Here is a 72,089-nt window from a genome sequence, read left to right on the forward strand (position 1 = left end):
TCTGATCGAGGGCTAATATCCAAAATATATAAAGAACTCAAGGAGCTAACCACCACCAAAAAAAAAAAAAAAAATCAAAAATGGGGTATAGAACTAAAGGGAAAATTGGCAACAGAGGAATCTCGAATGACTGAGAAGCACCCAAAAAATGTTTAAAGTCCTTAGTGATCAGAAAAATTTAAATTATAACAATCCTGAAATTACACTTTACATCAATCAGAATGGTTAAGATCAAAATCTCAGTGACAACATATATTGGTGAGTATGTGGAGAAAGAGGAACACTCCACCACTGCTGGTAGGATTGCAAACATTCTGAATATCAATCTGGAGGTTCCTGAGAAAATTAGAAACAGATCTACCTAAAGACCCAGAAATACCAGTCTTGAGAATATACCCAAAAGATGCCCTGTCATGACACAGGGGCACTTGTTCTACTATGTTCATAGCATCCTTGTTTGTGATAGCCAGACACTGGAAACAACCCAGATGTCCCACGACAGAAGAATGGGTATAGAAGATGTAGTTCATTTACAGAATGTAATACTACTCAGCTAATAAGAACAAGGACATCCTGAGTTTTGCAGGCAAAGGGATGGAACTAGAAAATATCATCCTGAGTGAGGTAACTCAGACCCAAAGGATAACCCAAAGTGGTATGTACTCACTAATAAATGGATATTAACCAAAAAAAAAAAAAAGTACAGAATACCCAAGATACTGTCCAGAGAACTCAAACAGGTCAACAAGCTGAAGGGCCCAAGTGAGGACCCCTTAATCCCACTTGGGAGGGAGGAGAAAGCAATCAGAAATGGGGATGGAGGGAGGGACTTGGGAGGGAAAGTGGACAGAGGTAGGACAAGGAAAAGATAACCTGATCTGGTATTAGGTGAGGAAAATGGAGTGAACCCCTGAGGGCCAGTGGAATGAATGAATACAAGCAACCTCAGGAGGTAGAAGGTTGGGGGAGCCTCCAGAGTGCACCAGAGACTTGGGAGATGAGAGACTCTCAGGACTCAAAGGAGGCACTTTAGATGAAATACCAGATGGTAGGGAGAGGGAACTTAAAGAGCCCACCTCCAGCAGAAAGACAGGGCATCAAGTGAGGGAGAGGGGCCTTCCCACAGTCAAAACTCTGACTCATAATTGTTCCTGTCTGAAGAATTGCAGGGATGGAAATGGAGAGGAGCCTGAGGAAAAGAAGGTCCAGAGACATGCCCAAAGTGGGATCCAGAGGTCCTAAGGCCTGACACTTTTACTGAGGCTATGGAACACTCACAAAAAGGTACTTAGCATGACTGCACTTCGAAAGACTCAATAAGGCTCTAAAAGAGTTAGATGCAGATATTTTCATCCAACTAATGGACAGAAGCTGCTGACCTCTGGAGTTGAATTAGGGAAAGGGTGGAAGAAGCTCAGGAGGAGGGAGACCTCGTAGGAGAACCAGCAGTTTCGCCTAACCTGAATCCAAGGGGTCTCGCAAACACTGGACCACCAACCAGGAAGCATACACCACCTGATACGAGGTCCCCAACACATATACAGCAGAGGACTGCTGGATCTGGGTTCTGTCAGTGAAGATGCACCTAACTCTCAAGAGACTGGAGGCCACAGAAAGTTTAGAGACCTGTTTGGGTGGGTGGTGTATGGTGGTGTCATCCTCATGGAGATAGGGGATGGGGAGGAGGTATGGAATGTGTAATAGTTGGAGGGTGGACCTTGGTAAGGGGGAATAAAATCTGGAGTGTAAATAAATAAATGGATAAATAAGACAAAAAAACCCAAATACCTTCAAAATAATGTTAACCTATAGGAAATCTCAGTGGTCCACTGCTTGCTCATCAAGCATAAGGCCTTCAGTTTAATCCCAGAAGAATAATAAAGTGAAATAAAATAAAATAGTACCAAAATTCTCATATTACAATATTATTCCCAGTAGCACATAACAGGTATACCAGTAATATGGCATTTGGATGTTTCCCATACATTTATTCTCATACATTTATTTATTAACCTCTCTTGACTGCTTACACTTTTTTGGTGGGAGAAAGAGGCAAAGGGAAAACACTTTTGTTCTTCCTATTACCATTTGCCAAGACTCCAAGGCAACTTAATGCCAGAGGAGCTAAATCTGTCAAGGCCCCACTTCTAAGGAAAGGATAATTAAAAGCATTTTTACAACATAAATTTCAATTAACATGATTTCTTTTCTTTAATGTCTGTTTTGAGGCCCAAATTTCAGTTAGAAAGAAATTCACACAGTTAGAGTATTTTTCTTAGTGTTCAGCAACTCAATATTCTCACTGATGGCATTTAACATCTCAGTGGAAAGAAATAATTTCTGAGAAACAACTCATCATTGGATTTGGAGACCAACTCTCTAAAGTTGGAGAGCCCCCAATCTGTTAGGATTGTGATAGAATAATTTAACTAGCCAACTCCTTTGTCAAACTCTTCAATATAACTTTCCCCTCCAGTTTTCAATGGTCATATTTTAAGTATAAGACTTGGGTCCTTTACTTCAAAGAATGCAGGGACCCCATTTTTCCCCTGAAGGAGAGGTGAGCAGAGCAATTCTTCATTATCTCCCATCTCTGTCTACTATATTCTCAGCCTGACTTGTTCATTTTGCTTTCCTCTGTAGATTTCTTTTCCAATGCATGTCCTGAAGGAGTAACAGTATGATGTTTATACAAGATATAGGACAAAATGGAGAGTATTAAATTACTACTTCAGCCAAGAAGTAATTTAAAATTGAGTGCTCCTCATCTCAGTTTAAAGTCCCTCAAATATTCTTGGCATAAAAAACATCTTCTCATAATGCCTTCTTCTTTATCTCAAGAATCCTGTTTCTTCTATATTTTCCTCCATGTGCTCTTCAGAAGCTTAGAATCTTTTTGTTCTCTAGAAGGATAATTCTTGTTAAATCTATGTATCACTCTTAACCACCCCAACTAATGTCCAAAGCCTAATGGTCCAGAGAAGTCAAAGAAGAGAAACAAACACTTGCATCAGCAAAATCTTGCATCCATAAAAACCTTGAGTATGAGGGGTTCCCCTTCCCCTGAATCCTCATCAAAAGTATTTTTATCATTCCATAAAATCCAAAATTTATAATTTCAATATAATTCATCTTACTATGCAATACATATACAGAGTAGTTAAAAACAACACACCCAAAAGATATAGGTATCCCTCTGTATGCATCCTGATATAATTAACAGTAGCCAAGTTATAGACATTTCACTGATCATATCAACATATTTATACATCCTAAAAAGCATTATATAAATACAGTGGAATACCATTTAGATAAAATATAAAAGCCAAGTTCTCCTATTACCATTTGTCACACACACACACACACACACATCAATTAAAATAATACAAGAGTTTTAAATATCTAGACTAAACACAGAGTTGTCTCCTTCCTAAACTATAATCCAAATATGTAGGTGAGTTAAATAGAGGACATTCAGGTATAGCTTGGACCTCAATGAATTAGTATCCTCTGCTGTTCAAGAAAGACGCAAATTCTATATTCCTCTTTGCATGCCTCACCATTAAAAAAAGCTGAAAACTAATTTTGAAAGCATATTGAAGCACTGATATACAGCTCAAGTCTACGGGTTATGTCTAGTCTGTGGAGAACTGTCAGAAGTAAAAATGTTCATTGCTAATATGAGCTACACACATGTTAGATGAATCTTCCTAACGAGTAGAGACAAGCTGTTTTAATTATTACTTTAATTATACATGACAGTGTAGATGGCTAACAGGTTTCAAGACCTCTCTCATAAATATACAATTTTATCCTTCCTAGTTACACTATATATAGACCTTTCTTGCCAACCTTTCAAAAGGAAGATACATTAAGCTCTCGGCAATTACTTTAGGCAGAGGTACCAACTGGAAAATCAATTTAAAGTAGGATTTCTAGAAGAAAATACATTTAGTTTGTCTTTCCCTTAATCCACAAATCTTCTGAGTTCATTTTCATAAGTATCTAGATTGCATAAATCAGGTGAATACCCCACATACTAAGGGATATTCAGAATTCCTAAACCTTTTTTATTCATGATTTCCATGGGAAATGTCAGTTGTTCTCTTGTCAATCTCCTACTGTGAAAGACATCTATTGACAGCAGCTATCTCTAAAGTTTTAAATTTTAAGTATGCTACTTAAAATATATAATTCTTCTTCCCTTCCTTTTCCTCACTCCAAATCTTTCTGTGCTTTGCCGTGTTCCTCTTAATTGATGTCTGCCTTTTATTACTGTATGGGTGTATGTGTGTACATGTGTACGTGTGTGTGTGTGTGTGTGTGTGTGTGTGTGTGTGTGATAAAATAGGTAATTCCTTGAGAATTTATCAAACAACCTTGATGTTATTTGTCAATTATCCCTTGGCCTTCTGCCCCCTCCCCAGTTTTCCCATTCCTCTTTTTATATCACATGCATCTGGCTATTCCCCTCTTGTAATGGCTATACTTGGTTAACTTGACCTCAACTGTTAGCTAAAATCCAAATGACTGGACACACCTGTGAGGGAGATTTTTTTTTTAATCAAAGTATTTGAAGTAGAAAGACCCACTATTAATCCAGATCTACTGAGGTGACAAGATACATATTTAATCAGAACTTCACCTTTTGTAGACAACTCTATCGGCTTGTTCTAGCTCTCACTAACACATCCACTCCTTCACTTTCCATGAATTCCACTTTAAAATATTTGTTTATTTTTATGTGTATGGATTTGTGTGTGTGTGTGTTTGTGTGTGTATGTGTGTGTTCTACCTGCATGTATGTATGTTTACCTTGTGTATCCACTGCCTACAGATGCCAGAAGGACATATTAGATGCCCTGAAACCTGAGTTAAGAATTGTCATGAGACTTTTTGCATCAATGTTCATAAGGGAAGTTGGTCTGAAGTTCTCTTTCTTTGTTGGATCTTTGTGTGGTTTTGGTATCAGCGTAATTGTGACTTCATAGAAGGAATTGGGTAGTGTTCCTTCTGTTTCTATTTTGTGGAATAGTTTGAAGAGTATTGGTGTTAGGTCTTCTTTGAAGGTCTAGAATTCTCACCTGAAGAACTTCGGATGGCAGAGAAACATCTTAAAAAATGCTCAACTGCATTAGTCATTAGGGAAATGCAAATCAAAACAACCCTGAGATTTCATCTTACACCAGTCAGAATGGCTAAGATTAAAAACTCAAGAGACAGCAGGTGTTGGCTAGGATGTAGAGAAAGATGAACACTCCTCCACTGCTGGTGGGGTTGCAAATTGGTACAACCACTCTGGAAATCAGTCTGGCCGTTCCTCAGAAAACTGGGCACATCACTTCAGAAAGATCCTGCTACACCACTCCTGGGCATATACCCAGAGGATTCCCCAGCATGTAATAAGGATATATGCTCCACTATGTTCATAGCAGTCCTATTTATAATAGCCAGAAGCTGGAAAGAACCCAGGTATCCCTCAACAGAAGAATGAATGCAAAAAATGTGTTATATATACACAATGGAGTACTATTCAGCCATTAGAAACAATGAATTCATGAAATTCTTAGGCAAATGGATGGAGCTGGAGAACATCATACTAAGTGAGGTAACCCAGTCTCAAAAGATCAATCATGGTATGCCCTCACTAATAAGTGGATATTAGCCTGGAAAACTGGAATACCCAAAAACATAATCCACACATCAAATGAGGTACAAGAAGAACAGAGGAGTGGCCGCTGGTTCTGGAAAGACTCAGAGTAGCAGTATAAAGCAAAACCAGAACAGGGAAGTGGGAAGGGGTAGGTGGGAGAACAAGGGGAGGGAAGGGGGCTTATGTGACTTTCGGGGAGTGGAGGGCCAGAAAAGGGGAAATTATTTGAAATGTAAATAAAAAATATATCGAATAAAAAAAAGAAAAAAAAAGAATTTTCATGAGTCACAATGTGAGTTTAGAAACTGAACGTAGGTCCTCTGAGAGCAACATGTGCTCTCAACCTCTGGTGCATCTCTGCAGCTCACACATACTCCTCTTATCAGAGACAAACTCATAGTACATTAAGCCATAGAATTCAAAAGCATTTTAAAGAAGATGAATTTCCTGTATAATAATGTAATTTAGTACAGCAAACACAAATCACATTAAAATCACATATTTCTTTTCTCATTGGGGCTGATTGCTCCCCAGAAAAAACCAAAGGTCACTTAACAGAAATTCCAACAGAGGACATGAGAACTCTCTTTTGAGTTGTTGGCCAGGGCTGTCCAAGAGATTCCCAAGACAAACAGCCTATTTCTGTTGCCCTTGGTAACCAACTGCAGGGGTGATTGTAAATCCCTATTACTGAAGACACCATGCACTTCAGAAACAGGGTCGAGTAATGAGAATTGCTCTGAATACTTCCTCCAAGAGGACTAGCATCCATGCAAAGTTGCAAAGGAGGGAAGCATCAAACAGTCCTACCTAGCCGTGATGCCTATGAATCAACATGGCACAATAGCCCTAAAGGTGCAGTAAAGGCACAGAAACATTAGCAATAAGCAAAAATTCTCTAATTGGACTTAAGACCCACTCACCAGGAGGGAAAGCTTGCCTTGAATTGGAAACTTTGCTAACTATTCAGTGATAGTAAAGTCGTGGTTTTTGGAACAGAACTTGCAACCTCTAATTTACTAAATCAGCATAATATCTAACAACAGTCTATAAACATTTCTCCTTATCCCCACAGACAAGAGTAGTCTTCACCCCCTCACCACGTAACCTTCCCTTTGTAATAGAAACAGGCCCCTATAGAAAAACAAAAAACCAATCAAAATACAGAGTAGAGAAAACTGGTTTTAGTGGATACATCTAAAAAAATACTCCCACATCTAAGGCTTGAGGAAGTATTGTAGAAGTGGTACAGAAAGATTGTGAGAATCAGAGTATCAGGAAGTTTGCTGTGAGATTGTGTCCCTTAGTGGAATTATAAACTGTATCCATAAAGTCTCACCAACACAGCTGTCCAAATATGAACTAAACAAGGATGACACCAATGGACACGGCAACCTGAGCAGAAAAATAAATAAATAAATAAATAAATAAATAAATAAATAAATAAAAAAGAAAAGAGCCCAAAGCAAAGAAGTGAGAAAAACTGGAAGTAGGAGAAGTAATCTTCCCCAGGGAAAAGCATATTCACTCTCCAGTGGCCAACAGTCACCCTGAACACACACACACACAAACACACACACACACACACACACAGGTAACATTGTATGAACAGTTGATATTTAGGAGTATATATGTATATACAAATATTCATGTAATAATAATTAGTGAAAAAAAGATGTCATGAATTTGAAGACAAGTGTGGAGGGAGGTACAGGAGGGTTTAAAGGGAAAAAATGAAAGAATAATGTTGTAATTTTTTGTCACCAAAAGAAAAATAACCTCGCATCAAAATCCCAGGTCCTAGTAGGTTTAAAATTACTCATGCTGCATTCATGACTCAAATGAAGCCCATTTGTGCTTTCAGAAACTAGAGATGGCCTTGCCTCCACATTAGGCTTTGGCATCCGTCATCTCTTACTACTGATAATCCCTGGACCAGCATCCCACCTTTGTTCCAGGTTTGGCTTTCATCTCATACTTTGCTAATTGTGCTCAGATTGCTTCTGCATTTAGAAAAATAAAATGATGAAAGGAGTCAGGAAGTATAAGCCTTTTCTGGACCATACAAGATAGACAGTTGATATTTTTCTAGTTTGCAATGATTTCTTGTTGGCCTAGGTTATTTTCTAATAGTAGATTTTTCCATAGTTTTCAGGCAGGATCCAGAAAAATATATCACATCTGCCCATAAGATTTTCCTATCTGAGAGTTTCTGTTCCTCTCTACTGGGTGGTTGATTGGTTAGTGTTGATGGCGTAGGATGACAAAGAAAAAAACATACACACAAGTGAATAAATTCTGTTTTCTTCTGTCAAATCCATTGTCACTTTCTAACCTTACTCTAGAAATTTCCTCATTGACTTTCTATGTATAAGTAAAAGTAAGTATGTATATGTGATGTTTAATGCTTTATATATATTTTTCTTTGTATTATGAGGTACGCTTTCAAGTAACATATGCCTCAGTTACTTTTCTTGTCACTATGATAAAATATCTGGCCCAAGCGGCTCAAAGATGAAGAGTTCACTGTGCTTCTCATGGTAATGACCAAGTCCATAAGTTCAGGAGAGTACAGGAATGAAAGTGCGTCCATCTGTAGTGGCCAGAACTGGAAGTAACTGGCCATATGCATCCATGGTCAGAAAGCAAAGAGAGTGTTCAACTGAATTTCTTATTACTATTATGCCCAGGACCACAGCCTATGGGTAAATGCCAACCTTATTCAGTATGGTCCTTCTTTATAAAATTAAAATATCCTCTTAGAAAATATTTTAATATCCAGAGCTATGTGTTTAGGGCTAACCTAAATCCTATCAAATTCCCAATGAAGATCAACTATTGCAATTTATTTTGAGTACTATATAGCACAAACAATAATGATTTGTCTTTTTGATGCTGACAATAATTCTAGCAATATACAAAACTTTATAAATGAAAAGACTATGGCTCTATAAAGAATGAATTGAGTTTTTTTTTTTTTAGTTTCCCTCACACATTCTGGATTTATTTTTATTTTCATTATGCATATAAATATCTTGTGTTTAGGTGGTTGTGAGTCACTCAATGTGGGTAATGAAAACTGAACTCAGGTCATCTGCAAGAACAGAACTCAGTCTTAATGACTGAGCTATCTCTCCAACATTGCCTTCTGCTTTCCTTTGCATCAAATCCTTTCTGCATTTTAAATATATATGCATGTACCGAAATTTTTAAATAATAGTTTAAATAATTAGAAATGAGACTACACTACTCTGAAATGACAAACTACAATTTCTAATTTCAAATGATTAAACAAATATCTATGCATACTGCAAAGAGACATGAATACACTCCCATCGTTTTTTTTTCATTATGGGATATACATAGTGCATGGCTCTCTGCCATTTGATAATGGAAGGTGGTTCTGTGCTGTAACTGGCATGGAGTATAATAGCTCATTGTCCAAAACCAATTTCTATAGAAAACATGTTCAATACAGAAATGATTGAGCTCCTGCATTTCTCAGCTGCCATTTCATAGCAAGTTGTGAGTGACTCAGAAATGATAGAGTACGAATTAAAGGCAGCTATTACTTCAAGATATGTGGGAAAGATCATATATTGAAAGAGTGTGTCAGTTCAAATCACTCATTGCAGATTAAACTCATGTTTGGCCATGATAGACATCCCAGGAATACACCTATCTTTGAGGATTAATAGAGTTTTACCTAAGGATTATTCTTGTTCAAAAAGATTGTGAGTGTTCTTTTTCTCAGTAGCACATTTGACAACTGTGTCCACAGATGGCAGTGACTATCCGATCTACCTGATTGCAAAGTATATGAATATTGAACTGAGTCTTTTGTAACTTTAAATCCTATTTTAATGATACTGTAGAATTCGTCATCAAGGAAATGCAAATCAAAGCAACCTTGAGATTCCACCTCACACAAGTCAGAATGACTAGGATCAAATACTCAGGTGACAGTAAATACTGGAGAGAATGTAGAGAATGAAGAACACTCTTCTTTCTGCTGGTGGGATTGCAAGCTGGTTAAACCACTCTGGAAATTGTTTTGGCAGTTTCTCAGAAAATTGGACATAGTATTACCTGAGGACACAGCTATACCATTCCTGGGCATATACCCAGAAGATGCTCCAACATGTAATAAGGGTACAAGCTCCACTATGTTCACAGCAACTTTATTTATAATAGCCAGAAGCTGGAAATAACCCAAATGTCCCTCAACAGAGGAATGGATACAGAAAATGTGGTACATTTGCACGATGGAGTACTACTTGGCTATTAAAAACAATGAATTCATGAAATTCTTAGGCAAACGGATGGAACTAGAAAAATATCATCCTTAGTGAGGAATCCAAATCACAAAAAAATACATATGGTATGTAGTTCCGGTAAGTGGGTATTATCCCAGAAGCTTGGAATACCCAAAACAAAATTCACAGACCACATGAAACTTAAGAAGGAAGACCAAAGTGTAAATACCTTGGTCTTTGTTAGATAGGGTACAAAATACCCCTGAAAGGAAATACAGAGACAAAGTGTGGAGCAGAAACTGACCATCCAGAAACTACCCTACCTGGGGATCCATTCCATATACAGTTACCAAACCCATACACTATTGTGGATGCCAGCAAGTGCTTGCTGACAGGAGCCTGATATAGCTGTTTCCAGAGAGGCCCTGCCATTACCTGACAAATACAGAGGTGGATGCCCTCAGCCAACCATTGAACTGAACCAACCATTGAACTGTGCAACAGAGGAGATAGAGAAAGGACCCAAAGAGCTGATGGGGGTTTGCAGCCCCATAAGAGAAACAACAATATCAACCAATATCCCCAGAGCTCCCAGGGACTTAATCACCAACCAAAGAGTACACATAGAGGGACCCATGGTTCCAGCCACACAAGTAGCAGAGGATGGCCTTGTCAAGCATAAGTGAGAGGAGAGGCCCTTGGACGTGTGAAGGCTCTTTTCCCTGGCAAAGGGGAATGACAGTTAATGGAAGAGGGAGTCAATGGGTTAGTGAGCAGGGAGAGGAGGGCTTGGAGAGGGGGTTTTCAGAGGTGAAACAAGGAAAGGGGATAACATTTTAAATGTAAATAAAGAAAATAACTAGTAAAAAAGAATAATAATTGTCATGGGCATCAATATAGCTATGAATTTTGGAAAAGAAATATAGAAAACCACATGGCATCTCATCTACAGTTCAAAGCCAATTGTGAAAAGTAACAGCCCAGAAAAAAATGTAAAAATAAGTAAGTTCATCTCTATAAAATAAAAAAAAATTAATTTGTGGCCTCTGTTTAATACCATTTTTAAAATGTCAATTACTCTATCAATGAAAATCTAAAATCAGAAGACATGAATGTAGAAGTTGAGAAGGTTCAAGTGCTGCACTGATACATTCTGCAAACATGTCTCCATCCCTAGAGTGCAGCCATGAGGACTGGCTCATTGCCCTATACTCTGCCTAATACCAGGTTCTTCCAATAAATGAAGATGTTGAAACCCTTAAGTTTCTACATGCATCCAGGCAGTGGTGGTGCATGCCTTTAATCCCAGCACTTGGGAGGCAGAGGCAGGCAAATTTCTGAGTTTGAGGCCAGCCTGGTCTACAGAGTGAGTTCCAGGACAGTCAGGGCTACACAGAGAAACCCTGTCCTGAAAAAAATAAAAAATACGTGTAATTATTTTTAAACTTATCTTACCTGACATTAGACAGTGGGAGGTGGGGGGGGCTCAGTGTTTGTGTACAAATATGTGCAAAATGCAGATACTTAATTAAATGCAAAAAGCATTTAATTAAGTACTTAGTAATACAAAAATGTCCCAACAGAATCTAGGAGCACACAAAAAAAATTAAAACTAGAGGCATTTTAACCTCGAGATCACTATATATTTACAGTGTGCTTAGTTTCTGTCACCAAGGATACTGGAAATATTTGTATATTTGAAGGACTTTGAAGAAAAAGCACACTGAAGCAAATTCTATTGCCATTATTCCTAAAACATTAATATTTTTCTAATTTGTCTCTTTTCCTTATGGAATCCTATGATTTTATGGGAAACAAATGAAATAGCAATAAACATCGGCATCCCCCATCATCTTCATCATCCATGCCTGTGTATATCAATAAAAAGTTCTCACAGTGACTTATTATATCGGAACGGTTTTTGAACGATGTTTGAACGATTTTTGAAATACATAGCTGCAATTGTTTATATCTTTGTAGATTTATCATCATCCATCTTGACTTCAAGTGTACAGAAGCTCGTGCCATTTAGACATATTTTTGTTTGTTTATTTCATTTTTATTTTTGAGTTAGGGTCAATCTACATAATCCCATCTGTTAACATTTTGTCTAAGATCTGCCCCACAGTTACCTGGAAACCGTCAGATATGCCTGACTCACTATAAAAGGGGCTGCTTGCCCTCTACTCTCTCTCTCTCTCTCTCTCTCTCTCTCTCTCTCTCTCTCTCTCTCACACACACACACACACACACACACAGATATATTAAACTATTTAAACTTAGTGTATATGGATTTACACCAAATAAGGTTTGTAATTAGCAATTTTCCTTCATCAAAAATAAAGTCTAGATTTAAAGGGAAGAGAAATGATACCGCATTAATACTATTATTCCAGTTTGATTTAAGATATACCTAGAGGAGAAAAAGGGATACTGTTCCCTTGTTCAAGTTCTTGCCTGAAGGAAAGGCCATCCAGAGACTACCCCACCTGGGGATCCATCCCATATACAGTCACCAAATGCAGACATTATTGTGGATGCCAACAAGTGCTTGCTGACAGGATCCTGATATAGTGCTCTCTTGAGAGGCTGTGCCAGTGCCTGACAAATACAGAAGTGGATGCTCTCAGTCAACCACTGGACTGAGCACAGGGTTCCCAATGGAGGAGCTAGAGAAAGGACTGAAGGAGCTGAAGGGGTTTTCAGCCCCATAGGAGGAACAGCAATATGAACTAACCAACATCCCCAGAGTTCCCAGGGACTAAACCACCAACCAAAGAGTATACATTGAAGGACCCATGGCTCTAGCCACATATGTAGCAGAGGATGGCCTTGTCAGACATCAGTGAGAGGAGAGGTCTTTGGTCCTGTGAAGACTTGATGTCCCAATATAGGGGAATGGCAAGACAGGGAAGCGGGAGTGGGTGGGTTGGTGAGCAGGGGAAGGGGGGATGGGTTAAGGGGTTTTGGAGGGGAAATGAGGAAAGGGGATAACACTTGAAATGTAAATAAAAAATATCTAATTAAAAAATGAGAACAAAAAGCAGAGAAAAGAACAAAGCAGTGACTAATACAAAGCCAAGTACTAATACATTAGAGGATACTAGACAGTGAGTTTAAATCTTTATCCTATCTATGATTTAAAAATATGACCATCATCTCGTCATGTTGTGAGCAGACTTCTCTTCCTATGATGTGAGATGATATTGACTAATCATGTAATCACAGAAGGAAATCTGCCATCAAATCCTAGTATACCAGTAATAACAAGGGATCCCTACATACGTAATAAGGAAAGAAAAACCTTCAAGATATATGTGCTGTAAAGTTAAAATCAAGAACCTAGAAGTTTAATGAATGATGACTGTCCAAAATAAAAATAAAAATAAAATAATATACCATGACCATCTATCTTCCCTTTCTTATTTATGTACCCCAAATTGGAAATGTGGGTAATATTATTAAGGCCATTCTGTCTAGCCACCAAAAATGTGATGGCCAGCTAACACAGAAGTTCATATACCACAAAATAAGGAAAAGATATTTCTGGGCTTTGTAGCAGCAACATTTGTTTACAAAAGCAGAAAAGAAACAAAAGTAGACTCACCAGGAGAATGGAATTCTTTATACACACACATTGTTGTTACCAAAAGTCTAAATGTTTAGTGCACAGAATTAAGAATAATCATCTTTTTGGGTATAAAGTCAATATTCATATGCCTTCAAGTAATAAATTTTATCTGTAGTTTCAAAAATTGTTTACACTTCTGGCTATAAATAACTAATGTTCATATATAATAATCTGTATTGGATACTCCCCAAACTCATATAATATCTCTTTATAAAACAACACTAAAATATATCTGTGTGCCTCCCTTTCCTTCCACTGAGCACTACAGTGATAAGAATCAACCCTTACTACTATGGCCATAGCACTCTTCAGTATACAGTCTGAAAAATATTTAAATCCCGTATTCTGATTCAAAAATGAATTTAGCATAAGGTTGGGGGAGTTATTTGATTAATTTGGCATTAAAATGTAAAATTGGTCCTCTCATCCCAATACTGCTAGAATTAAACTAACAGATTTTTTACAAGCTTTCTTCCCCTTAGCAAACTCATTTGCATGTGTGAAATCTTGCTGTGAGGCTGCATACGGGAGAATTAAAATAGATATAGTGTATATTACATCTTCACAACAGAAGAAGAACTCAAATGAACTCCTCCAGGTCTGTCACACAAGTTAGCATTAAAGGAAGAGAACTAAATTTGCATGTAGAGCTATGAGCCCTCATTCTATAGGGCTCAAGAATGGGTTCTCTAACCTGTGTGGTATGCATAGAGCTTATCTGCTTTAAATGGCAGTGAGCCAATGTTAAAAGAGTACAACAGATGAAATAAATAAATAAATAAATAAATAAATAAATAAATCTCCAAAAGTCTTAAGGTATCAGCTTCAGACAGAGGTAATCAAAATAGAGCTAAAGGATGTTTGTGGTGATGACAGTTTCCAAATACAAGTGCACAACCCACACATAGTCACATAAAGCATATGCTCTTATTATTTCCTTTAGTAACCGTATCAAGAAACCATTTAGACAAAGTCCCTACGTGCATTTACATATAAAGAGTGGCAATGCTATTCTCATTTGATAGCTAAAAACATGCGTTTTTGATAAATACTTCTGGAAAATTCTCTGAAGAAATCATGCATATATTTATATTGGCATATAAAATAATAACTAAATATAGACTGAGCAGAAAACTGAGTAAATATTTAGCTCTTTTAGAAAATAACAAAATAGGGTATAGAGGGATGGCTCAGCAGTTAAGAGCTCTTCTGAAGGTCCTGAGTTCAAATCCCAGCAACCACATGGTAACTCACAACCATCCACGATTAGATCTGCCACCTTCTTCTGGTGTGTCTGAAGACAGCTACAGTGTATTAACATATAATAAATAAATCTTTAAAAGTAAAGAATAGTTAATATTCAAATTTTAAAAAAGAAAAGATAATAGGAAAATAAAATGTGGTTTTGAGTCAGAGAAGATACTAATTCATTAGTGATAAAATAAAATGTTGCTAAAAATCAAAAAGTCAGCTTTTCTCTTTCAAAAACTCTGTTAAGTAAATGAAAATATAATAATTTCTCCTGTCATATGTTTTGATATTTAGGAATTTGTGCTGAAATTTATTTCATTGAATATTAAAATATTTCATAAGTTTCTGTACTGGCTAGTTTTGTGTGTCAACTTGACACAGGCTGGAGTTATCACAGAGAAAGGAGTTTCAGTTGGGGAAGTGCCTCCATGAGATCCAACTGTGGGGCATTTTCTCAATTAGTGATCAAGTGGGGAGGGCCCCTTGTGGGTGATGCCATCTCTGGGCTGATGGTCTTGGGTTCTATAAGAGAGCAGGCTGAGCAAGCCAGGGGAAGCAAGCCAGTAAGAAACATCCCTCCATGGCCTCTGCATCAGCTCCTGCTTCCTGACCTGCTTGAGTTCTAGTCCTGACTTCCTTTCGTGATGAACTGCAGCGTGGAAGTGTAAGCTCAATAAACCCTTTCCTCCCCAACTTGCTTCTTGGTTATGATGTTTGTGCAGGAATAGAAACCATGACTAAGACAGCTTCAGAGATATCATTGAGAAGAGTAAAATGAAAGTAAAAAGGCAAGCCACAGAGTACAAAAAATTTCACCTAATATATATCTAATAATTTTTGTTTAGGAAATACAATGCATTCCAACAACTTAAGAAGATTGACATGGACCAAACATTTGAATGGAAAATTTACCACACAGTTGAGCATGATGTCACAGTTCTGTAAGTCCAGTACTTTGGGGTGGAGACAGGTGGGTGAGAAACCCAAGCGTTAGTTGCCTAATGATTTTGAAGCTAAGTTGGACTATGTAAGACCTGTCTTAAGAAAGAAAATAATACACCAAAGGAAAAGAAAGCTTGCCAAAGACTATAGATAATCTGTAAATAAGCACATAAAAAATGCTTCTGTGTTGTGGGTCACGTCAGATATACACAGCAGAATTACAAGCCATGTGAATAGTCACAAACCTAGAGAAACAGAAAAGTCCCAGCAAGGATGAGAACAGCTACAAACTTAACAAATTCTCAGAGTTTCCAAAGCCCAGTAACTTGAAAATCAATGTCTTTTCAAATTATACCACATCCCCACATATCCAACAACTGGCAAATGATTAAATTGCATCATTTAAAAGGAACAGACTGATTTCCCACAAGAGCGCAGATGAATTCAAAATCATGAAGCTAAAGGATGCCGGAGTAAAGATTTCCCACACACTGTATAATTCTCTTAAGTGTTGAAAAAGTCACACCCCAGTAATAAAAGACATGGTGGGTGCCAGAGGCCAGGGTTGAAGTAAAAAAATTACCACAGAAGAATGTCTCAACTTTTAGAAGTGATAAAAATATTCTGCCATCAAGTGAATATTCAATATTAGTGATTCAAAACTCAGTAAATTGTGAGTCTAAAGTGTACATGTTTTATGTTAGATTCTGCACAGCTCACTGAAATTGATTTTTAATAAATTAACCTGTGGGCACGTATTAGTATTGATATAAATTTGTTGTAGAGATAGAATAGCACTTATTTAATGTATAAGTCAAGCTACCAAAATCTAAACAAATATCTGTCTTTCACTGTAGTCAGGGGCCAGTAGAAGAGCTACTGCATAAAGAACCTTGAATGAGCTCTCTCTCTATGAACTTGGGATGAGGGAGTGTGTTAAAGTCTTAAGCTCTCATGTTTGGATTGTATAGAAGAGACCGAGCTGGCAAATGCAATGTTGCTGTAGGACACAGCAGCCAAGGCTGAGCAAATTTCCCCATTCGTAATTCCTTCTACGTCCATCTGCCAAGAAAAACTGAACAGCAGCAGCAGCAGCTGTCCTGGTCGCTCCACAGATTGCAAGCCATGTTTCCTGAATTAAAATCTCACCGGCGCTCCCGCCATCAAGTATACAGAAGACAGGAACTTAGTCAAGATGTGTTGGGGCGGCGGGGAGGAGGGGGGAAGAGTCATAAGGCAAGCTGATTACAAGTTGGAAAGCAGGCATGAGACCAACAGTATATGCAAAGCACAGCTGGATGGGTTCAGGGTCAGTGAACAGGGCTAAGAGAGGAAAGGGAACCGGCATTGAAAAAGTGGAGGTTGAGTAGTAAGACTGGAAGACAGTCCTTGGCCTTCATTTCTGGAAAGAAACGAAGAAAGCAAAAAACAGTGTGGCATGGCGTGATCAGTACTGCCCATATGCCAATCAATGAAGTAATGTACTGGATCCCCTTGGGCAGATGGTGCAGTCCTAAATGTAATGAGTTGCATCAACAGTGCACACTATACAAAATTGTTAGGATGATCCTTCTTCCCGCTTTGCCCCAGAGAGTTCCTTCTAATCAAGGAGTATAGTTCAGTCACTTCTGAGAACTCTGCCTCCATCCCTTCAGTACTGATTCCTATAGCAGAACTCTATGCCGGGGTTACTGTCTGATTCAAATGTGCCAGGAGTTGCCAGAGCCATTTACCTACGACAGGAAGTGAAAGCTCTTCACGTGTCAAAATTTATAAAGCCTTTTGCTTTCTTCCTTTTTTCTTTACCTTCTTTTTCTCCTCTCCTCTCCCTGTTTTCCTCTATTTTTATACCTGTTTTCCCAAAAACTAGTCTGAGTTTCTACTAAGCACATAGACATATGAGGAATACTATGTAGGGTGTCACAGAAAGAGACACCATAAAGAAACACCCTCTAGTAGACACATGGGACGTCAAGTTGAGGAAAGATACCCATGGTGTCGCAGAATGATAACAATTAAAGGGATCTCCTCAGGGGATGTTGGAGGAAGAGACTACTGCGAGAAAGAACTGGAATGGGGGCGGGGTCTCTGAGATGAGCTAGAAACCTAGAACAATGGAAACTACCAGGAAATTATGAGGATGACCCTAGCTAAGACTCCTAGCAATGGGGAACATGGAACCTGAAACAGCCATCTCCCTAATCAGAAGAGACTTCCGATGGAGGGACTGGAAAACTAACCCAGCCATAAAAGCTTAGACCTACAATTTGTCCTGCCAACAAGAAGTGCAGGCGTAAAGTTGGATCAGAAAGTGAAGAAAAGGCCAATGACTGGCACAGCTGGAGATCCATGGAATGAGAGGCATCTCACCCCTGACACTAGTAATGATATTCTGCTACACTTGCAGAAAGGAGCCTAGCATAACTGTTATCTGAGATGTTTTACCCAGAAGCTGATGGAAACAAATGCGGAGACTAACAGCGACAACTTAGATGGAGCTTGGGGAATCCTTGGAAGAAAGGGAGGAATGAGTCAAGATGCCAGGGAGGTCAAGGACTCCACAAGAAAACCTATGGAATCAATTAACCTGGGTCCATAGGGGCTCACCAAGTCTGAACCACCAAACAGCAAGCATGGGACAGACTAGACCCTCCACACATATATAACAGTTGTGCATCTTGATCTTCGTGTGTGACCTCTTAACAACAGGACCTGTGTCTGACTCTGGTGCCTGCCTCTGGACCTCTTTCTGCTAAGTGGGCTGCCTGGGCTAGCCACAGTAGGAGAAGATTCTCCTAGTCCTGCTGTAACATGATATGCCAAGGCTGCTTGAATAATGGGAGACCTTCCCTTCTCTGAGGAGAAAGAAGGGACAGGAGGATGGGGAGGTAGAGAGAAGGGAGAGGGAGGGCCAGGGAAGAGAGGAGGGAGGGGAAGCCATGGTTAGGATGTAAAATTAATTGATAAATTAATTTTAAGTAGCAGTGGTGGTGGTAGTGGTGGTGGTGGTGGTAGAAAGCAGGAATTCCTTTTCATTATGCTTTAATGTCCTTGTCATCCATTTCTGAGCAGAGTAGAGGCAAGAGCTCCTATGAAATGTCATTTGATGGGGAGGGTGGGTGAGGGGAAGAAGATGTTCCAATCTAGCACTTTAATTGTGACAACAAATGTTTGTAACTTTAGTGATGTTCCCATAGCATATTATCTATTGAGGAAGGGTTTTTTTAATGTGCACACAGTCATGGGTTCCCTTGTGGGCAGTTTTACTCATACCTACTTTGAGTAGATCCTCTCCTGATCTGCTCTTCTCCCCCATCTTCTCATCCCAGCCTCCTCTTGTAAACTTATGCTCTCTATTCCCATCCCACTTTCGGATCACTGATGTGTTATTACCCATCCCATGCCTCTTCTGGAAGCCTTTTCCCTTTCTTCTTTTACTAGCCTCTTCCTAGTTTCCTGGACTGCTCCCGCACTCACTGAACATACACATAGACACAAGTTAGAAGCGATGAACCATACATGACATAAACCATGTAGTGTGAGTCTTTCTGACCATGAAATACCTCACTTCATATAATATCCCCCAGCTCCATCCATTTTCCTACTGATTCCATTTTCATTTATAGCTGAGTATAATTCCATGTTATATTGTATGTGTAATATATCCTCATTATCCATTCATGAGTTAAGGGTCATGAAAACTGACTTTATTTCTTTGTTATTGTGAATGAACATGAATGTGAAAGGATCTCCTCATAGTATATGGAATCCTTAATATATAAGACAGACAGACAGACAGACAGATAGATAGATAGACAGACAGATAGATAGATAATAGATAGATAAATAGCTTCGGAGAGAACTCATAATTTCCATCACAGTTGTACTAGTTTACACTTCCTCAGCAGTGAAAAGAATCCCTCTTTCTCTACATCCTCCACAGCACATGCTGTCACTTTTTTTTTAAATTCAGATTGTAGCCATTCCGATGGATGTGAGAGGGAATATCAAAGTGGTTTTAATTTAAATGTCCCTGATGACTAAAGAGGTTGAACATTCAAAAAATTTTCACTTGCCCACTGTATGTCTTTGCTTGAGAACGATTTGTTTACTTCATTGGCTCATTTCTTGAGTAGGAATTTGAGGTTTCATATGGTCAATTTTTGCAATGCTTTCTGATTTCTCAGCTAATAGTTTGATGATGATGATGATGATGATGATGATGGATGATGTAGGAAGTTTGTCAGGCCTTGAGTGTGTAACACCCTGAGTGGATGTTTTGTTCACATAAGTATGGCCATTCCAAGGACTCCAAGAGAAGTCCCATGTGAACTTGGCAAAGCCATCAACCGTAATGGCAAAACTCAGGGATGTGGCTGAACTTTCCTACAGGGTGGGAGTTCCAAGTGGTTGTGGACCATTGAACAGTGGGTAAAAACACTAACAACTGTAGTTTTCTCCTACTTCTGGATATCTACAGCCTGGGATGGCTCCCCTAGAGAGACCTACTACTGGGAATAGCCAAACATTCCCCTGTGCTGTACATAGTAAACATTGTGGGTTCTGTGCTATTGGTAGTAACAGGTGCCACCTCATAAGAGTCGTCACACCCAGACCTAAACCCAGGATTTTAGTGTACATGTTTGTGTCTGTCTTTTCTTCATCCCATGCTGCGTCTAATCAAGGCTCAGGTCCCAAGCCATGCAGGTCATGGCAACATAGCATTATAGGGTTTTATTTTAACAATTGCTACTCACTCAGTCAAATCAGAAATGTTTATAACCTACTATAAAGCATAGAAAGGTAAATATTCCATTGACCTCTGTAAAGAAAAATGAACTTAATAAATACATGAAATACAGTTTTGAGAAAAACATTTTTCTTGCTGAGACAAAACATTTATAATTTTGTGCATTTCCTGATTATAAGATACACAGAATTGAACTTTATAAAAAAAAAGTGAATGCTTCTTCTGTTATCGAAGAACAAACATAATCTTCCAGGGTCTTGCTCTAAGTGACGGTGACAAGTTTGGGCATAATCCTCACACTCTGGGCATTATAATGTCTTCATCTATATTCTAAAAGTATGTCATGAACAGACCTGATATTTGCAATAATGTCTTAAGATTTATCTGTGTTGCCAAATCATTTTGGGGGTCTCCTTCTGGTTTCAGGTACCATTATTTAATGAAGTGTGCTTGTTTGCTCTCCAAAAAATATAAGACTTGTTTAGTTTGAAAATAAAGCTCCTAAAGTCAGTAACAAATATAAAGTTTGGACTTGTACATAGTTGCTGTTGAGTGGGGTTATTTTCTGTCTACCTGTTAGCTTGAATTTCATTGGTTTTCTGTTATCTGCAGTGTTGCTGAAGGGTTCTGTGTGTTTATGTATTCTTTTTGTTTCTTTTTCTTTTTTAATTTTTTATTAGATATATTCTTTATTTAAATTTCAAACGTTGTCCCCTTTCCTGGTCCCCCCCCTCTGAAAATCCAATAACCCATCTCCCCTCCCCCTATTCCCCAATCAACCCTCTCCCACTTCTCTGCACTGTGGCCTGGGAAGGCTGTTTTTGTATTCTTGTGTTAAAGCAAGCACTAAATCACATCTGCAAGTATTAACACCCTAAATAAATTTTCTGGAATGCAATTATGAAAATCATTTAAAAAATCAACCTTAAGAGAAATATTTAAATGGCCCTGTCCAAATTATAATAAAATATATGTTTCAAGGAGGTAAATGACTCTAACAGTTAAGAAAATGAAAGTGATCAGTTTGATGTATAAGATCAAGACAATCAGAATTTTAAATCATGTTCTGCAGCTGAACAGTAATATAACCTTGAATTTATTCAAACTTGGTGAAATGAAGGGGAGCCACGGTGAAAAGAGAAATGTATTTGTAAAGTAGTTAAAAGAGCACCTGGTATTTAAGAGTCATGCCATAAATGTCAATTACGATTAACAAATTCTAATATTTTACTTTTATGTGTATATGTGTTTGACCTACAAGTAGGTGTGTGTACTGTGTATGTGTTTGGTAACCCAAAGGCCAGAAGGGAGCACTAAATCCTCTGGAACTGAAGTTAAAGGGCAGTTCTCAACTACCATGTGGATGCTGGGAACTGAGCACGTGACTTCTGCAAGAACAGCAATTGGTTACTGAGTTTATCCTTCACCCAGACAGGGACTTCATTACTCCATACTAGGTCTATTCTTGTTTCTCGAATATCATCAGTAAAGAAACCAAAATTATAGTACCTTCAACATGAAAATTATATTCTAATAGAAAGAAATGTTATCTACAATGAATAGTGTGCGAATAGTGGGTGTTTATAAAATGGAAAGCTGTAAGTTGGGACAATAAAACTCGGAAATTCAACTTTAGAAGAGTGGCTTGAGAAATAGTATTTAAATGGGGACTGGAATCAGAAAATCCTAAAAGGAGTTAGAGAAATGCTTTTCAAACAAAAGAAGCTGCGGGTGAAAAAGATCACAGTGGTACCTCTATGATGTGGGTAAGAAAAAGGCTATAATAGAGAGAGGTAGGGGCTGGAATCGCTCAGTGATTCAGTAGGTAGATCACATGGGGCCTTGTGGTTGACATCACTTCTGTGACCGCTTCTGGGTAATATAGGAAGCTGTTGAAGGATTTTGAGGCAAATAACAGGCTGATTTAAAGTTTACCGAGAGTCCAGGTAATAAAAGATCAATGTCAAAGTGTGTCCATATCCTATCTTTCTACTCCACGTAAAGAAATGCCTATTACGGTATTCTTCCAAAATGCCCAGAGCTCATTTCAAAGACTTCTTTCTGCCTTGCCATGATTGTCCACACTTTAGAGAACAATTCCTTTCACTCATTCACACACAAGAACAACTTTGGACCCTGGATTTCTTTCTTTGGTGTGCGTCTAACTATACAGAAATCCAATTTACAAAATAAAATGTTCAATCACAGAATGCATCCATATCTGTTTCATTCAAATGTAGGAAATGAAAGAATGCAGAGAATATGTTCTTTCAGCCTTGTGAGAGTACTCAAGCAGTTTCTGTGTTTTTGTTCTTTATAACTTCCAGAGCTTAACAGTAACTCAGTTTCTCTTCTTGGGTTACTTGCGGGGCAGTCCATAGCTAGCATGGGGGAGGGGGGAGGGGAGAGGGAGCATCTTCCTGGCTGTTGGTCCTGATGGAATCTACACTACATTGGGTACATGTCCTTCCTGTCTTCCTCAGGAGTTCATATCCTAAGGAGTTAGAGAAGCCAATCAGCCGCTGGGCTTTGCAGATCTGTATTGCATGTAACTTTCCACATAGCCCCTACCGTACACAAGCCAGCTGTCCATCAGCCTCTATGAGGTGCCTGACTTAGAGAACCCCAGTTACTCCCAAACACCAGTCAGAACTTCTGGAACAGGCAAGCACTCCAGAGTAACACAGGGGCCTCGGGAAAGTTCAGCTCACTTCACAAAGCCTTCCTCAGCTCAGAGACAAGCAGGAAGCTTTGGTGATATGGAAGCTGTCAGGGTAACAGCGTAGTTCCCACCTGCTTTGCTGCTGTATACAGAAACTCAAATCAATCAGAAGCATGCTCCCTTCTAAGCGAGCAACAACGGGTCAGTAAAACAAAACTCTAGAAATCCTCATTGTTCTGATTCCCAGGCTCGGAGACACAGGAAACAGATGTGGCTTTTACCAAATGCTGTGACTATCAGAGTCTGGAAAGCCTTACAAAGCTCTTGACTGCCAAATACATAACTATCTAGCAAGATTAGACTACATAGCATGTTTCCTACAATTAGAGAACACATTTCCTGTTGGCCTTTACTTCCTCTGTAAACGACCATTTCCCTTTTCTAGAACAAGATAACCAGCATTTCCAGTCAGCATCTAGTTACTGCCAAGCAGACCTTACAACCTGGTGGAGATTCTCTGATTCTTAGGACCAGCAGCACAATAATTCAGTGGGTCCTTTTTGTTTTACTGAACAGAGCCTTTCAAAGACAGCCAAAGACGTACACCATTTGCCTATTTTCACTTTCTTGAGATGTTTAATTAGGCAAACCAACTCATAAGAATGCACATCTGCCTTTGACGTACTACTGGTGAAATGAGGAAAGGTAACTTTCCAAATGAAGAGACATCTGCCGTTACATCATGCCTGCTTTTATAAATTAAATCAATGTCACAAGCAAAACAAGTTCTTTAAAAACTTTTCCGTACTCCATCTTCAGAATCTCCCTGCCAAATCCTCTTCCCACACTTAGCAAATCAAATAAATCTTGTACAGCCCACACTCTCCCACACCTAAATTCTTTGGGGTTAGTTTGCTAAGCACATGAATCTTAATCACAATAAATATTCATCTCTCCTTTCTAAATAGGTTGGTGGTTTGCAGTTTTTTTTTTCTCTCCTTACCACCCTGTCAGGGCCTTTATTTGTCATGCAATCATGTTTGGTTTTTATCTTTCCTATCAATCATCAGTGCATATCTGTAATTTCACTTTTTTAAAAAAGTTCAGAGTGTAAAAAGTATTTGTTACTTTAATTCATGGAAAATTTGGTATGACCCGATACTGTATAAAATACATATGTGGGTTGCATTAGAAATTATAGGCTATAGCATTCTAAAACCCCAAAGTCAATTCATAGGCAAAAGTCGTCACCCTTCCTCCTTGGACATCACTTGATATAGATATCGATGTGCATCTCCACCCACTCCTGTAAATTCCCTAGGTACCACACCCTAAAGTTCTCTAAATGATCAATGGCCCTTCCTCCACCGCCACCTATGTCCTATCCTCTTATTCTTTCCTAAGTGATCAAAATAGTACCAACTCCCCCGGATTAGGAATGTTCATTTTAGTGTTGAGTATGCATAGCCATAGACAGAATAATGGTTATTCTGCCATTAGAAAAAAATAGGATATCCTAGTTCCATTTTGAGAAATCATAACTCTATTATCATGACATTAAAAATTCAACACCTTCCCCCAAAACCGTTCAAAGACCAGCTCATTCAAAACACTATTATTTTTGTATCTTAGCCTTTTCCAGGACATCATGTGTAAGCTTAATTAGCCTAACCCCACTGTTCTTAAAAGACTCTATCAGTCTGTTGGAGGTCATTTATACAATTTTCTTCCCTTAATCCTTTTTATTATTCTCACTCTCCTTTCTTAATGACTGCTGGCTGAAGACATGTGAACAGCCATGTGTCTTTGAAAGAGTGGATGTCTACTATAAAACTTAAATGACCATTATAGTGTGTGTGAGTGAGTGAGTGTGTGTGTGTGTGTGTGTGTGTGTGTGTGTGTGTATGTGTGGGAGAGAGAGAGAGAGAGAGAGAGAGAGAGAGAGAGAGAGAGAGATTGTGTCTTTTGTCTTTCCATGCTATTTTTGTAAAGTATTAGATGCTATAAATACAACTCATCCATTTTTCTTGGTGGGAAACAGCACAGTGAGGGTCTCCATCTGTGTGTTTTAATAAATGCATGCAATTGCTACCCAATAGAGACCATTGGAAACAGAATATTTACAAATTCAGTATGTTCTAAAGATGTGGAAAGGGTTTAGGAGGACCACAGGGTTATCTCAATAACCCAGAATTAGAAGCCATGGAATTCCCACAACCCGTGATGCCAAGGGCAAAGGACAAACTAAAAACTAAGAGAGCAGCCCTGTGCTGCAGCCTGCAGCTGGCGGGAAGAGCAGACGGAGGAACTCAGCCAGCACCAGCTGCTGCCATGGGGGTCAGAGCCTCCTCTCCTTCTTGTCACATTTTTTTCCTCTGTGGTCTTCAAATGAGATGATCTCCTATAATCGACCATGAAGTTCTCTGATGCTGCCAAACCTCAATCTACCATTGTAGCTGCCAGTGGAATTTCATGTCCGTTGTTGTGAAGTTCAAATCTCCAATTTCTATTTGGTTTGGTTTGGTTCTTAACCTTTTCCTTGCTACTAATAATCTCTGGTGAGTGATACATTGTTCCCACATATCCTTTAGCTCGTTAGACACAAAAGAGGATGGGTGTGAGAATAGTCAGTATTGTTGGTTTTGTTCAGACGTGCTCCGAATGCAGTGACATCACACCTAGACAACAGTGACTCGAACATCTACTGCCAAGGCAACTGACACCATATTCACAGAATCCACTTGACTCACCTCCCTCCTTTACCTGTGAACATCTACATCACTATCTGAATAAAAGGAATACCCCTCTGACCTCTCTCTCTCCTCTCCTCCCCTCTCCTCCCCTCTCCTCCCCTCTTCTCCTCTCTCCCCCTCCCCAACTCTCCCCTTTCACCTCTCCTCTCCTCTCCCTTCCCCTCCCCTCCCCTCCCCTCCCGTTCCCTCCCTTCCTCTCCTCTCCTCTCCTCTCCTCTCCTCTCCTCTCCTCTCCTCTCCTCTCCTCTCCTCTCTTCGCCTCTCTCTTCTCCTCTCTCTCCTCTCTCTTTCTCCACTTCTTCGCAGCCACCTTTACCTTTTTCTCCTATAATAAACCTCATGTGGAACTCTTTGGCCCGGTGTGGCCTGTCTCGAGCCACGCTTCACACACAAGAATACATTGTGAACATGCGTAAAACTTTATAAGATCAAATTGAATTAAGAAAAAAATCTTATAATGTCTTTTCTTATCACTACACTATCTGATTTTTGTGGATAATTTCTTTTGTTTTTTTATCTCATGCATCCTTTAGATATGGGTATTATTTTCTCTTGCATACTGTGTGATGAATGTGTCCTTGGAAGCCAGCAACCTTTAATAATAAATTCAGTGAATCTGTTCCCACTCGTATCTCAAGGTGCTGCCCAGGCTGTTTCTTGTTACTGCTGCTGTTTGGCCGTGACTTTGCAGACATAATTTTGGAGGTCATGTGCTTTTTCTGAAAGGCCTCAATGCATTAATTTTTCACTTTTGTCAAAGAGCTATGTGAGTGTATGTTATACATTTCAACAATCTGCCTAATTCTAATTCAGGTCTTTACCTTCTGTTTGCATAAACCTCCAAGCTCAGTGAGAGATGGGGAATAAGTTCCTTAGATCTGCAAGAGGATATGCACTGGCTTGCACATATGTGTGCCCTTTCAGATGTTCAAGAGCATATGGAATTTTTCACACACACCCTATGTTCACTCACTCCCCAGCGCTCTTTTTCAGGTTGTTTATTGTAAGCCTCATTTGTCTGAATTGTTCTCACCACCTCAGCAATACTCTGTCACAAATGACCAATGAGACGTACACATATGCCCCAGAGAGAAAACTGTTCCCAGTGAGCTCTGGACAGATTAAATGAGGAAAGCCACTGCAGGTGCAAGATTCATGAGAGATGCCATGCTAATTACACAGTGACAATTCTCTGGGGATGTAGAAAGAGCACTTGAAATTTCTGCTGGACCTTCCCCAGTCATTGGTTATCAGCTTAGCGGTTTCTTTTTAAAAAATATTTTCCATATAATTAAATTATGTTATATTATTATATTATGTTATATTATATTATACTATATTATATTATACTATATTATATTATATTATATTTATTGTGTATATTAAAAGTGTGTTAGAGAACACACTTTTCCCTCAACATGAATGTGAAGATCAGAAGACAACTTGTGGGAGTCAGTTCTTTCCTTCTACCATGTGGGTTTCTGAGGATTAAGCTAGGATCTTAAACCTTGATTGAAAACATCTTTGTCCACCAAGCAAACATACCCAACTCCATGCCTAAGGCTATTTGTAGACATTGAGATTTGCTGAATACGCACTTGCTGAAATGTCGAGGACATCTCTGAAATTTAACCATGTTTCACAAAATATTTTCTTACTTAATTCTCAAAGTTGTAAAATATTGATGGAATCATTTTTATCACTGTTACTGGTTTTATTTCCAAGCCACACTTTTTGTGAGACTCACAACTTAGTTGTACTGGACACAGATCAGATGTCAATTTTCTTTCCCTGCTTTCTCTACTTTTCAGGAGTTCTCAGACATCAGGAAGCATCAATGTGAGATGCCATGACAGAAGAAACGAGAAATGAGAGAAACTTATCTTCCTCTGCTTTCCTCTTGGGGGTCATAACTTACGGTGGCAATTTCCTGTCAGAAATGCAGTTCTCATCTGTAAGCCTCAACCTGCTTCAAGCCTCTCAGTGTGTCTCATTTTCCTATTGTTTATTTTCCTATGGCTTATAAGACACTCTGAGGAAAGCAACGGAGTCATTAAGGGTTTATTCTGGCCCCTGTACAGGTTCCATCATGGTGAGAATATCCAGGCAGCTGGGACTTGAACCAACTGCTCCCACCACATCAGCAGTCATATGGAGAGCAGTGAATACTATGCAGGTACTCGGTTTCCTTTCTCCATCTATATGGTCCAGGATCCCAGACAGGGGATGGTACAACTTTAATCACTCCACTGAATGGAGTCAAGATAATTCCCCGGCAGGCATGGCCTGAGCCCATTTCCGTGGTGACTCTGTCTAGTGTACAATACTAATCACCACAGACAACAAAGGAGAGCCCCTTACATCTATAGCAGGGTCTCCACATCCAATTATTTTTTCCTTATATATTTACTTATTTATCTATCTATCTATCTATCTATCTATCTATCTATCTATCTATCTATTTATTTAAATTAATCATTCTATCCATTTACATCTCAAATCATATCCCACTTCCCAGTTACCCCCTCCACCAACCCGCCCCATCGCACATCCACCTTCCACCCTACCCGTTACCTGTATGAGAGTGCTCCCCCACCCCTTTACACTCTCCTGCCCCACTTCTTCAGCATCCCCCAACACCAAGGGCCTCAGGCAAGGCCATCCTCTGCTACATATGTATCTGGAGCCATGGATCTCTCCAGGTATACTCCTTGGTTAGTGGTCTAGACTCTGGGAGAACTATGTGGTCAGGGCAGTCTATGTTGTTCTTCCAATGGGGTTGCAATCTCCTTCCATTCCTCTGATTCTTGTGCCAGCTCCACCACCAGGTTTCCTGAGCTCAGTCAGATGGTTGGCTCCGACCACCCACACCTGCATTGGTCAGTTGCTGGCTGGACCTCCTCAGGAACCATCACACTAGGTTCTTGTCAGCAAGTGCCTCGTGAGCATGGCAACAGTGTTGGGTTTGTTGTCTGCACACAGGATGGATCTCCAGGTGAGGCAATATCTCGTTGGCCCTTCTTTCAGTCTCTGTTCCATGTTTATTCCTCTTCTTCCTCTGGACAGGAGTCCAAAGGTGGTCTCAACAGGTTCTGTCTCCCACTTTTCTGCACATTTTGCCTAAAGTCATCCCAGATGGATCCCGAAAGCCTCACATTTCCCTGGCATTTGTACCCTCCAGTATCTATCCCCAGTTCTTCATCCTGCCTGATACATATTTTTATTCAATTTACTGACCCTCTATACCTCTCTCACATCTCCCCTAGTTCCTGATACTGCCACCCTTATTTCATCTCCCTCCCCAGTCCCCTGTCCCTCCACCTCTTGCAATTGTCCTGTTTCCCCCTCAATGCAGGACTGAAGCATCTATACCTTGGTCTTCCTTCTTTCTATGCTCCATATGGTCTGTGGGTTATGTCATGGGCATTGTGAGCTTTTGGGCTAATATACACATACACTTATTAGTGAGTACATACCATGTGTGTTCTTTTGTGACTTGGTCACCTCACTCAGGATGATATGTTCTAGTTCTATCCATTTGCCTGTGAATTTCATGAAGTCATTGTTTTTAATCATTGCATAGTACTCCATTGTATAAATGTACCGCATTTTCTGTATCCATTCTTCTGTTGAGGTACATCTGGGTTGTTTCCATCTTCTGGCTGTTATAAATAAGGCTGCTATGAACATAGTGGGGGCATGTGTCGTTGTTATATGTTGGGGCATCTTTTGGGAGTGGTATGCCCAGGAATGGTATAGCTGGATCCTCAGGTGGAACTATTTTCAAATTTCTCGATAACTGCCAGGCCTCCTGAGAAACTGGAAGTGATTTCCAAAGTGGTTTTACCAGCTTGCAATCCCACCAGCAATGGAGGAGTGTTCACTTTTTCCACATCCTTGCCAGCATCTGATATCATATGAGTTTTTGATCTTAGCAATTTTTACTCGTGTTGGGAGGAATCATTTTGATTTGCATTTCCCTGATGACTAAGGATGTTGAACATTTTTTAGGTGTTTCTCCACTTTAAGACTCCTTGGTTGAGAATTTTCTAGCTCTGTACTCCACTTTTTAATAGGGTTATTTGGTTCTCTGCAGTCTAATTTCTTTCTATTCTTTTTCTTTCTTTTTGAGACAGGGTTTCTCTGTGTAGCCCTGGCTGCCCTGGAACTTACTCTGTAGACCAGGTTGGCCTCGAACTCAGAAATCTACCTGCCTCTGCCTTCCAAGTTTGGGGATTAAAGGCATGTGCCACCACTGCCCAGCATGGAGTCTAATTTTCTGAGTTCTTTGTATATTTTGGATATTAGCCCTCTGTCAGATGTAGGATTGGTAAAGTTCTTTTCCCAATGCGTTGGTTAGCATTTTGTCCTATTGACAGTGTCCTTGGCTTTACAGAAACTTTTCAATATCATGAGGTCCCATTTGTCAATTGTTGCTTTTAAAGCATAAACCATTGGTGTTCTGTTCAAGAAATTTTCCCCTGTATCCAAGTATTTGAGTATTTTCCCCACTTTCTCTTCTATTAGATTCAGTGTATCTGGTTTTAGGTGGAGGTCCTTGATCCACTTGGACTTGAGCTTTGTGCAAGGACATAAGAATGGATCAATTTGCATTCTTCTACATGTAAATTAAACCAGCACCATTTGCTGAAAATGCTTTCTTGTTTTCACTGGATGGTTTTAGCTTCTCTGTCAACGATCAAATGATCATAAGATAGGTGTGTGGGTTCATTTCTGGGTCTTCCATTGATCTATTTGCCTGTCTCTGTACCAATATCATGCAGTTTTTATCACTACTGCTTTATACTATAGCTGGAGTTCAGGGATGGTGATTTTACCAGAAGTTCTTGTATTGTTAGAATAATTTTCGATATCCTAGGTTTTTGTTATTCCCAATGAATTTGAAAATTGCTCTTTTTCTGCTACATGTAAGATTTAAATTAGCATAATATAGATTAAGGGGATGTATAAGATAAGCTCACCATAGCCTATAACAATAAATGGGATGAGAACACTCAAAGGGAACCCAAGACACAAAGAAAGTCAGTTGCTTGATGGATTGAAGAAGAATAACAAGTTAAGCTTTGACTGAATGGCACAGGAAGATTGATGGAGTTTCCACTGAGCAGAAGCATATAGTAGTTTCTTTATCTGGAGTTTCTGTCATTGGATATAAGTAACCAAAATGACAGGATTTTTAACTCCTTTGGCTCTTTTCAAAATTATAAATAGTTGCTCAATTGAATACCCATATAAATATATGTATATATAAAATTAATCTCTGCTAGATTGCATATAAGGTGATAAATAGATAGAGATAGATAGATAGATAGATAGATAGATAGATAGATAGATAGATAGACAGAGAGATGATTCAAGCTCTAGAGGTATTACAGAAAAGTTTGCTTCTCTTTTCAAAATTTTATTTTTCACATGTCATACAAATTTACACAGAGACACACATATGATAAGAGGTAGAAGTCTGCATAATATTCCTTATACAACTGTAACAAGTATCTGCAGACTTGGTGATTTAAGATGAATAGGTCTTTTTCCTGTTAGAATTTTGAATGACTGAATGGGGGGAGTTTGACGACACCCAGCTCAGGTGCCCATGGGACCATGCACATACTAGAGGCCTTTGAGAGGCATCCCCATTGCTGCCTAGTTTATCTTTCAGAGCTATGTTTTCACAACTCCATGTGTTCTGGATTCTTTCTCGCTCTTCACACCCAACAGCATCAAATCTATTATGAGTCTATCTGCTTTCATCTCATTTTTCTCCAGGAAAATCAGGTGGTTATTTTACACCATGACAGGTTACCCAGTACAATCTCTCTATAATACTATCCTTGACATATTCACACACATAGACTCTGTATCTGTCATTCATTGTCTGTTTCTGTATTTTAGAATACTTGCATACAGGAAGATTACTTTAACAAAATGAATTTTATCTTGTCTCCTGCTCAGGAGACTTGGAAGCCCAAGGTCATGATGCTGCAAGCATCTGCTTGGTAAAGGGTCACACAGTAGAAAAGAAGATCTGGCATTAGTATAAGATGCAAAACAGAGACAATCTCCCTTCATAACAACACTCACATGGAAACAGGGTCTTGCCCCTGGAGAATGGTACTGATTACTCAAAACAACCTAGTCTCTACTTAGAGATCCACTTACCAATACCACCATAATGGCAAACAACTTCCAACAAGTGTGGTGAGATCAAATCACATCTAAACCCATGGTAACGATGCCAGATTATATTGACTGATTCAGTGGATTCAGGTTGTGTGTAATTAGCCTTTCACTGTATATAGCCTCCATATAAGTTTCTCTCCATATAAGCCAGTTTTCTTGAGACCATTAATAGCCAAATGACTTTCTAGTACTAATTCCTTCAAAACAGTTTGTCTCATAATATATGTTATATTTTTAACACAGCAGTCCAAATGTTCCAAGAAAGAAATAGCTTGTCTCCTGGAGTACATTCGGAAATATCTGGAGAACATTTTGCTTGTCAAAACTGGAGGATGGGAAGGAGCAGAAGAATGCTAGTGGAATCTTCTGGACAGGCTTCTAAAAATCTTATACTGAACAGAATTACACACATGGGAAGGTGGTTGGCAAGAAGGTAGAATGAGAAAAACTCCTACCACCAATACTGATGACCGGAGTTCTATCTGCAGGAACCATGGAGTGAAAGAAGAGACGCAACCCTACAAGCTGTTCTCCAAGATCTTCATATATTTCCATGTATTTCCATGCATGTGCATGCACACACACACACACACACACACACACACACACACGCACAAAATAATCCAGACACACACACACATACACACAAAATAATCCAGACACACACACACACACAGAGAGAGAGAGAGAGAGAGAGAGAGAGAGAGAGAGAGAGAGAGAAGAGAGACGAAAGAGAGAAATAAAGGATAATTACTTGTTTCAAAATCCCAGTACTGGTGGAACTACAGGATTCTTGCTTTGTCTGTTACATTGTTTATAACCTGCTGTCACTTCAGTGCTCAATTGTTTTCATGATATCTTCTGTATGTATGTTCTTAACATTTAAGACCAAATAATTCTATTCTTAAGAAAAAGTGGCTGGACATGATCCTGCATACTTTTTTTTTTCTTTTTTTTTTTAATATTTTTATTTTCTATATTCTTTGTTTACATTCCAAATGATTTCCCCTTTCCCGGATACCCCTCCCCATATGTCCCATAAACCTTCTTTTCTCCATCCCTTCTCCAATCACCTCCCTCCATTTTCTCTGTCCTTATATTCTCTTCCAATGCTAGATCAATCCTTTCCAGGATCAGGACCCTCTCCATACTTCTTCATGGGAGTCATTTGTTATGCGATTTGTGCCTTGGGTATTCAGGGATTCTGGGCTAATTAATATTCACTTATCAGAGATTGCATTCCATGTGTATTCATTTGTGATTGGATTACCTCACTTAGGATGATATTTTCCAGATCAAACCATTTGCCTAGAAATTTTGTGAATTCATTGTTTCTAATTGCTGAGTAGTATTCCATTGTGTAAATATACCACATTTTCTGTATCCATTCCTCCTTTGAGGGGCATCTGGGTTCTTTCCAGCTTCTGGCTATTATAAATAAGGCTGCTATGAACATAATGGAGCATGTGTCTTTATTGCATGCTGGGGAATCCGTTGGGTATATGCCCTGGAGAGGTATAGCAGGGTCCTCTGGAAGTCTCATGTCCAGTTTTCTGAGGAACCTCCAGACTGATTTCCACAGTGGTTGTACCATCTTGTAGCCCCACCAGCAGTGGAGGAGTGTTCCTCTTTCTCCACATCCTTGCAACACCTGCTGTCTCCTGAGTTTTTGACCTTAGCCATTCTGACTGGTGTAAGGTGAAATCTCAGGGTTGTTTTGATCTGCATTTCCCTAATGACTAATGATGTTGAGCACTTCTTAAGGTGCCTCTCGGCGATCCGAATTTCTTCAGGCGAAAATTCTTTGTTTAGATCTGTACCCCATTTTTTAATAGGGTTATTTGGTTCCCTGGGGTCTAACTTCTTGAGTTCTCTGTATATATTGGATATTAGCCCTCTATCAGATGTGGGGTTGGTGAATATCCTTTCCCAATTTGATGGTTGCTGTTTTGTCCTTTTAACAGTGTCCTTTGCTTTACAGAAACTTTGTAATTTTATGAGGTCCCATTTGTCAATTCTTGATCTTAAAGCATAAGCTATTGGTGATCTGTTCAGGAACTTTTCCCCTGTGCCCATGTCCTCAAGGGTCTTCCCCAGTTTCTTTTCTATTAGTTTCAGTGTGTCTGGTTTTACACGGAGGTCCTTGATCCACTTGGAGTGTAGTTTAGTACTCTCTCTCCATATCTTTTCAATATAGTACTTGAAGTTCTAGCTAGAGCAATTAGACAACATAAGGAGGTTAAGGGGATACAAATTGGAAAGGAAGAAGTCAAATTACCACTATTTGCAGATGACATGATAGTCTACTTAAGGACCCAAAAACCTCCACCAGCGAACTCCTACAGCTGATAAACAACTTCAGCAGAGTGGCTGGTTATAAAATCAACTCAAGCAAATCAGTTGCCTTCCTATACTAAAAGGATAAGCAGGCTGAGAAAGAAGTTTGGGAAATGACACCCTTCAAAATAGCCACAAACAATATAAAGTATCTTGGTGTGACTCTAAACAAACAAGTGAAAGATCTATATGACAAGAACTTCAGGTCTCTGAAGAAGGAAATCGATGAAGACCTCAGAAAATGAAAAAAATCTGCCATGCTCGTGGATTGGCAGGATTAATATAGTTAAAATGGCCATCTTGCCAAAAGCGATCTACAGTTTCAATGCAATCCCCATCAAAATCCCAACTCAGTTCTTCACAGAGTTAGAAAAATCAATTCTCAAATTCATCTGGAATAACAAGAAACCCAGGATAGCTAAAACTATTCTCAACAACAAAAGAAATTCCGGAGGAATCAGTATCCCTGACATCAAGCAATACTACAGAGCAATAGGGTTAAAAACTGCATGGTATTGGCACAGTGACAGACAAGTGGACCAATGGAATAGAACTGAAGATCCAGAAATGAATCCACACACCTATGGACACTTGATCTTCGACAAAGGAGCCAAAAACATCCAGTGGAAAAAAGATAGCCTTTTCAACAAATGGTGCTGGCTCAACTGGAGGTCAGCATGCAGAAGAATGCGAATTGATCCTGCATACCTTTAATGCTAACTCTTGGGAGTGAGAAACAGTGGGAATCTCTGTGAGTGGGAGGACAACCTGGTCTGTATTGTGAATCTCAGTACATCCAGGTCTTTGTCTCACTTAATTAATTATCACCTACATTGTAACAAATAATTGAACAACATCGATTTAATCTGGAGATGGCAAGGTTTCTTACATTAAAATGGAAAGGGTGAATAATTTCCCAATGTTAATGGTGAGCCAGAACTCTGGATGTCTCTGATCCTTCCTTAAGTCATGAAGTCCACCTCTTAGAGAAGATCCCTCTCAGCTATATCTTCTACTATTGTGCAGCTAGTTCACCTATGCAACATACAAGGCCTGAAATAATGTGGGTTTGGAGACAATATTGCTACGATTTCCCTAGTAAGCCTTAGCAATGGTTTTTACCCTTCCTAATGCTGTTACCCTTTACACAGTTTAACATGATGTCTTAGCCCCAGTCATAAAATTAGTTTCATTGCTACTTTAAAACTGTAATTTTGCTATTGTTATGTATCATGGTGTAAATATCTGAGTTTGCTAAGGGTCTTAGGGAATCTCTGTGAAAGAGTCATTGAATCTCCAAAGGGATCATGGCCTACAAACTGAGAACCACTGGCATAGTGTATGTGAACCGTGCTTATCTGTATCACCTTCATATAACAGCTAAGTTATAACTCTCTCCGCGGACATGTATGTCCTCACTAATTTGCAGAATTTCTATATGCCTTTTCAAAAGCATTTAAAATTGTATTTCTCAGTCAGCCATAAACAGGAAATCTCTATCAACTTCTCCCCCTTGAGACTCATGGAACATCATCAAAGAAGGGTTGGAAAGGATTTTAGAAACAGAGGATGGGGAGTATGCCAAGAAATTATGTTTTCTGAATATGACAAGGCTGATGGAGACAGAAACTCATGGGAGTTGTGGATACCACTACCAGATCTGCCTACAATCAAGCTAGTTAAGAATTATATTACAGAAGAGGGCAGGCTTTCCAAACCCCATCCCTAACTGATGACCTAATGGCAGTTGATCACTACTGAGAAAGGAAGCATCGTTTTCCTTTAGGGATTGCCACTGCCCATGTTCTAGTCAATTACCCAATACATGGGCACCATTAATGTGATTCAGTGCTTTTTTATTTTTAATTTTTAAAAAAAGGGGAAGAGCAGATATTTGGAGATGAGCTCTGAGGGAGAGTTGGAGATCAGCCATGGGCATGGATATTTCTGTTTTCTATTTCAGTTACCTGTGAGTATTTTGGTCAGTTGATCAAATTAGCTAATATTACTCTTATATTCCAATATTTTTTAAGAGAACACATAAATCTTGTATCGCTGAAATTTAAAATCTAAACTGGTCTCCCTCAGTCTTAGTTTTCCCAAAGCTAGACAATAAAAAGAGTGATTTACTTGCGGGAAGGTCTCCAATAAAGACAATGTAGGTTGGTAGAACAGGAAAGGAAGGCAGCAAGAGATCCATGCAGCAGTTTTCCAATGAGCAGGCAGTGTGCCGTGCATGATAGAAAAGATGGTAGGCAACAGAAAATGTGACTCAGAAGTACCACACTGAGTCAAGGAGAGTGGATAGATAGGAGACAAGCTTATTTACCTAGACAAGAGTAAGAAATTTCAGAGTTGCATTAGGAACAGCTAAGCATGATCTCCCAACCAAACACACACACACACACACACACACACACACACACACACACACCTACCTACCTACCTACAAACATTCCAATTGAGCAAGCTTTGACACTGAGGTAAGAATATAAGAAATGAATAGATGAATAGCAAGGACTATATTCACCCAGTCCTCCCACTTCTTCATTCTTCACATGTAATCAATCCACAAAATCTGGACAATTTTATTTCCACAAGCTTTTCAAGATCTATCCCTTCTTCTCTGCTGATATTAGTTTTCAATTGCCACATAAGAAATTAGCATACACTGCACAGCATTAAAAATCAGTGACTTCTTATCTCAGAGCTTTGGTCATCAGAACCCCACAATTTATTTGTGTCCTATGCTCAGTATTTCAAAAGACTGTAATTAAGGGGATGGTCATACAGAGTTCCTTTCTGGACCTTGGAGACCTCTTACAGGCATATGTAGATGTTGGCAAACTTCAGCTCCCTGTGGGATTTTTTTTCCCCAGGTCTTGGCTTGCTTGTTGGCTGTCATCCAGGGGGCACTCCTGTGTCTTGGAGGATGTTTACAGTTCCTTGCCAAGTAACCTCTGAGGACCTCTCACAACATAGCAGATGACTAGTTCAAAGCTAGCAAGTAACATCATTAAGGAAGATACTGGTTATCACCTTTGTCATATCCAGTTTATTTATAGTTCCTATCCACAATCAAAGGGAGATACTAGAACATTGAAAAGTGGAGAGTATTTAACACCATGTCCCTGAAATGCCTCCTTTCAGTTCTCAAGACTCTTGCCAAGTCAAGGGAGCAAGGAAAGCTAACCACGATCAGAACATTGAGATAAGGTTATCAGGAGGGTCACTGAGCCCCTCTCATTTGAACTGGGAGCTGGAGTTAGAAGGACATGCATAGGCTTTTCTTCACAGGCTCAGCTTTCTGCAAAGTAAATTAAACTCACAGTGCCACTAATTATAGCAACTACCTGATAACAAGAGAAGAAAGAAAGGAAACACTTTCCTTCAGTAAGTGTTTTGATAAAAGGAAAATAAAAGTCTGTGGCTAGGTCAAGTGATGCAGTCTAGCTGGCCACATGTGATTGTTAATTGTTGACCTGCTTTAGGGACTGCCCTTGCAGCATCACTGTTAGGGTCCTATGTGCCTTTCCTGGACCATTGCATTACTGAACATTGGACCTTAGAAATGCAGATGTCTCTCGTTGGCTGTCCTGATACTGAATGACCTCCTTAGTTAATTTTCCTATTGGCAAATATCAATTAACTTGGTGTCTAAGAAGCCACTTCTCCATGCTTACTTCAGTCTCCTGGTAAAATATCATAGTGCCACAATATAGTTTGGCTGTGGGAAACACACAAGGAAATGATATAGGGACATGTTATCCTTAGTGTTTTTCTTCTATAGAAACTGTGTGTGTCCTATTAGGTAGCATCATTTTTTAAATAAAATATTTAAACTATAATTAAAACAAAAATAGCTGTATGACCTTTAGTTCTTCCTCCCCAACTTAACAGGCAGATCTAACATAAGTGGTAATCTACCTTTGCAGATATAGTGCTAAATTTAATGAGTCCCAGCCTCCTATAATACTCACTGCCTCCCCTCAGTCCTCATCCCTTCTCAGTCAAACTTTAATAACCATAGTAGAAAACATGCAGTTTCTCTCATCTATTGTGCTAGATTCATTTTCTTGTTTTGGCCAGTCAGCTGCCCCTTCTTCTGAAATGTGTGTGCATTGTGTCTGCTAATTAACCCGGATGACTCATCAAAGATAGTAGAAAACATACACAGACCCCCAAATCACCCTCAGTCACCTTGATTTGTAGATTAGCTTCTTGTTTATATATTGCTAACAGAACATTTCAGATGTGTTCCATCCAACCCATTAGACAGGAAGATGCCTGAAGGTAAGAAGAATGCTATCTTTGTGTCTTTTTCTTCCTAATATATATTATGTAGAAATATATATTCACACACACATACAAGTTCCTTTTCATATAATAAATATGATATATATCATATATATATATATATATATATATATATTCTACCATATATATGTTTCTACCATATATATATAATATATGTACATATGTATGAGCTCCATCCTCTTCATATGATATATACAATATATGTCATGTACATTTTATTATATAAACTCGTACATAATAATATATATTTATAAATGTACATATATATTTAGCTGTAGATGGAACTCATGTTAAATTTAGAATTATTGCTGCAAAGGTAGATTACCACACATGTTAGATCTGTCTGTTAAGTTGAAGAAGTAGAACTAATGTTCATAAAGTTTTTAGTTACACTTTATATATTTTATTTGAAAGATGATGCTACCTAAAAGGACAGAAGTAGTTCCTGAGAAAGAAGAATACTAAGGGACTCTTAAACCATGTCCATATATTATTCCCTCATGTACCTCCACAGCTAAACATATAATACATGCCTATATATGTATATGTGTGTGTGTGTGTGTGTAAATCCTTCAAGGTTAAGGATTATATGTGTATATCTATATACAATGAATGCAATATATTGAATTAATAAATAAAGAGTTCATTAGTAGTCATGGGAGTCAGTCACAAGCTATCAGAATCAATCATGAATAGTAAAATGAGCTTTAATAATAATTAGAATTACTAAGCATGCAAAAAATATGATAAACAATAATTGCATTTTTCATTTAGATTGGTGTTGCATGAGCCTTGGTTTATTATTCCAGAAGCCTTCATCAGTGTTTATGAGACATCACCCATGGGAAAATGGATCTTCAGGGAAATGAGTGAATCTAATATACGCATCTCATAAAGAAAAGATGAAGCGGGGATTAGGATCCAAGTCTGAGAAGCCAGATGAGTTCTGTATCTGATTGAATGATTTTCTTGGACCAGAACTAATTTTTATCATCATAGTATTTACCAGATCTGTGGACACGTGAGGCCTGTGATATGTCATGGCGAGTGCAGGAACACTTCCCAAGTTCATGAACCGCATCCCTGCGACCTTGACACCAGGCTGAATAGAGCAAGGCTGCAATATAATTTTGATTTCTAATTCCTTGTTATCAATTGTTCAACTGTTTTAGCATAAAAATGGGAGGGATATTATTCCTTTATCCCCCGCTGGTTATAACCCTGGTAAAGTCATAATCCCTGACACAGTAATCGATTGCAGAAGACATTGCTTTGATAAAGCTCTTTAACCACAATCTTTGTGTACAGTGTTTGGAATTGTGCAATGATTTGGCCTTGCTTTCTCTTGTGACATCTTTTCACACTTCTGTAGCTTCCCAAACTTATAACTCAGCCTCATTGGAATAAGGACAAAGAAAAAGCCCTCTCAGCCTTGGTAGAAAATCATGCCACCCTGGTGCTTAATCTCCTTCAAAAGCCCTAAAATATAAATTAGACCTCTATTCATTGTGTCCCAAAGAGATTTCTTTTGTGGCCTCTCCCTGCCGCAGGGCCTCCTCGGCAGCTCACAGTGGCCATCTGGTTATTTTGCCTTCCCAGATGGCCACAGTCAGCACTGATTCCAGGGGCTGGAAAAAGGAGAGGGAAGAGGCATTTGGTCGCTGACAAAATTTTAAATTTTTAATGCAGACACAGATCCACATTTCCTTTTCTCTCAGCTTTGGCATCACCTGTTCAGGTTGTTAACACATAGCAAAGTGCCTCTGTAGTTATCAAACTCCAATCTTTTATGGTTTTGTGATGTTCAAAGAATGCTTTTAGATGTTAAAAAAAAATTCTACTAAGAGGGACCAATGTTTTATTTTTACGAAAAGAAACTATAGAATGTGTAAAGATATTTACATTATGTCAAAGAAGTAACTTTCAATGGTATATTGTGTTCTTTAAGAGAAAAATGGATGAATGGAAAATATAGGTAGGGAACTCCAATAAGATGTAGTGAAAACATTTATATAGGTTTGACAGTATGCCAGGAACCATCTGAGAAACTCACAATAGTATTAAATACACTAGCACTTCTGAGAGCCATGATAATTTTTAAATATAATCAATATAACACTTTAACATTGTGAAAAATTATATATTAACATATTACTTCAAAAAAAGGAACAAAAACAACCAAGAAACAAAGCAGAGAGATCCTGGATTGCCTTCTCCAAGTTTCCCCCAATAATGACATCTTAGAAACTAAAATATATTAAATATTTTATTGAAACTGACAGAAAAAATCCATCATACTCAGTGTTCTCCAACTTAATTAGATTCATTTGTGCATGTACATTTAGTTCCATATATTTTTGTCATATGTAGAATCATCTACCCACCATCATGATTCTAAAAATAAACAATCTCACTCTCAAAAAGACCCCTGCTAATGTTTGTTAGAATCATATTCATGCATATCTCTCATCCCTCATTCTTGTTAACTACTAATGGAACCTCCAGTCCTAATTTTTTATTAGTTATTTGCTGTATTTACATTTCAAATGTTATCCCCTTTCCTCATTTCCCCTCCAAAAGCCCCCTATCCCATCCCCACTTCTGCTGTTCACCAACTCACCCACTCCAGCTTCCCAGTCCTGGCATTCCCCTACACTGGGACATTGACCCTTCACAAGACCAATGGTCTCTCCTTCCATTAATGTCCAACAAGGCCATACTCTGCTATACAGGCAACTGGAGCCATGGGTCCCTCCATGTGTACTCTTTGGTTGGTTGGTTTAGTCCCTGGGAACTCTGGGTTTACTGCTTAGTTCATATTGTTGTTCTTCCTATTAGGCTGCAAACAGCTTCAACTCATTGGGTTCTTTCTCTACCTGCTCTACTGGGGACCCTGTTCTCAGTCCAATGGTTGCCTGAGAGCACCTACCTCTGTATTTGTCAAGCACTGGCAGAGTCTCTCAGGGACAGCTATAGCAGGCTCCTGTCAGAAAGTGCTTGTTGGCATCCACAGTAGTGTCTGGGTTTGGTAGCTGTATATGGGATAGATCACCAGTTGGGGCAGTCTCTGGATGGCATTTCCCTCAGACTCTGCTCCAGACTTTGTCTCTGTATACCCACCTATGGGTATTTTAGCCCCCCCTTCTAAGAAGGACTGAAGTGTCCACACTTTGGTCTTCCTTCTTCTTGAGCTTCATGTGGTCTGTGAATTGTAACTTGGGTATTCCAAGCTTCTGGGCTAATATCCACTTATCAGTAAGTACATACCATGTGTGTTCTTTTGTGATTGGGTTACCTCACTAAGGAGCTTATGTTCTAGTTCCATCCATTTGCCTAAGAATTTCAGGAATTCATTGTTTTTAATAGCTGACTAGTACTCCATTATGTAAATGTACCACATTTTCTGTATCTATTCCTCTGTTGAGGGACATCTGGGTTGTTTCTAGTTTCTGGCTATTATAAATAAGGCTACTATGAACATAGTGGAGCATCTGTCCGTGTTATATGTTGGAGAATATTCTGGGTATAATCCCAGGAGTGGTATAGCTGGGTCCTCACATAGCACTATGGCAGATTTTCTGAGGAACTACCAAACTGATTTTCATAATGGTTGTACCATCTTGCAATCTCACCAAAAATGGAGGCTTGTTCTTTCTCCACATCCTCATCAGCATCTGCTATTATCCAAATTTTTGATCTTAGCCATTCTGACTGGTATGACCTGGAATCTCAGGGTTGTTTTGACTTGCATTTCTCTGAAGACTAAGGATGTTGAACCTTTCTTTTGGTGTTTCTTGATCATTCGATATACCTCAGGTGAGAACTCTCTGTTTAGCTCTGTACCCCATTTTTAATAGGGTTATTTGGCTCTCTGGAGTCTAACTTCTTGAGTTCTTTGAATATATTGGATATTAGCCCTCTGTCAGATGTAAGGTTGGTAAAGATCTTTTCCCAATTTGTTGGTTGCTGTTTTGTCCTATTGACAGTGTGCTTTGCCATGCAGAAGCTTTGCAATTTTATGAGGGCCCATTTGTCCATTCTTGATCTTAGAGCATAAGCTATTGGTGTTCTGTTCAGGAAATTTTCCCATGTGCCCATGTGCTCCAGGATCTTCCACACTTTCTCTTTTATTACATTCAGCATATCTGGTTTTATGTGGAGGTCCTTGACCCACTTCGACTTGAGCTTTGTACAAAGAGATAAGAATAGATTGATTTGCATTCTTCTACAGGCAGACCACCAGTTGAACCACCATCATTTTTTGAAAATGCTGTCCTTTTCCCACTGGTTTGTTTTAGCTCCTTTATCAAAGATCAAGTAGCCATAGATATGTGGGTTCATTTCTGGGTCTTCAGTTCTATTCAACTGATCTATCTGCCAGTCACTGTACTAATACCATACAGTTTTTATCATGATTGCTCTCTAGTACAGCATGAGGTCAGGGATGGTAAGTCTGTCAGAATGTCTTTTATCATTGAGAATAGTTTTCACTATCCTGGATTTTTTGGTATTCAGATGAATTTGCAAATTTCTCTTTCTAACTTTGAAGAGTTGAGTTAGACTCTGTAGATTGCTTTTGGCAATATGGCCATTTTTACTATATTAATCCTACCAATGCATTAGCATGGGAGATTTTTCCATCTTCAGAGATCTTCAATTTCTTTCTTCAGAGACTTGAAGTTCATGTCATACAGATCTTTTACTTGCTTAGTTAGAATCACACCAAGGTATTTTATATTATTTGTGACTATTGTAAATAGTGCTGTTTCCTTAATTTCTTTCTCAGTGTGTTTATCTTTTGAGTAGAGAAAGGTCAATGATTTGGTTAATTTTATATCCAGCTACTTTGCTCAAGGTATTTACAGGTTTAGGAGTTCTCTGGTAAAATTTTTGGTGTCACTTAAGTATACTATCATATCTTCTGCAAATAGTGATATTTTGACTTCTTCCTTTCTAATTTGATTGCCTTTGACCTCCTTTTGTTGTCTAATTGCTCTGGCTAAGACTTTGAGTACTATATTGTACAGGTAGGGAGAGAGTTTTGACCCTTGTCTGGTCCCCAATTTTAGTGGGATTGCTTCAAGTTTCCCTCCATTCAGTTTAATGTTGGCCGCTGGTTTGCTGTATATTGCTTTTACTATGTTTAGGTATGGGCCTAGAATTCCTGATCTTTCCAAGACGTTTATCATGAAGGGGTGTTGGATTTTGTCAAATGCTTTCTCAGCATCTAATTAAATGATCATACAGATAATTTTTATTTCAAAAATGTTACATAAATGGAATGACAAGAGTGTGATTTTCTTCATTTTGCCTAATTTTCAAAAGATTCATCTAGGTAATTACACAGACTAGCAATGTGTTTCTTTTTACTTTTTTATTTTACTCCATTTCATCACCTAGAATCAATGTGTACCATTCCCTTCCTAGTTGTTCACACTGTAAGGTCTGTAGTGATGCTCCATGATTTCTTCCTAATCTTGGAGCGTTCTGCCTTCCTTCTTGTAATTTTTTTCATCATTCATGATACAAGGTGATCAGCTGCTATTTTTAAAAATCAGTTTTTTCATCTCCTATACTGTTTTCACCTTCAGTTTCATTGATTTTTTTTCATAATTTATTTTTTAATCATATTATGTCTCAATTGCTCCTCCCCTCATTCCTCTCCTCCAAGCCCTGATTTTGCAAATCCTTCTCCCTATTAGCCTCTCTCCTTGTTCTCAGAAAAGGAGAAGTTCTCTAAAAGTACCACTCTACCCTGGGGCACCTCATCCCAGAAGTACCTGGGGTCCAACCAGGCAGTCCAGGCATAGAAAGGGAATACAACGGAAGGCAACAGAGTCAGTGAGAGTTCCTGTTCCAATTGTTTTTGTGACACACAAAGACCAAGCTGCACACATGCTATAAATGTGGACAGGGTGGCTAAGGCCAGCCCCTGCATTCTCTTCTGTTAGTCATTCAGTCTCTGTGAGCTCCCATGAGCCCAGGCTAGATTCTTGTGGTAGCCTTGACTGCTCTGGATTGCTCAATTCTATCCCCTACTCTTCTACAAGACTCACCCTAGCTCTGTCTGATATTTGGAAATGGGTCTCTGCATGTTTCCATCCATGGCTGGAAGAAGCCTCCGAGAAGACAGTTATGCTAGGTTCCTCTCTGTAACCGCAGCAGAGTATCATTAACAGTGTCAGGAGCTGGTTCTCTCCTATGAGATGAGTCTTGAGTTAGGTCAGTCATGGGTTGGCATTCCCTCAATCTCTGCTCCATCTTTAGCCCTGTGCATCTTGTAGGCAGGGTATATTTTATGTTGAAGATTTTGTGCTTGTGCTCATGTCGCCCTCCTTCCACTGGAAATCCTGCCTGGCGAGAGGAGGTAGAACTTCAGTATCTATACCCCTCCTGGTAGAAATCCCAGCTAGGGTCACCACTGTACCACAGGTACATTTGCTCGACTATGTTCATGTTTTTCTAATAAATCAGTCTTTGTTTTCACACGATGTCTTTTTATATGCCTAGTTTATTTTTGCTTTCTCTAAGTTGTTCTTTGATATTCATATCAGTCCTTTTATCCATTTTTATTAGTTTTTGCATGACATATCTTTTCTTTACACTTATTTCTGTATTTATTTGTGTGTGAGGGGGGAGAGACTTTGCACACCATGACATAAATATGAAGGTCAAAGAACAACATGCAGGGGTCAATTCTTTTTCATCGGAGTCCCAGGCATTAAACTGGTGATCAGGCTTCGTGGTGAGTGCTCTTATTTACTGAGCGACCTCACCAGCCCCACCATTTTCAACTCGAGTTTTTTGTGCTTTAATGTTAAATAAGGCAGTTTTGTTTATAAACAGTATGCAATAGAGTATTTTTATACATCAGTGTGTCTGTGTGCATATATATATGTTTGGGTGCTCACAGAGTTCAAAGAAGGTGTTCTATCTACTAGAGCAGGAGTTAAAGGTGTTGTGAGCTGCCAGATGTGGGTGCCAGGAACTGAACTACAGTTTTCTGCAAGAACTGAAGTCAGTACTCTACTTAGATGCTGAGCCATCAGTGTAGCCTCATGTAATTGAGTCTGCACGGATAGTGATTCATAGATGTAAAACATGTACATTTATGGTAATTACTAATGTATCAGTATTTATCTGTCTTTTCCTTTCACGTTTGTCTCTCTGACTTCCATTCCTCTGTTTTCCTTTTCTTGCTATGTCTGGGTTGCTGGATCATTGTGTAATTTTGAGGGAGCCTTTAATAGTTTTCATAGGATTTGTTCTGACTATTATAATGCATCTGTGTATGCGACAATCTCCGAAGAGCAATGTATTTGTCCCTCATGGTAAAATACAAAAAATTGCTTCCATGCATTCACCGATATGTTGGCCTTTCTGTTTTACTGCTTTTCTGATGTTTTAACGTTCTCACTTTTACCATTCCCTATCTGTGGGAAATGTTCTGCAGTCAGACTGTCTGGGTAGGCACAATGAGAAAAATCTCTAGTTCTCATCGCCTGAGAATGTCTTCATTTCTGCTATTTCCCTGAAGGATAGTTTTCTGATATACATAATTCACCATTGACACTTTTTCTCTTTCAGTGGGAAAAATATGGTGCTTCCTTTTTGCCACTGTGGTTTCATGTGAGAAAGTAATTGCCATTTGTCATGTTAGTTCAAGCTGCCATAACAGAACACCATAGAGCAATTCTATAAGCAGTAAAATGCAGTTCCAGAAGATGGACATGAAATCTGTGATAGCATACAAGTATCAACAGATTCTTGTAAGGGTGCCATTCTGGAGTGCAGAATTCCCACTGTTCCAATCATTATTTTCAAATGTGAGAAAGAGAACAGGAGAGTTTTCTCAAGCCCTTTTCATGAAAGTGCTAGCCTATTTGTTCTATGAAAGTTCTACCTTAGTGATCTAATGACCCATCTGGGACCTTAGCTCTTAATGTGATCACATTGCACATTAGTGGTGAAGTCACATTGAAGTTCAGTAATGCAGGATAGAAAGAAAAGATCACATAAGAGGGGAACAAGGCCCTTCATAATGGGATCCAGTTTCTCTACCAGCCAACAGTCAAGAAACACTACTAAGGCCCAAATTGCCTACAGGGACACTCACATTTTCCTGAAGACATTTTAGACAGGGATGTTTAGAACCAGTGGGTAAGAGCGCTTCTCACCAAGCTGGATAGCCTGAGTTTGATATTTACAACCCACACAGCAGAGAAAACAGACTCCCACAAGTTGTTTCCTGATATTCAAGGAATTAGAGCCCATATGTACACACACACACACACACACACACACACAAATAATATCAAAAAATAAAACAAACAACAAGAAAAAATGCACCATATTTACCAGAAAAGGGCTTTGTAAACACTACCCTGATAGCAATTAGTTCACTCAACGATGTTGCCATGAAGAATCCCTTAAGACAAACAAAAGGAACACATCTACCTTGCGTGATGTCTACACTTAGGTGTGGAGTCAGAAAAGAGTGACTAGTCTTAGAGTCTCAAATTAACTCTCCTTCTGCATCTAGCAGTCTGTACTTCCAGGTTGTCTCCTGAATTACATTCAGGGTTTGCAACTGTACTTTGTGAACAGGAACTGAGAGAAGCCGACTTTGGAAACAGAAGGCCAAAGGTACATTTTTAAAAACGAAATTTTACCCTATCTCTCATTTTTTTGTCTTATATCTCACCTTCTTGTTTGTATTCCCCCAAAAGAAAATAGAATCAATAAATGTAGCCTGTAATCACAATGACTTAAAATATTTTCTTCAAATTGTTTTATACATTACAAATTTGATTGCTATTCAAACACCAAAAGTAATAGAAATATCATTTGAAAATATTAATCTCAGGTTCAGACAAAATTTATAAAATGGTTTACATAAAGAAACCACTTATTTGTCCAAATTTATTATCTTACAATGCTTAGTATAATAAATTAAAATATATGTGCCATTCATATTTCTGAAACATCATTTTAATAGAAGTAAATTGTCTGAAAGTTATTTAGGGCAGCATATTTTATTCATTACTAAGGTACTAAATGATGTGAAAATCATCTTTATGGGAATGTAAGTAAATAGAGAATATAAGGAATGGGCTCATTGTTATTGCTTCAATGGGTAAGGGAAGAGCTTGAGAATTCTTTAATGCATTATACACTAAAAATTTTATTCAAGATTATATATAATAAGGATATACACTAAAGTTTTTATGCAAGATTTTATATATAAGAAGGGAATATGCTTTTCTAAAGCAATTATATTTCAGTAACAATTTTAAGCCTAAAATATAATTTAGCAAGTAATAATAAAGAAATGTAAATGTAATTTTGGTTTCTATGATCTATAGACTTCATATAGCTCATACTGATTTTTTTATAGAAGGCTGTCATTTCTCTGAAGGCTCACAAATAATTTCATAATTTATATAATCTGTCAGTTCAATGAATCATGTATGCTACCTGATTTCTTTTTAAATTTGGCTTTCTCTGACATCTTAATATTTTAGTGGAGATATTTTTTTTTGCCCCTTCAGTAGGATTCATAGGAATTTGCACTTTTTCAGTGAGGATGGAACTAGCAGTATGTACAGCTTTGAGGAACAATGACTCAAGACCAGCATGCCAAAGTAAATCCATCGGGTTGGAGTAGAGTCTCACACAGAGTGTGTTAAAGTCAAATGGAAGCAAAAGAGGATCAATGTTGAAACTTAACAAATTATTCAGCGTAATCCTCTCAGACCCAGACACACCTTCTCTCTATAGAAATGGATTTGGTTTCTGTAACTCACTTCCATCAAACAGACTCTATAGAATGAAATATGTGTAACTCTCAAGACGAGGTCACCGAAGGCTTGCAATTGTCACTTTAGAATTTAATGGATCACTCACATGGTAGAGACTTGATGTCCTGCCATGAGGACTCTCCAGCAGCTCCTTGCAGGGGGCTGTGTGGCTGGGAACAAGGTCTCTTGCCAAGACTCTCAGGCCTGATGCCAACATTGTGGAAGTAAGGCATTACAGAAGTAGGTCCTACAGCCTTGGTTGATGTCAAATAGCCCCCATGCACAACTTGACTAGAGCTCCGCCAGGACAGGCTTCTTCAGCCACCCTTAAAGTTGTGATCTGTGGAAGTGGAGATAATGTATTTTTGTTGTTTAAAGTTTTAAATTTGGGGATAATTCGTTATACAGAGACAGTTTACCATTACAAATAGTTTCCATTTCAGCCTTCAACATAGAAACCATAACTTTGAAGTCCACAAGCTTTTTTTCCTTTCTCGTAGAATCAAAACATTAGAGTAGCACATCTAGAACGTTCTTCTTCAGATAAACCTTAAGCAGTAAAATACTTACATTTTATCTTATTGTTTTTCACTGAGAGCATTCTGTGTGAGAAGTAGTTCTTACAAGAAATCAGAGCATTAACTTTTCATTCACACAAATGGTGTGTTTTACTCTAATCCATCTGAATATTCATTGTTCTGATATTAAGCTGGTTTTGTATCAATTTTCTATATAAAATATTTAAATGTTGGTAATGTGCAGAGAATAATATGAGATTCCTAAACACTTCTTTTGTGTGTGTGTGTGTGTGTGTGTATCCTTCTTAAGACAGGGAATTCAATCAAATTTAATGGAAAAATTATCTCCAGCAAGCAATCTTGCTGAGTTAACTGCTAAGCAAGAAATATATGGTAAACAATGGCTTCCTAAACTAGACAGCCCTAGGAGTGGCATAACTCTGTCAATGGCTTAATGTCCTCTCAGAAATCCCACTGTTATGTGCAAGAAACTCCCAAACTGAATACCCTAAGAGTATTATTAACAGCTCCCATCAAATCCTGGTTTTTTAATTTATTCTTCTTCTGTCTGGCTGCACAAGTCCTTTCTTGTTATAGGTTTTTCAAGAGTGACAAAGTATTGTAACACATTAGGACAGACAATGCTTAGAGGAAATACACCACACTTTCATCCTAAAACAGGTATGTATTTCTTACACAAATTATCCCATTGTTATTATTTGGTTTTGCCAAAGGCTGGGCATGGCCTGATGCTATGGTTCCAAGAATAATGCTTCGAATTCTAAACACAGGGAGCGTTTTTCCTTGCAACAATACCTCCCAACTACATTTTATGAAAAGAACCTGAGAAAGGATAAGCAGTTTCAGATATCCAAGTTATAGACAAAATACTTTAAAAGTGAGAGATGTTGTCTAGATTTGACTTCACTGGTTTTATTGTGCACTAGATCACAATTCAAACAAAAACTGAAGAAAAGTATACACAAATTAGCTGGCATATCATCAAACATGACATAGCAAGGACTGTTGTAAGAGAATCCACAATTCAACACATTTAATTAAGAAAGGTTGATGTAAATACTACTTCAGTGTTATAATGAGGAAAAACATAACTGGAATTCTAAGCTTAAAATCATAGTGACAGGTATTAATTGCTAAGAAGAAGTTCTGTGGCATTAAAATATTAAGATTAACAATTCCACCATCACAGCAATCACCCTTGACACCTAAGGCTGAACTGCTTCCCTTGTGCTAGAAGTTATGACAATACCAGCTCCTGTCAATACTTAGAGGGGACATTTCAGAGAGCTGACAGCTGATCCGCAGGAATCCAGGAGGAAAAATCAAGTAGGTGTTACTTCTCTGTACAGTGAGGCTTCCAGGAAGGCTGGAAGGAATTCGTGTGGCTCAGTCTTGCTGGAAATTCACTTAATGTGCTCTGTCCTTCTCCCTAGTGTCTCCATGGGAATGATTTAGGGATGTGGCCTGCCATGTCTTGATTTAGCACTAAAACCTTAATCACAAGAAAACCCCAGGCTTGGCAGATCTTTGCTGCTATCTTCTTCACAGGGTCTCTACCATCACAGGCTCTGCATTCCTCTCAATTCACTTAGAACCAACTTACAGTTGCTCTGGCCAACCACTCTCCTTTTGTAATTTGTATGTAAACCAATTGGAGATAAGACTTAGTGCTTGAGGGAGCAGGTGTTAGGAGACCCAAAGAAAAGTCGAGCTGTTGGGGAGCTACAGAACCGGGTAGGTTGAAGCAATCAATTTTATTGCGGTACACTGTTTCTCTTGCTCCTAACAGCTGCTCTGAGGATAGTGGGAATCTACCCTGCTGAGCAGATTTAAGTCAGAGAATGGAAAATCTGCTTCATTTCCAGGCTGGAGGGTCCCACATTAAAACACCATAAAGCTCAAGTCATTTAAATTCTCGCTCCAGGGGCGAGTTAACTTTGCCGTCTTACTAAATGTCTGTTAGTTCGGATCTCAAAGGCAGGTTGCTTGTCATTTTACCATTTGCTATAACACGGCAGCTTTTAAAAGTTGATTTTTCTACCTTATACATTTGTACAGACACACACACAAACACACACATGCATACACACAAGGACACACGCACGCACACACATATACACTCTCACTTGATAAAATGAAGAAAACTCATGCCATTAATACATTACACATGTGAAAGCTACTATCAACCTACATCTAAAAAAGACAAATTGAAACTTTAAGATTTCGTGTACTGAAATGAATGTTGCATTACTTAGGTTACAGAAAAATAACTAATTTATGACCATATACCCTAAAATAAACACTGTGACATTTGAAGTAGTTTAAGAGTCTGCTGTGTTCACTGGCTGCCTGGATGTCGTTTCTGAGTATGCCACAGGTTTCCTTGGGAGAGCCACGTTGATTCAAGGGCTGATTGCTCCTGATGCTGTCAGTGAGATGTCTCTGATGAAATTCCCTTAGGAAGCATGGCTTTGAGGTATTCCACTGCAATTTTAAACTTCTTGGGAAACAACGAGAGAGTCAGGTATAGAAATATTTCTGGGTCAAAGATCAGGATTGAATGCCAAGTGGCAGCTGAGTACTAGCTTTAGATTCCCAAAGGGAGAGGGATTAAAAATGAAACACAGGAACAGAATAAAGAAAAGGGGCTGGACAGATAGTTCAGGGTTTAAAGCATTTGTTGCACAAGGATGAGGTCTGGAGTTCGGATCTCCAGCATGGATGTAAACTGATCACATCAGTGTGCTGTGTAACCCCAGCAGTGGAGGGGCAGAGACAAGTGGTTGGGGTTGGAAGGACTTGCTGTCTGGGCCCAGATTCTGGGAGAGATCCTAACACACAAAATATGATACAGTTTGTGCCTGCCATTCTCTCCTGAGAATGGATTTACACTGAAAGGTAGCTGCTAAACTAGGATCACTTCATAGATGTAAACTGTGTTGTCTCCCTCAGAGCAGCAATCACTCACAAGCAGCTTCAGGCCTAGGGATGGAACTTGATGCCCACGGCCCCCCATTCATGCTCGGACTTTTCTCTGGCTAGGGTCCCACATTTTTAAGTGCCTGGCTATTTTTCTATCTATCTATCAATCTATCTATCTATCTATCTATCTTTCTTTCTTTCTTTCTTTCTTTCTTTCTTTCTTTCTTTCTTTCTTGCTTACTGTTTTAAGAAAAATAAAAAGCATGAAGTTGGATGGGAGACAGAGAGAATTTAGAAAAAAATTGAGAGGCAGAAAAGGATATGATAAATATATATTGTCTGAATTGTCTGAAGTATCAAAGAACACATTTTTAAAGTGCTCTACCAAAAAGGAGACAAAGAAGTTGATAAATATACCCAGCACTGTTGTATAACATCCACAAGTCACACAGAGAACATCACACACACACACACACACACACACACACACACACACACACACACACACACATTCTACAAGAAAGAGAGAAGGGGGAGGGAAGAAAGAAGGGGTGAATAGAAAGTAAGGTGGGCTGGTTTGTTCCAATTCATGGGTACTTTTCTGAGAATAGATAAGTAATGCTTCTCAATGATCTTATTATTTTAGGGTTTTATAAATAATACATAACAAAGTTTTATACCCAGAGAAAATTGAATTTAGAACTAATGTGCCTGTTTAAATAGAACTATATGAATCTTGTCATATATCTCATGTTTTATTAATTATGTTATATGCAGAAGATACCACGAGGTAGAAAACATACAGTTATTGGATTCAATTAGGATAAGAACTTACACAGAGTGAAAATTAATGGAGACAAGTTTTTTTTTTCTTTGACAGGGTTTCTCTGTATAGCCCTGGCTGTCCTGGAACTCACTCTTTAGACCAGGCTGACCTCAAACTCAGAAATCTGCCTGCCTCTACCTCCTAAGTGCTGAGCCAGCACTGCCCAACAGGAGACAAATCTTATATGGGATTTTTAAGTAAACCACAAACTAAAATCGTTAACACTATCTTATTTCAGGTTTATTGGTTTTCACATTTCTCAATAACAACCCTATTAAAAAATGGGGTACAGAGTTAAACAAAGAATTCTCACCTGAAGAACTTCGGATGGCGGAGAAGCATCTTAAAAAATGCTCCACTTCATTAGTCATTAGGGAAATGCAAATCAAAACAACCCTAAGATTTCATCTTACACCAGTCAGAATGGCTAAGATTAAAAATTCAGGAGACAGCAGGTGTTGGAGAGGGTGCGGAGAAAGAGGAACACTCCTCCACTGCTGGTGGGGTTGCAAATTGGTACAACCACTCTGGAAAGCAGTCTGGCGGTTCCTCCGAAAACTGGGCACCTCACTTCCAGAAGATCCTGCTATACCACTCCTGGGCATATACCCAGAGGATTCCCCACCATGTAATAAGGATACATGCTCTACTATGTTCATAGCAGCCCTATTTATAATTGCCAGATGCTGGAAAGAACCCAGGTATCCCTCAACAGAAGAGTGGATACAAAAAATGTGGTATATCTACACAATGGAGTACTATTCAGCCATTAGAAACAATGAATTCATGAAATTCTTAGGCAAATGGATGGAGCTAGAGAACATCATACTAAGTGAGGTAACCCAGACTCAAAAGGTGAATCATGGTATGCACTCACTAATAAGTGGTTATTAACCTAGAAAACTGGAATACCCAAAACATAATCCACACATCAAATGAGATACAAGAAGAAAGCAGGAGTGGTCCCTGGTTCTGGAAAGACTCAGTGAAACAGTATTTGGCAAAACCAGAACGGGGAACTGGGAAGGGGTGGGAGGGAGGACAGGGGAAGAGAAGGGGGCTTACGGGACTTTCGGGGAGTGGGGGGGGGCTAGAAAAGGGGAAATCATTTGAAATGTAAATAAATTATATCAAATAAAAAAAAAAGACAAAAAAAAAAAAAAAAAAAAAAAAAAAAAAAAAGAACAGTGGACCATATCCCCTAGAGCGAGTCCTGTCTTTCATAAAAAAAAAAAAAAAAAAAAAAAAAAAAATTATTTGAAAATATGAACATATATTTAAATAGAAGAACGTGCAATCAATTGAGAACTATCAGCTCCCATATATAGGAACAACAGAGACTGTCCAAAATTAACTACTAGCAAACTCAGAAATACACAATACGCAGAAAGGGGCTCTTTTTACACTTTCTACTTTGTGTTGTTTGGTTTAGCATCACACAGCTGATTTGTCAAAGCAGGATATAAACAGTTTTCCCAGACTGTATTTCAAGAGCATTATTGTGAAGAAAACCAAGGAAGTCATTTTACTGCCTACTGTAGATTCCAACTTCAAACCCTCAGGTAGAACTTTTAGAAGATGCCACATCAGTTTTAATAACTCAGATCAGCTTTTGGCTAAAATGGGAGGAGAGCTCAATAGAGAACACTCTTTTGGACACCAATCTGTTGTGAAATCTTTGGCTCCAAAAGAAAATTGAAAACAAAACAAAACAAAACAACAACAACAACAACAACAACAACAACAAGAAAACCTTGCCACTGAGTGGGCCTAGCTGCTTCTGCCACGAAGGAATGGGAGGAGCTGTTCACTGATCCCCTGGCCATCTGCCCCTGACTTTCCTTTCTTTGTATCTGCCTGTCTGATTCTATGGCTCATCAGCAAAGTAGCAGCTGTTGAACTGTCTTCCTGAAGATGCTTAAGCCTTGGGCCTGAGACTTCACAAGGAAAGAAACTGTAATGTATAAATCTCATCACCCTTCAATCATACTGTGGCTGAGTCCTGGAGAAAGCCCAGCGTGGTCCATAAGCACATAAGCCTACAGAAGGGCCCCCAGTTCACACCATCCATACCCTCGAAAGAAAGAGTGGGGTCCAGACGCTTAGGTAATTCTCACCTTCGCCACACACATTCTGAGGCTGACAAAGGGCAAGGGTAAAATGGAAAAAATATTTGGGTAGGTATGATGCTTACCATATGTACCAGACTGTAAGTAATTATCATCAAGCATTAAAATATTTCAAAAATTTCAACATTTTGCCCTCAAAAGTATCTATTCTATATTTGCTTTCCTACATCCAAACCCATGTGTTTCTGATTCTAAGCTTTCATTTATTTCGAAAATATAGTCCAAATGATTCATTTAAGAGAAAAGAGAGAGAGAAAGAGAGACAGAGAGGGAGAGAGAGAGAGAGAGAGAGAGAGAGAGAGAGAGATGGGGGATAGGGAGAGGGAGGGGAGAGAGAGAGAAAGGGGGAGAGAGGGGGGAAAGAAAACCCTGTAATTCTACAGTTCATGGTGAAAAGTCTATTATTAAATTAGCAGAATTATTTATATTTACACCTCAAAAATATATTATTCTGCACAGAGTAGGTGCTTAAATCAATACTGGTCTTATTATATTTAGTCACTGATAAATGTTAAATGGCTGGGGATTACTAATCATTGTCATTCCACATTACTCAAAAACATAGGTTCTCTGAGATTTATGTTAAAGAAATACTTAGGAACTAAAAACAATAACAAGTAAGTATTTTCTTATAAATAATGAAGATCATCTTAAATGGCCATATGTAGAGTAGCATAGACTAGCATCGTAAGAGATCAGCAGTGTGACTTTGACATAGAAGAAACTTGAAGTAACAGAATTGATAATATAAAAGATTTGCTAATAGGTCTGTTTAGGATTCATTAAGTCACACAAAGGAGAAATTAATTAATTCTGCCTCCACGATACTCCAAAGGTATGTAGCATGCTAACCAGGCTTGTCAGAGACAAGCTAAATTTATGATCTTGGATGTAAAGACTTGTTCATTGAGATTGGCCAGTCTTTAGGTCTATCCCTAAAGATCATGCCTCTAATAGGAAACTCACAGGGCCAGAGAAGGGTGCAGCCAATGTTAAATCCTGGCCTGCCATAAAGATCTCAGTTTTCTTCTTCAGGAAAGTATAATTGTGCCAGATGAAGGAGATTACCCTAGGTAACAACTATTTGAAAAGAATGACACTGGTGTATTTAAGAAATAATACTGGCAATATCTTTTCTGTGTAAATAGCACATCTCCCCAAGTGGCCAGACTTGCTCAAAGTGTAACCTGTGACCAGGACCAAAAAGAGATCTAAGGTTGACAGCTATAGGAAATACATAAGTCCAAGATACATGTAAATTAATAAAATCTTCTATTTGAAACCAACTCATCTTTGAGCATCAGCCACAATAGCCACAATACTAAAGAACTTTTGCTTTTTAATCTCTACGTGAGTGTGTAGAGTGATTTCTCACTCCGAAGGCATACTACCTCTATAACAACTTAATATTGAAGTCCATGAGTATGCCTTCAGTAGCTTCCCCTTCACAGCAAGGTCTCCCATTATTCCCACATCCATTGTTAAATATTTTACATTTCGGGAAGAACCTCATTCAAATGGAAATCACAATTAAGAATGAAAAAACACATGCTATTTGACAAGACAGAAATAAAGGCTGTTGGTGGGAAGCTCGGTAGAGTTCATGAGTGTGGAAGCCAGAAGTCAACCTCTAATGTCTACTTTCTTACTCAGCCTCATTTTTTTATTGTTTAAAATTATACTTCCATCATTTACCCATTCCTTTCCTCCCTTCAAATGCTTACACATACTTCTACTCACTTTCTTTCAAACCTATGGCCTTTCTTCATTAGCTGCTTTTACACACATGTATGTGTATGCATAAATCTTCCTAAATAAATACAACCTACTCAGTCCCTGTGTTGCTTGTATGCATGTTTTCAGAGCTGGCCATTTGGAACTAGAAAACCAATTACTTTTGGATATAACTGCCTTATTTTTGGAGCCTAGGTTACCCACTAAATCTCAAGTCCCAAATTACCTGAAAGAAGAGCAAGAGGTAGAACCAGTACCAAATGTTTTAAATAAATATTACCCAAAGTCATGCACATGTCGTATAGAGCTACGTCAACAGGGTGCTGCATTAAAGAGAACTGGATGATTAAAGCACTGATAAGCCTAAGAAAATGTGGCTATGCAAAAGCAATGTAATAATGCAGCAATACATTTCAGAGAGCATCTCGAGAGTTCTGAGTATCCATCCCCTCTCTCTAAGTTACCATTATTCAAAGCCTGTCACAGAGATATTACTATCTCTGTAAACTGACATTCAACCATCAAAAATGGCACAATACAGATATCAGTATTGTGTTTGCTCCCAACTACTGTACAGAGAGAAGACTATCATTGTTGGGGTGGGAAAGTTCCCCACCCCTTTGATTTTGCTGTTTTTGATTCATTTACTAAACTGACTTCTTAAGTCACAATAGCTCTCAGTAGAAAAATTCCACAGTTTAAAGGCTGCCTCATTTTACATAAATGCCAAAATTTATTTGTTCACACATCCCCTCATGGTTCACTACCTGTCTTTAGGAAGCACAATCAACCACAGCTTGTGCCTACAGATTTCATCCGGAGCCAACATTCTCTGTAACAATAGACACAGCACAAAATCAGCACAGAAGTCCTCGCTAATGAGTGTCTGCCTGCTCCATCTGCAGGTACTGATGCCTGCCTTAATGTGCTTCTCATTCTAGTGAGAATTCTTAAGCCTGTGTTCTTTTCCTCCTTTTAATGGCCTTACTGGAGTCAATTATCTTTATTTTTTAAAGTCACCTAAGTAACACACTATATTGATATTTTAGGAATCTGTCTAGGACATTTTAATAATTCCTTTTAAGATATTAATTATATATATATATACTTACCATCAGTTTCTATGATGGAGTTTCTAATGTATCAGAATTATTTTGATAGTTTCTTAAAACTTATTTGGACATTATTAAATCCCATATTGAAATTTCATAATGGATTACAAAAGATAATTTCCTGAGGTGCCTTACAAAATGAGAGTATTTGGAAACTAGTATTCTCTGATTAAATCTTGTTAATCTCACCAGTTACATGTATGAAGTTGTGTGTGTACACATTGGAGAGGTGCTCAGCTGGGATGCAGAGAAGGTCAGAGACCAATGTCTAGTTGTCTTCCTTTATTGCTCTTTGTCTTAGTATTGTGACAGGGTTTTTGACTGAACCTTGAGCTAACTGTTCCAGCGGCACTGACTCAGCACCGTGTCCTTGGTATCCACCTGCCCCAACCACTCAGAGATGGCAATAAACATGTACATTGTCATTCCTAGTGTGTGTGTGTGTGTATGTGTGTGTGTGTGTGTGTGTAAAGTCCTTCTGATTGTACAGCTAGCAATTAACCTACTGAGCCAGCCCTTTAGAGCAAAACTATTTTAATCTGCTAATAACATCATAGCCTTTTCTTAGAAGCAGTAATATTTTCATTAATTTTACAGCTTAATTTTGGTTCCCTAAAGCCTTTTTGATGAAATCTAAAATTTCTCCAATTCATGTAGAAAGGACAACGAAAGTAACAGGGAACAATTTCAGCATATATTATGGATAAATAAACAGAAGAAAGAATCATCTCTAATGAAAATTAGGTGTTGTAAAAGTCTCAGGATAACAAGGTATGACACTGTTTAAAACAACAAAGTAACTAGGTCAATGGAAGGGTTGGGTGGAAAAACAGGAGGAGAAAAGGGGGCTGATGGGACTTTCAGGGAGTGGGAGTCTAGAAAAGGGGAAATCATTTGAAATGTAAATAAAAAATATATCGAATAAAGAAAAAAAAGAAGCAGCGCTGTGTATGTATCCAAGGAGTGGCTAGAAGTCCTGTGCACTTGTGTATTTTCTTCTTATGTGCTGCATTTATGAAAACAAATTAATAAAATGTAGTAAAATACGTGTCATTATTCATACATTACCTTATTCCAATAAATACCTAGATTATGTACTCTATGCCAGAAACTTTTGGAAGTTTCAGGTAGTCAAAACCAGCAACTATCATTCTATTTATATCTCATTTAATAAACTAAGGACTTTAAAAAAAATAAAGTTCTGAATAACAATGATATTGTACCTGTGTCTTGCTTTTATCTTTCTAATGAAAAGCTAAATGCAAACAAAGCCTGCGATCTTGTGTAGTGACTCAAAACTGTAGCCCCAGTATTTGGGAGGCTGAGTCAAGGAGACTACTTTGGGCTCAAGGTTAGCCTGGGCTACTTAATGAGTTTCAGGAAAACCTGAGCTACCGACTTATACTGCCTCTAAGTAAAAATAGAGCTTGAGTATATATGTGGCTACATGTTCAATTTAAAGTTGTATACCCAAAATATTTTAATTAAGTGTTAAAATATTTGATTCATTAGCCTACGTTAATAGAACTTAGTTTTTACCACATTTGGGTTTGCTTACTTTCTTGGAAATAATCCAAACAGAACTCTAAAAACTCCCTTTACAAATGATCTAATAAAAGAAAATCACCAATTTTAACCATTTATGACCCTGGAAAATGTTAATATATCACACAGAAAACTCACAATAAGACAAAAACTTCAATTTTTATATTGAAAAAGAAAGACATGAGTTAAATATTTCCTTTTCGATCAAAGTGCCATGAACTTGAAAGGATTTGCAAAGTGGAAACAGGTGTAGTCAACTGTTAGAGTATTTTTAAAATTGTTTGACACGTTATAATAGTGTGATCCCAAACTGAAACCTGACATTACATAAGCATTGGAAGATCATAAATCACTTTAGACAGCATGCTGTGGACTCAGTTCTCCTACAGTGGAAGCATTCTGTAAATGTGATATCATTGCTTAGTAGCACAACAGAAATACGAAGCTTAAAAACAAAATGGAGATTTAACTTTCTTCTTATGTGTTCAGAGCTACATGTACTGCTCTAATGCTCGTAAGCTAATTCAAGCTTGCCTTCTGCTTGAGTCATAGAGATTTTTATCAAAGGAGCAAAGAGTTTTTGAACAGTGATTTACAGTGAACATCACACACAGTCACATTTACAGTTGAGTGAAGAGATGCACAGTGGAAAATACAAGGAGAATCTTCCCACCTAAAATAAGTTTTATATTAATTTAGCTTAGAAGAAATAAAGCTTCACACAAGGGCCAAGACTATTCTATAGTATAACATTTCCTCTGGGGATTTAATTTGGTGTGTATTTCCTAAAATATTTTTTTCCATTTTTTTATTTTTATTGAATATTTGCTTTATTTACATTTCAAATGTTATCCCTTTTCCAGGTCATCCCCTGCTGGCAATTCCACTATCACATCCCCCTCCCCCTGCTTCTATGAGGGTGTTTCCCCACCCACCTACCAACTCCTGGCTCCCCACCCTAGCATTCCTCTACACTGGTGCATGGAGCCTTCACAGAACCAAGGACCTCTCCTCCCATTGATGTCCGACTACATATGTGGCTGGAGCCATGAGTCCCTCCATGTGTACTCTTTAGTTGGTGGTTTAGTCCCCTGGAGCTCTGCTGGGGAGGGGGGTTTCTGGTTGGTTGATGTTGTTGTTCTTCCTATGGGATTCAAACCCCTTCAGTTCTTTCAGTCCTTTCTCTAACTGCTCCATTGGGGACCCTGGGCTCAGTCCAATGGTTGGCTTCAAGTATTTGCCTCTCTACTTGTCAGGCTCTGGCAGAGCCTCTCAGGAGACAGCTAGATCAAGCTCCTGTCACTGCTCTCTATAGTGAAGCCTTCACCCAAGACAGGCTCTCAAAATAAGTAACCTTACTGAATTCCAGGTCCCAGATTTCAGGCACAGCTTTATTGGTTTGTAGTAACAAGAAAAATTTAAACTTACTTCCATCAAAAGCAACAAGTTTTATAGGAACCATTAATTGACATACATATATGCATATATATACATACATACAAATATATGTATATACATATAAATATATATAATATTTAATCATTAAGAATATACACTTAAGCAATTTACCTTAGATATGCACAAAGATATCTGGGAAAATATCACTCTTGAGATACAAATTAATATAAGATTCCCTGAGAAACAATGCCAACAGTTTTAACATTCGGGTTCTTATTTAAAAAAAAAAAAAAAATTCAATCTTCACCTGTTTACTTTTTCCCCTTCTGTTCCAGGCAGATGTAGTCCTGCATATCTGGCCAATTCCCTTCCTTGTTTTCATTCCTATCTCCCCTTCTGTCAGTTATGAACATTATGGTAGAATAGAACAAAATGCAGTCACCCAGGTATTAGCATGGAACTGTGCTGGTTCCATGCTCATTGGCAATGTACTTACAGTGCAGACCTGCAATAACTTTCTGCTGTCTATGTCTCTTCCTGCTAGGGACTTTTCAGGATCATAATGTACTTCATAGACTTGAAAGTAACCCAAACAGTCTCTAGCAGGACAATATATAGCATATGATCCTCTAAATGCAGACAACAACAGCTGAGGCATGACAACCAATGAAGGCAAAGATGAAGGAAGTACACAAATCATAAGCCTCGGGAAACACATAAATCTTTATGACGTCTTATCAGAACTCAGACGGAACATGATCCTTTCAGAACCCCACCAGATGATGGCAGGCAGAGTGCTCAGTGTTAAGACTCAGGTGCTTTGAAGCTGTGGTCTTTGAAGCTCTCCTTGAGGACTTAGAGATTCGCTCAGCCCTCAAGCATACAAGCTAAGGTCTATGGTGCCTTTCATGTCCCTGTGCTGTCCACTGTCTCTTCTCTTTGACCCAAAATCACATCATTTTGTTTGCTATGATAAGTAATCTAACATTTTAAACACTTTTATATAAAAATGTGAATTGTATCAAAGATACTAAATATTTTGAAGCATGTTAGAGTTACATAGCTGTAAGATCAGACTGGAAACAGTCATCACAAACAAGGATAAGGAAGGGCCCACTTCTTTTTACAAGTCTATGGAGGAGTATATACATATGAGTACTGGTGCCCAAAAGAGTTCAGAGATATTGAATACCTCTGGAGTTGGAATTACAGGAAGCTGTGAACTACCCATCTTCGGCTTTTGGGTCCAAACTTGGGTCATCTGCAAGAGAAATACTCCCTTTAAACTTCTTAGCCATCTTTCCAGACCCTAAGATATTACTTAGATAAAAAGTAGAATATTACTTATAAAAGATAAAAAGGATAAAAAGATAAAAAAGATAAAAAGATAAGATATTACTTAGATAAAAAATTACTTCTTAGTAGGACTAGAATGGCAATTAAATGTCTATGCATTCACTAATGAGAAGGCTCATTTGGCAAACTACCTGCCCTGAAAGTATGAAGACCTTAGTTCAGATCCCAAGTATTCTTGTAAAAACCAAGGTGTAACAATACTTGTCTATGATCCTGACACTGAGGAGGTGAAGATTGGGTCATATAGGTTACTTCTGGCTAGTCAGTATTGTTTAGCTGATTGCTGAGTTTCAGGCTCAGTAAGACACCATTTCTCAAAATAATGGAGATAGTTATCGAAGGAAATACCTTGTGTTTATCTCTAGCTTTCATGAACATATGTACCCAAGACATACATGCATATAAACTTGTACACACACACACACACACACACACACACACCACAGTCTACCTGAGTTTCAGAGAGGGCAAAGATTAAAATCAAAACTTTAAAAAAAATAACTCGGGAATGTATTTAGGACAGGGGTTAGAAAGAACAATATTTTCTTGGAATAAATTGTCCCCAATATATCTGTTTGGTTTATATTGCACAAAAGTGAGATTTTGGCCAATGTCTACAGTCTTCTAGTCCATTCATATCTAGTCATTTATTCAAAACTTGGTTCAAATGGATAAGCACTATTTTAGATACTTGGATATGCCAGTGGAAAATATCAAGAAACCTTAAAAATATTTTGTGGTTCTCTTGCACTGATCTAACAGCGCCTTCAAGCTGGTTCTCAGGAACTAAGTCTGTATTGCTCTAGGACAGTCAGGCAAATGAGAAAACTTTGGCTAGTGAAAATCAGCAGCTAGAAAGTTAGGATGTAAGCCAATCAGATGCAGAGCCCTGGGAGAAAAATTTAGGATGATAATTAGGAATGGGAAAAAAGTGAACCATATCCAATGCTGTTGATACATTTCATGGTTTGTAGAAAACATGTCCAAATACCGCTGAAATTTAGACATATGGAAGGACACCTGGTGGTCACATTACCAACCAGAACATGTTTTAAGCTGCAGGATGACCTATAGTAATGATAAAATTGTTTGCAGCAGCATCCTGCTGTTTGCACAAAGGCGATTTTGATAGAGGTATCATGTCACATACATGACAGGTTTCTAACTGGATTGTAGGAGCCACATCTCCATTATACTGATGGTTACTGCATCTGAACCTGTCATTTTTAGCATCTTTTCTGAAGCCATTGGTCTTGAGTAGAAGAAATTCTGCATTTAATGAAAGTATTGAGTTCACTCTTCATCCTCTGAAACCTTAGAGGGTCTTCCAACATATGTTCAATAGCATATTTATGGCTGTGACTGATTTCAGAAAGCCGGTTGTATTTAACCTTCTCATTATTACCTTTGGGACCAGTACACAAATGCATAGTTTAAATTTTTCCCCCAATGACAAAGCTAAAAGACCATAAAACTTTGGCACAATAAAGATGTCTGCCAAATGCCAATCAATCATTTTCCAAAGGGTCTTTGAGGAAGTTACAGATAAAAGCCCTAAGTGCATTCTATTAATACTAGAGTGTAGAAAAAAACTAAAGGCATTCTCAGATCACTACAGACCATAAATCCATACTTGGAACAAAATCATCAGTGATTATCCCCACCTGACTCATCCTAAACCCAAGATGCCCAGACAATATATTGTCAAATCAATCAGCCAATAAAACTATATCTTAACCTTTGTAGGTTTTGTTTTCAAAGATTTCTCAATTGATTCTAATTATTTTAATTTTTTTTTTTGGAAAATAGGGTCTTACACAGTAGCTCAAGCAGATTCTAAGTGTGAGTCAGATGCCCAATGGCAATCCCAATCATTAGATAGCCCCTTTGAAAAGTGGAGGGGTTTTAAACCATGAGTTTTACTATAAAATTAATTTTTCTTCATAAAAATCTACAAATAATAATGCCAATGTACCTAAATTTTAATGAAAATTAATTAATATCACACATAAAATATGTTATACAGAGGTATTTTCTTAAATGTGTATTATATGCATTTTAATCAATTTTAAGTAGTTCTTGGTAGGTGTGATTATGGTACCTGGTAAGTAATGAACTTGCCCATGTCAGAAATGACCAGTTTAATTCAGCAGGACCCTGGGGAAAGCTATTGTGATATTTTACTCTTGGAACACGGCTGACAATTCTGAATTTAGTATTTAATATTTATATTGTCATTAGAAATTTTGCCAGTTACTGAAGTCTTCAGTTTTTTTTTATTTTTCAAGTGGCACTGTCTTTTTTAAGTGCATTATATTTGAAAAATGTGTAATGTAAAATACAAAAGCTACAAAATCAGAATGAAGAGCCAAAACTTGGTGAAATGTCTCCATAAAATCTTGAATTCTCTATTTTGGCCAACATTGCCAGCTGTATTAATATTCTCTAAGTAAATGGAGATTGAGTTAAAGGAATACATTTATGAGACCATAAGTCCTGGCAAGTGTAAAATCTTCAGGGTATGATGGCAACATTGGGACCCCAGCAAAAGTTAATATTGCTATCTAGAAGCCAATAACATTCCAGAGGCAAAATTGGGTCATTTTCAGACAACCTTAATCATTACCCTGATGGCTTTCCATTGAATAACTGAAGTCCATTCAGTTATTATAGAAAGCAATCTACATTACTTAGTCTGCAGATATGAGTATAAACTACACCTTTTAAATACGTTCACAAAAATATTGAAAACCATGCCTGTCTGAAGAACTGGCCACCTAGTTATAGCTAAGTTAATAGATGCAATTAACCACCACAGTCTACCCTTAGTCAAATTGGCAACAAATAGTACACGCCTCCTTAAGCTGTAGATAATCTCTAATCAAATCAGTCTTTCTTCTTGACTTACCATAAGTTAAATTCTTAGTATTTTTATAGGACAACTTGTTGATAAAAGAGAAAAAAACAAGATACATGCAACATAAACACTCAAAAAGCACACCAAAAAACCCAAAAATACAAAAATGACAATTCTTATATTCATAACTAGTTAATGTTCATAGCTAATATTTCTATAGCTTCATTTTTCTACTCTCTGTTTTGTATTTCCTCTGCCCTCAGCTGGTTTGAATTTCATACCTGAGAGGGTGACCCAAACTTGCCTCCCAGAAGGCTTTGGACCATGACTTTTCCAATTTCAGTTGAGTTGCAGTTTTCGGCTGACTTTAATCATTCTGGATGGTTGTACTAAAGATGACCTGATGTGTCTCCTCTGTTCCAGACATACCACTTTTCTTTCTTCTACAAAGAGGAACAGTCTGAATTCTTCTTCCACCCAATTGGTACAGTAAATGTCTTAGTTGTCTGCATATTCTGATGCATAAAGTGCCCAAGTTGAGAGAGTGCCACCCTTTATATCTCATCAATGTAGTCATTGCAGTGTCCCCTGGTGAAAATAATATTTACATTGAACTAAATGTATACACCAAGAGGGAACAATGCCATTGAAACAGGAAGCATGATGGTTTGGGAATGCATATGAGGTGATAAAGATGGCACTCTCACCTCCACCTCTTGATTCCAGTGAATCATTGACTTCGTCGTCACTTGACTCTGCACTACTAATCCTGAGACCATAGGTACAGGCTAGAAGATCAAAGGCCTGGAATAGAAAGCATGCAGCCAAAAATTATTCATTAAGGCCCATTGCTTCATATGACTTGTGCTTTAGGGGACCTTACCAAACTCAGTTGTATATACATTATTTTCTTTGGATAATGGAGTGTTCCTTCGTGAGTTGGACAGTTAGCTTAGGATACCTGGTAACTCAATGGTCCATGGTTGATTAATTGTTCTACAATAAGACTAGCAACAAATGCAGCACAGATGTTCCTAAGCACAATATCAGCAACCAAAGGAAAGGCTTCACTTCAAAATAAGAAGGGTCTGCACAACAGTCCAGTGGAAGGTCCTACCATTAGCACTTCAAACATCATCTTGTTAGACTGTATTGGGAAAATAGCATATCAACTGTCATTGAAGCATGTACCTGCTTTTGAACATTTTCTAATTAGCAACCTACTCAAGACTGGCAGCTTTTTTTTGGTGGCTTATTAAGTGGGATGGAATACCATACTCAAATGAAGAATATGTGTTCTTGATGGCTCAGTGATTAAAAGCATTTGCAGCTCTTGTGTGTGTGTGGGGGGGGGGGGGCGCTGGATTTGATTTCTATTAGCCAAACTGTGATTCACAGATCCAGGAGATCCAATACCCTTTTCTGGCCTCTGCTGGACACCAGGCATGCATGTGCTATGTAGGGATACATACAGGCAAAATACCTATACACACAAAGTAAAAAAAAAAAAATCCCTTATTTAAAAAAATGAATTTAACTTCTCAGAAATCCAAAGTAATATTCATTATACTGTGCCTCTTTCCTGGTGTTAAGAATGACCTAATGGACCAACTTGTCCAGCAACAAGTTCTATGCCACTGGACTTTAAATCTATTTTTGATAGAGAAGGCTATGAATTTTTGGTTAGATTTATGTACTTCCTTCTGCAATGTAAACCTATTACTAAGAAGTCTAGAGTAATTGCTACTTCTTGTTCACTAGGTCTAAGGATCAATTAATTGGCCAGTGTGATGTTTCAGAGGAAAAAAAAAAAACAAAGTTCCCGAGAACTAAATTATGACCTAGTGTAGAATGGCTAGTGTCTCTGAGATGGTTTGATTAGGGTATATCATTGGTGTTTTCAAACAAAAACAAACAGTTTCTCCTGATCCTTAAAAAAAATAATGGGCAAGATAAAAAATTTCCATATCAATAGCTACATATCATACCAAGTTTTTTCTTTTAATTTTCTCCAATTACAAACTGCATCTGGTAAAAGAAAAAAAAAGGTAGTAATGTTATTAACTATCTTGTTAACCCTATACTAATACCATTTCCATATCCCATCTCTTCTTTCCTGGCCAAGTAAGCAAATGAAAGACAGATACAATAAAAAAAATGGTGCATTTCCATACCTCATATATGTTTATTAATACTATGCATTGTCCTGGAGCCCACTGTCAACCTGTTTCAGGGTTCCAAGTACCACATGTATCTTACCCTATAATTTCTAGTCTTACCTCAAAATTGGATTCCTAAGAAAAATAAAAAATAGAAATATATCTGTCCTATGAACTGACTCAGGTTGAAAGATCAGATCTTACATAATGTGGTGACCAGTTTTATGTCAACTTGCCACAAACTGGAGTCATCTGACAAGAGGAAGCTCAACTAAGAAATTCTCATGATAAGATCAGCCTGCAGAGAACCTTTTTTTAAAATTAGTGTTTTATATGGGATAGCCCAGACCACTGTGGATGGCGCTAACCCTGGGCTGTCGTACAAGGTGTTATTATAAATAAATAATAAATAAATAAATAAATAAATAAATAAATAAATAAATGAGACTGATCAGGCTATGTATGAGGAGTATGCCAATGCTAAACACTCTTCCATACCTGTTCATCAGCTACGGCCTCCGGGTTCCCTCTTGGCTAGAGCTCCTGTTTTGGTTTCCCTCAGTTCAAATTCAGGATGTGTAATGACTTGGGCATAGAGTTTCATCATAGGAATAACTAATAGCATAATAAATTAAATTCCAATTGTAGTCTATCTTTTTGGTATTTGCTACCTGATGAAGCACTTAATTAGTACTACTGATTACTAATGGTGCTATCTTTTATGTGCCATTTACTATTATAGCAGTAAGTATTTCCCTTGTACTTACACTTCCCCTATAGTATTTATACACAGTTTGGACTTATTTTTATGAACCGTATATTTTTGTTTCTTTCTCTAACCAAAAAATTTGTTAGAGGTCATTTCAGTCCCCTCAGGTTTTTTGCAAAATCAATGTTTTATGGACTGATATCAACACAACTTCTCTTTGCTTCTATCACCACCACACACCCAAACCATCCATTACAAAATATATCTTCCAGATTTTCATCTGTACAAGCACATACATATGTGTGTGTGTGTGTGTGTGTGTGTGTGAGAGAGAGAGAGAGAGAGAGAGAGAGGGGAGAGAGAGCGAGTATATGTGTCTGTATGTGTGTAACTTTACAAGGTGTTTATGGAGTAACCATTTTATGTCAAGATTCTGTTTATGCCTATCAGTCTGTGTGTAAAACAAAATAGTGGATGACTTTTATAAACAACTCAAACTTACTTCTCAAGTTTCTAAAGATGAAGGGACAATATGACTGCACCTGTGCTCCACTATGTTCATAGCAGCCCTATTTATAATAGCCAGAAGCTGGAAAGAACCCAGATGTCCCTCAACAGAGGAATGGATACAGAAAATGTGGTGTATATATACACAATGGAATACTATTCAGCCATTAGAAACAATGAATACATGAAATTCTTAGACAAATGGATGGAACTGGAGAACATCATCCTAAATGAGATAACGCAGTCTCAAAAGAACACTCATAGTATGCACTCACTGAATTATTAGTCTAGAAGCTTGGAATACACAAGACACAATTCACATATCAAATGATGCCCAAGAAGAAGGAAGGAGTGGCGGCCCCTGGTCTTGGAAAGGCTCAGTGCAACAGTGTAGAGGAATACCAGGACAGGGAAGTGGGAAGGGGTGGATTGAGGAACAGGGGGAGGGAAGAGGGTTTATGGGACTTTCAGGGAGGGGGGAATCCAGGAAAGGAAACTCACTTGAAATGAAAATGAAGAATATATCGAATAAAAAAAAAAAAAAAAGAATTGTTTCCTGGGTTAAAAAGTAGCACATATTGGCTGTTTCTTTACATGTTAGAATAGAAAAGGAAGTACTATAATTTTTAAATAGGTCCTAATCTAATTAATAAAGAGTTAAATCATCTAACCAAATCTCTTCCTAGACACTATAAAACATACTGATTAACTTCTGGGTGATTTGAGTTAGAATGCCTCCCATAGGCTAATGTGCCTGATTACTTTATCCCCAGTTACTGGAACTGTTTGGAAAGTACTAACAGGTTTGGGCTAGTTGGTCAAAGTGTGTCACTAGGGGTTGGCTTTGAGGTGTCAAAACCCTATACATTCCCAATTGCCCCTACCCCTGCCCCTGCTCCTGCTTCTCCACCTCTGACTCTCTGCCTCTGCATCCAATGTAAGCACTCTGTTATTGTTACAGAATAATACTTGTATACCTGGCACCATGGACCCATTATGATGGTAATGGACTCTACTATTCTCTAAAACTGTGAAATATAATAATATAATATAATGCCTTCTTTTAGGAGTTGCCTTGGTCACGGTATTTTTGTCAGGGTAGTAGAAAAGTAGCTAAAACAACTTCTTTGTGAATTCTGAGAGGGAGTAGGTACTCATTCTGTATATAAACCCCACCATTTAGACTGGGACCTAGTTACAGCTTAGAAGTCAAAGTGATTATTGGCTTGTTTGGAGTTAAATCAGCAGGGTTGTAAAAGTCACCTGCTTCAAAAAGGGCTATTAGAGTATGCTCTGGCAAATCCCCATTGATCTCCCCTGATAGAGCTATTCCAGCTGGCAAAGAAGGCCAGAATTAAGGAGTCCAGTACCCTTTTTCTGATCAGGATTTTCTGAAATGAGCACATTTACATTTTAAGTATATCATTCCTTCCTAGCCAATGCCTTCATTTTACCAGCAGATACATTGAAAGGTTGGGGATTAAATTTGTATTTTAATTCAGTTGACAATAGAGCACGATTCCGTATTTGCTTTCTAGCCATCTCAGATTTGTATGCTTGGGAAAGAAATAAACTTTTCAGAGCAAAGAGACAATCAAATCATTTACACAGTATTTTTAGTTGGACATTCAGGTCCTTGAGCTTATCGTCTTTTCCTACTCTTTCTAGTATAATTCAGAATGGTTAGAGTCCTTATATTTGCTAATCTAAGAACAAAATGCTTTTGAGTATCCAATACATGGTCCCCCACAAACCATGAATTTGCTTCTCATTGTGCACATATTATCTTTCCCTTTGCTCTTCACATCAAGGGTGAAAGTTAAGAATTATTTGGGGTGAGGAATGAGAAAGGAAAAGAAGTTTGGAACTCCTTTCTTTTCTTTTTCTTCTTCTTTCAGATATTATGTTTATTTACATTTCAAATGTTATCCTCTTTCCTGGTTTCCCCTCCAAAACCCCCTATCCCATTCCCCCTCCCCTTGTTCACCAACCCACCCACTCTTGCTTGCCCATCCTGGCATTTCCCTATACTGGGGTATCGAGTTTTCTCAGGACCAAGGACCTCTCCTCCATTTGATGTCCAACAAGGCCATCCTCTGCTACATACGAAAAGACAACACTGACAAAAGATAGCAGCACAGAAAACTAGAAGGAGTGGGGTCCTTGCGGTCAGGAAGCCACTGTGTCCAGGCTAATCTTTCTGGTTTCTGATCTTCCATGACAGAAAAGATGAATTTCTATTTGATTAAGGTCCTTTCCTAAAATGCTCTAATATGTAGCCTTCTTGTTATACAACAGTGCCTAAACAGAGAGAGTGGAGGAGGGAGGGAGGGAGGGAGAGAGAGAGGGAAAGGGAGAGAGAGTGTGTGTGTGTATGTTAGCAATCTATCTCTTTGAGCTTGTGTGAATTTAAAGTTCTCAAAAAAAGGGAGTATCTGGGACAGAAGTCTTTCTCATCGCCATTTGCACCAGGGAGCCAGGAGGCTCCACAGCCTTCTGTACACAGACCCTGCCAGAAGAAAGTTGGTCTCCCAGGAGTATAGACACAGGCTTACAGGCCCACAGGAGGGATAAGCTCCAGCCAGAGACAGCAAGACCAGCTAGCACCAGAGATAACCAGATGGCAAAAGACAATCACAAGAATCCTACCAACAGAAACCAAGATTACTTGGCAACATCAGAACCCAGTTCTCCCATCACAGCAAGTCCCAGATACCCCAACACACCGGAAAAGCAAGAGTTGGTTTTAAAATCGTATCTCATGATGTTGGTAGAGGGCTTCAAGAAGGACTTAAATAACTCCTTTAAAGAAATACAGGAGAAGATGGGTCAACAGGTAAAAGCCCTTAAAGAGAAAACATAAAAATCCCTTAAAGAAATACTGGAGAACACGGGTCAACAGGCAGAAGCCCTTAAAGAGGAAACACAAAAATTCCTTAAAGAATTACAGGAAAACATGGGTCAACCAGCAGAAGCCCTCAAAGAGGAAACACAAAAATCCCTTAAAGAATTGCAGGAAAACACACACAATCAAGTGAAGGAACTGAGCAAAACCATCCAGGACCTAAAAGTAGAAGTAGAAACAATAAAGAAATCACATAGTAAGACATCTCTGGAGATAAAAAACCTTAGAAAGAATTCAGGATCATAGATGCAAACATCAACAACAGCATACAAGAGAGAAGAAAGAATCTTAGGTGCTGAAGATACCATAGAAAACATTGACACAACAGTCGAAGAAAATGCAAAATGCATAAAGCTTATAACCCAAAACATCCAGGAAATCCAAGACACAATGAGAAAACCAAACCTAAGGATTATAGGTATAGAAGAGAGGGAAGATTTACAGTTTAAAGGGCCAGTAAATATCTTCAAAAAAATTATAGAAGAAAACTTCCCTAACCTAAAGAAAGAGATGCCCATGAACATACAAGAAGCTTACAGCACTCCAAACAGAATGGATCAGAACAGAAAATCCTCCTGGCACATAATAATCAAAACACCAAATGCACTAATCAAGGAAAGAATATTAAAAGTAGTAAGGGAAAAAGGGCAAGTAACTTAAAAAGGCATGCCTATCAGAATTACACCAGACTTCTCACCAGAGACGATGAAAGCTAGAAGATCCTGGTAAGACCTCATACAGACCCTAAGAGAACACAGATGTTAGCCCAGACTACTATACCCAGCAAAACTCTCAGTCACCATAGTTGGAGAAACTAAGATATTCCTTGATAAAACCA

The sequence above is a fragment of the Apodemus sylvaticus genome, chromosome 15 (assembly GCF_947179515.1).
Source record: "Apodemus sylvaticus chromosome 15, mApoSyl1.1, whole genome shotgun sequence".
NCBI classification, from domain to species: Eukaryota; Metazoa; Chordata; class Mammalia; order Rodentia; family Muridae; genus Apodemus; species Apodemus sylvaticus.